The 71,707-nt window shown below is 36.4% G+C and overlaps 5 protein-coding genes across 10 annotated transcripts in view; 4 read left to right on the top strand and 1 right to left on the bottom strand.

Annotated features, from left to right (window-relative positions):
• slc9a3.2 (solute carrier family 9 member A3, tandem duplicate 2) overlaps window positions 1–9,632 on the bottom strand; it is an 18,281-nt gene extending 8,649 nt beyond the window's left edge. The window contains exon 1 of one of the 3 annotated variants that reach the window (XM_067411014.1): window positions 9,199–9,632. In XM_067411014.1, coding sequence (XP_067267115.1) covers window positions 9,199–9,448 — 250 coding nt within the window. In that variant the 5' untranslated portion in view covers window positions 9,449–9,632. Of the gene's footprint in view, window positions 1–610; window positions 663–7,504; window positions 7,615–9,198 lie in introns of those variants that run through there. The other 2 variants (XM_067411015.1, XM_067411016.1) reach the window with 2 other exon arrangements.
• A 16,644-nt stretch (window positions 9,633–26,276) lies between these two features.
• lipea (lipase, hormone-sensitive a) lies at window positions 26,277–43,597 on the top strand. Of its 2 annotated transcripts, none has more exons than XM_067411677.1 (11): window positions 26,277–26,465; window positions 28,063–28,315; window positions 29,756–30,040; window positions 30,221–30,311; window positions 30,810–30,955; window positions 32,433–32,618; window positions 32,843–32,995; window positions 33,108–33,252; window positions 33,734–33,961; window positions 39,905–40,293; window positions 40,369–43,597. In XM_067411677.1, exons 2-11 carry the CDS (start codon window positions 28,073–28,075, stop codon window positions 40,600–40,602), a joined length of 2,100 nt encoding a protein of 699 aa, XP_067267778.1. In that variant the 5' UTR covers window positions 26,277–26,465; window positions 28,063–28,072; the 3' UTR covers window positions 40,603–43,597. The 2 variants fall into 2 exon arrangements, with proteins under 2 accessions (XP_067267778.1, XP_067267779.1); XM_067411678.1 differs by having other exon boundaries at window positions 26,277–26,473.
• Window positions 43,598–44,570: 973 nt separating this feature from the next.
• On the top strand, window positions 44,571–55,131 carry LOC137037675 (probable ATP-dependent RNA helicase ddx6). Of its 3 annotated transcripts, XM_067411867.1 has the most exons (15): window positions 44,572–44,751; window positions 45,602–45,678; window positions 45,771–46,512; window positions 47,037–47,100; window positions 47,256–47,360; window positions 48,749–48,878; window positions 48,977–49,123; window positions 49,228–49,322; window positions 49,475–49,597; window positions 49,677–49,805; window positions 51,665–51,781; window positions 51,865–51,928; window positions 52,049–52,150; window positions 52,449–52,695; window positions 52,858–55,131. In XM_067411867.1, exons 3-14 carry the CDS (start codon window positions 46,328–46,330, stop codon window positions 52,673–52,675), a joined length of 1,488 nt encoding a protein of 495 aa, XP_067267968.1. In that variant the 5' UTR covers window positions 44,572–44,751; window positions 45,602–45,678; window positions 45,771–46,327; the 3' UTR covers window positions 52,676–52,695; window positions 52,858–55,131. The 3 variants fall into 3 exon arrangements, with proteins under 3 accessions (XP_067267967.1, XP_067267968.1, XP_067267966.1); XM_067411866.1 differs by having other exon boundaries at window positions 44,571–44,751; window positions 45,602–46,512; window positions 52,853–55,131; XM_067411865.1 differs by having other exon boundaries at window positions 45,602–46,512.
• A 567-nt stretch (window positions 55,132–55,698) lies between these two features.
• On the top strand, window positions 55,699–65,305 carry tomm40l (translocase of outer mitochondrial membrane 40 homolog, like). Its single transcript, XM_067411917.1, has 10 exons — window positions 55,699–56,025; window positions 56,453–56,658; window positions 59,937–60,004; window positions 60,108–60,200; window positions 60,315–60,416; window positions 60,521–60,626; window positions 60,786–60,908; window positions 64,083–64,159; window positions 64,252–64,354; window positions 64,726–65,305. The coding sequence occupies exons 2-10, from the start codon at window positions 56,454–56,456 to the stop codon at window positions 64,863–64,865; spliced, it is 1,017 nt and encodes a 338-aa protein (XP_067268018.1). The 5' UTR covers window positions 55,699–56,025; window position 56,453; the 3' UTR covers window positions 64,866–65,305.
• A 141-nt stretch (window positions 65,306–65,446) lies between these two features.
• apoa4a (apolipoprotein A-IV a) lies at window positions 65,447–69,407 on the top strand. Its single transcript, XM_067411918.1, has 4 exons — window positions 65,447–68,130; window positions 68,262–68,316; window positions 68,458–68,608; window positions 68,710–69,407. The coding sequence occupies exons 1-4, from the start codon at window positions 67,993–67,995 to the stop codon at window positions 69,275–69,277; spliced, it is 912 nt and encodes a 303-aa protein (XP_067268019.1). The 5' UTR covers window positions 65,447–67,992; the 3' UTR covers window positions 69,278–69,407.
• Window positions 69,408–71,707: the final 2,300 nt, after the last annotated feature.

Below are 71,707 nucleotides of genomic sequence, written 5' to 3'. Positions count from 1 at the left end.
ATTTCAATTCAATGCAGGGTTTGTCCCATAGACTGTAAAAAAAGTTTTGTCCTGGGTCAAAAATGGTCTTCAGTGGTGACAGACATGGTCATCCACACAAACAGTAAAAAGTGCCCTACCTAATTTACTACACATTGTCATTTAAATAACCTGAAAATACTGTGGATTATTAAGGCTAATTTTACTAACCACTCTTGCTAAATGGGGTAAGCACACTTATGTTCTCATTTCAGAGTTGTTCGAGTAAATGATTCATTATAGACCGTGTGGACCTGGACCGATCAGTTGTTGTCATGATTCATTAAAATGAATCTGTTCAAATGAGTCATTAGGTCGCGAATTGGACATTAGCGGACGTTGACGCGTTGCGTGCCAATCGCGACTGTTATTAGGATATCGCAAAAGATTAGCCAACACAGAAAACACTTCACCACTGGATAGGATTTTCTTTTTGTTTTCTGAAAGTGTGGTTTATGTCAGCTGCACGTGCAGGGCGCCTGTCAGAGAACATGAGGTGACGTTCTTTTGAGCACTATTCACACCCAGCGGTTATTTAGGAAAAAACATTCTCCGAATGTGCCTCGTGGAACATGGATTCGGTCTTACGAACTTTTAGCATTGTGTCAGTTGATCTGCTCGTTCTGTCCGTCAGCGAAGCAGTCGTCTCCTTCCTTCATTTTACAGTCGAATGGTGGCTAGAACGGCTCCAGGTTCAAAGGTCAATACGGAATAGATTGATTAATCTGCGTTATTTTTTTCTCAGATTAATCGAAATTAACGCGTTATTTTGACAGCCCTAATTTCAACATTTTATTTTTTATATGAATCACATATGTGACCACAGAAAATATTCTTTTATGCCAAAAATCATTAGGATATTAAGTAAAGATCATGTTCCTTGAAGATATTTTGTAATTCTCCTACCCTAAATATATCAAACAATTATTTTTGTGAGTAGATATGCATTGCTAAGGACTTCATTTGGACAACTTTAAAGGCGATATTCTTAATATTTTGATTTCAGATTTTCAAATAGTTGTATCTCGGCCAAATATTGTCCTATCCTAACAAACCATACATTAATACAAAAGCTTATTTATTCAGCTATGAGAAGACGTATACGTCTCAATTTAAAAGAAAATTGACCCTTATGACTGGTTTTGTGGTCCAGGGTCACATACTGTATTATAACACAGACCTTCAGACTTAACTACTGTGTGAAAATATTATTTAATTGTGCGTACTTAGGATAAATTGCTAGTTATAATTAAGACTAAAGATTCTGCCATATTATTCCAAATTGTCTTTTCCATTACAGAATTTCATCTCAATACATAACTCAATAATCAATACATAATTTCCAGTGTAATAGAAATGACAATGTGATGGAAATCTTTTAGAAAATTTACAAAATGTGATGCGAGTCATTGTTAGAAGAAAAAAAAAAAGAGAGAGTAAAAGGTGTAATGGCCAAATGGGCCTATAGTTGAAGAAAGACTTTTTAAGTATATTAAGCTCACTTTGTGAAACAGACCATAAACAACTGAAACAATCAAAACCTTTTAGTTCACCGGAGCTTTGTGTTTCATGTAATCAGTTAACTTAAAATGAGCTAAAATTTAAGCTGTGCCACTTATTGGTGTTTCATCTTCTCACACAGGACAGGAAGTTAGAGGCGGATGGTGAGCTCATCCTGCTCAATGTTTACGGTAGATTAGTTAATATAGTGAGGCTAAACATATTTTCTATCTTGTGCACCGTCATTCTCATCGATTGCTTTTATTTCCTCTTCCACCACAATGGATAGCATGTCTCTTCACCTAAGATGGAGAAGTATCTGATCAGAAATGTTTAAGTTCATACTGAAGTCTCAAACTTTGATATATGGGTCAATGATGTGACAGGTCATTAACTCCAAAGGCCTTAATAATAATAGAAATAAAGATAAAAGATATGACATCCAAAGTATGTAAGGTAGTACAACTAGATCACCTTTATTGAATCCAAAAGGTTTTAATTATATTTTGCTTCATATAAAGGTATTTTAAATATTTTGAAGTGTCAAAAGGTCATTTGGTTTAACTGATGTAAAACTGTTAATGTAATGTATATTTTTTATTCTGGCATGATTTAATAACATCATATTTCTACATAGTGCAAAATTGAATTAAAATTATGTGTAGAAGTCATTGCTTTGTTATAAGAAAAAATGTCTGGAAAAATTAATTTCATTGATGTCATTCGGAGTAACTAATATAAAGGGACCATTTTGGATCAAGTCATAAGTTCAATATCATGTGACGGGATGTGACATCATTCAGACACCTGCAAAGGACCACAATGGTCATGAAGCAAAGTAACTAACTCTTTTAACTATTTGAAAAATTCATGTTTCACTTGCTCATAAGCATGTCCCGAAACATCTGGTCATTCGGTACAAAACATGGAAAATGTTGTAATATTTTAAAAACCTGTACTAAATATATAAAATGTTTGATTGTCCTTTTGCTAGCTAGCTAGATAGATATCAGCATGTTAGCATTGTTTGAAAATATCGTCATTCAGTATACTCTAAAAACTAATTCAGGGGACCTTTACTCATTACTTAAATATATATATTGTTGTGAAATAAAAAACAAGTTCTGAAATGCTGTTAGACTTTTTACTTGTAACTGTTATTTTATTGAGCTTGGATGACACACAAATTATGCCTATTGATTCGATATACTATCATGACTTGTCATAGTTTAACATTTTCAGTTAATCAAAAATGTATTTAATTTTAAGTTCTGTTAATGTAAAATACAATCTGTAAACGTGTTTCATTGTTTTGAGTAGTATGAACACTTCTTTTAATTTAGACGAACCTAAGTTAAGTGAAACTGGGCTGGGATTTATATTTCCCATCATGCTTTGCCCATGGCACTTGAAAGGGAGAGTAAATGCTAAAATTAAGTGTTATATAATGTTTTTTGCACACGATTAATGGTAAGGGAGATTTAGCAGTAATTAGTGTTTTGTTATGCTAATTTAGAAGAGTTTTCTGTTAATGTGGGTTTTTGGAGATTTACCATCATGGTGACAAGCGGTGCTTGGTAAGTTCATGTTACTTAGAAATGCGTTTTATTGTGTACAAAAAGCGTCTTCACCTTACTTAAAACATTATGTTGGATCAACTTAAATAGTTGCGTTCATGTTGCCAATTTTTAAGTTCATGTTACTTAAAATGTGTCTTCACCTTACTTAAGAAAAAATATTGCTTTGAATTAATGTAATTCTCCCAATTGGCTTAAGTTTAAAATTCTAGTGGAAAGCGTTAACATATTTTTTTTGTTGAACCAATGTTTTATTTTTTAGAGTGTATAACCAAAAGTGTAATTCGGTAAAACCGAAATTTTGGTTAAACCGAATGCCTTTTTTGGTGACAAATTTTGTCCATCTTGTAAAAAATTACAAAAGCACTATTAATTGATTATAAAAACCACATAATCTCATTGATAACATTTATTAAAACTTCAAAATTAATTATATCTCCATTAGGTTTATCTCCGCTTATTCGTCAATGACCCATATCTTCACAATCTGCTTTATAAATTCCGCACCTTTAGTTGAGATGTGAAATTACTGGGATCTTTTCCTCAGGAGAAAATTCTGAGAAGCAGAAGACTTAAGCAAAAGACTCAATTTGCTTTCCATTTAATCACAATAGTATCTAGGAAAAACAGTTGAGGGATCACTTACATGGTTTATTTCATTCAGCATTTAAAATCTTTGCCACTTTTATGTGGAACATGTGTTTACTCTTGGATCTGGAGTAGTTAGTTTAATTCCCGTCGACTGTGTGATTGAGCAATAAAAGCTGTAATGCTTAACAAACAGAGCTGGCCTAAACTAGTAAATTGTTCTGCACCTTGTTGACCCCTCTCTTGTATATGTTTCTGTAACTACTATCTACACCCATTGTTAAAAATAGTCAGGAAAGTTCAGCTTCAGGGGGACGTTTAGATGCATTAAGCTGTGGGTGACCTTGACTTAATGCTTTTAAGAGTGCTCTAAAATGATTTAACAATTGTGAATACTAAAATAGTAGCACGCATCTTTTATGGAAATCATAAGTAATGATTAATGCAGTTCTTTCTCAATGTCTCGAATCATTGTTGAAGTGTACGATGAGCATGCAGTCCTTGTATCTCAACAATGCCAGAGGTTTAATTGAAATTGTTTTCTGTCCTTGAAAATCAATGGTCATTTGAGAATACGTGATATATCATGTCCTGTGATTATATTTGTGCTGAATCTGTGACGCATGCTGCACACTTTTGGGACAATGTCTTTAAAATAGTCTTTTTAAATGTCATAATATACTCAGAATTATACACAGCTGTACAAAGATTTTAATAATTAAAAGGCAGGTGTTATATTTTTGCATTTATATCTCTGTAATAATGTAAACTGTTGGGACGACAGGAAATATTGGGCTGAACAGGACAGAATAGTTTATGAATATTACATACTAGATTCAAACATAAATTGTCCACATGAGAACCAATTATTTAGTTAGTTACACTGAAAAAACTTAAAAAAGTAAGTTACAAGGTTGCCTTAAAATTTTCAGTTCATTGAAATAAAAAAATTGAGTTAATACAATGAAGGCAATTGGTTTAATCAACAGAAACTCAAACTATTATGTTATCTGAACTACGTTAATTATCTAAGTTGATTTGACAAAAGAAAAAAAATTATTATGACAAATCATGAAAATATATATATTTTTTACAATGTAATTAGTTTGTATAGAGACAGTATTAACAACATGCTTTGATTTCTTGTAAGACAGCTCTTAAACTATATAACTTGGTGATTAGTTGTTTTTTTCCAAGTATTTTAGTGCTTTTTTTGGTTATTTTAGTGTGTATTGGTTGTGTTAATCTGGTTTACGGCAATTTTTTATCTAAAATTGAACATTATACTTTAGACTATTGCAGTAATAGAAAAAAACATGTGTTCATGTCAAGTCTCAGACTTATTTTCAATATCACGCACTAGTGACCTAACACTGTGCCTTTGAGGAAAGTCAAAGATTCAGGCGGGCCATTAATTATTTAATGTAGTACATAATTAACTAGCAGTAAGGTATTGTTTCAACACTGTAATTTCTCAGAGAGTAGATCACTCCAGCTTTGACCATGAATGACAGTGCTGTTACAGAGCATGTCCTGGAACTAAATCTGAATTATATACCTCATTTGCTCTTTGCCAACAGGCAATTACCAGAGTCTTGTTGAGTTTATGAACATGGGATCTTTGCACATGCAGAATTTGAACGTAAACCTGCAGGTCACATTGACATAAAATAGCACTCACCTTCAGATTTTAACATTATGTTGTGGGTTAGAATAAGTGCTGTCAATTTATAAAACATTTTAATCTGATTTATCACAATATGCACAATTTATTAATCAACATAAAAAAAAATGCTGAATCAAAATAAACTCAAATAATTAGTTATTGAAAAGACATTACGAAATTTGGCTTTAGCAGTCATTATATTGTTTGTTTTATTTTTAATTTATTTAAAGTTTTTTTTAGCTTTTAGTATGAATATGTTAGCAAATTAAAATTTTCTGATAATTTACTCACCCCCCTGTCATCCAATGTTCATGTCTTTCTTTCTTTCTTCAGTCAAAAAGAAATTAAAGTTTTTGAGGAAAACATCCCAGGATTTTTGTTCATATAGTGGACTTCAAAGTGCTCTACACGATCCCAGACAAGGAATAAGAGTCTTATCTAGATAAACAATCAGTCATTTTCTTAAAAAATATACTTTTAACAGGTAAGGCTAATATACACTAAATACACAGTCACGCAATGCTGATGTTGTTAACATTAACAATTTGAGAACAATATAACATTAATAATAATTTGCACGGTTTGACGTTATCTAAGCTAAGCGATCCTTAGATTTAATCATCATTGGCATCGTGATTTATTGTAAGCCTAATGCTTTTTTCCTCAGTTGGTCAGAACAAAAGTGGCAGACATCATGTTACTTATTTGTTCAGATGATATTTTCCAGTGAAATTTCTTATATTGGTCATACTTTCAAGATGTAGAATCTGTGATTCTGAAGTACAGTATCCACACCGGTGCGGTGACTGACAGCAAGCATTAGATTCATATACGCTGACGAGCTGTGCCGAGGTACAACGCACGTACAGATAGCTGTTCCACATATGACTGCAATTGCAGGTTTCAAACAGAGATGGCGACAAAGAGGAAACATCACGGACTGCAGCTTTAAGATATTTTTGTTGAAATCCGATCAGTGCATAGCCAGCAATGACATTTCCTCTCTCAAGATCCATTAATGTACTGCAAACATATTTAAATCAGTTCATGTGAGTACAGTGGTTCAATATTAATATTATAAAGTAATGAGAATATTTTTGGTGTGCCAAAAAACAAAAGAAAATGACGACTTATATAGTGATAGCCGATCTCGAAACACTGCTTCAGGAAGCTTCGGAGCGTTATGAATTTAGCAGTTCGGAGTGCCAAAATCACGTGATTTCAGCAGTTTGGCGGTTTGACATGCGATCTGAATCATGATTCGACACACTGATTCATAACGTCCGAAGCTTCATGAAGCAGTGTTTTGAAATCGGCCATCACTATACTGTATAAGCCGTCGCACCAAAAATATTTTGTCGTTTTTTAATATTAATATTGAACCACTGTACTCACATGAACTGATTTAAAAATGTCACTGCTGGCTATGGAGGCCTCACTGAGCCATCGGATTGCAACAAAAATATCTTAATTTGTGTTCCGAAGATGACAGATATGGAGCAGCATAAGGGTGAGTAATAAATGACATTATTTTCGTTTTTGGGTGAACTAAACCTTTAATGCTTGAGTCATCGAGTCATTCAGTTAATTCAGTAACAACGCAATCGGCTGTATTTATTTTATGATATTGACAATACTGTGATGAACATCACTTAATATTAATTTTTGTTTGTTTAACTGTTGTATAAATATATCAATACAGGCTACTTATTTGGAAATGGATGCAGTTGGCCACGTGGTATTTTGATTGGATGTCATGTATTTACGGCATTTTACATTTTAATGTTATTTTAAGGTGGGGAAGAATTAAATGAACGGCAAAACTCAGCATTTTGTTCGCCTACCCCCTCACTCGACCTACAGTCAACAGCAAACATTTTGTATTTGAGTTTGTGAAACTAAAAATAAATTGACAGTCATTTAGTCATCATTTATTTCCTCAGTCAGTCATTATGACATAAACATGAAAAACAGGATTTTACTTGTCAAATGCATTACACATTTCAAAATGTATTTTTAACATTTTAGTTGTGATTTTAATGGTTTTTCTGTAGCTGTTTATTCTATTGGCTGAAAGCACTAAGAACTTATAAACCACACATACTATTGCAAATAGTATGTGGTTGATAAAAATCAAACCTTCTTTATATCCTACCTCCATTTATGATGTTTCTCAGGTCATTTGCTGTCATTTTATGCAAGTACCAACAGAAAAATCTTCACCCAGTTCTTTGTACAGTTATGTTTTGTCAAGCCTATTCAAGCTTTGTCATTAAAATCCCTTAATACCCTCTACGCCTACTTCTGCACCTGATCTAACACGCATTCAGAAGAGCACTGCACTCTTAGTGGCAATTTGTTCGTGTTGCGTGCTTCTGGGTCCATCAAAAAAAAAAAAAAAGAAAGAAAGAAAAAAAAAAGCACAATGCACACACTCTCACAATCACTGCAGTAAAAAACATGAAAGTAAAACTGAGTGTCAGCGAATTCTATTTGTATTAAGTCTGTAGTACCTCCATAAAGCCTCTAAGTGGCAGGCATAAATGCTTTATTCCTGAGTCACTTTTCGGTTTGGGGAAAACCACCCACATTTAAAAGAGGAAAGCATCACTAAAGAAAGCCAATGAGAAAAGAATGGAGAAGAGCAAATGTAAAAACTGCCAGACCTGCCTTCCCTGTTACTATGAGAATACATGCTCCATTATGTTTTTGAGCTGTGCCATTGTGAATTCATGCCCAAAGACAAAATCTAAAGCTTAGTTTTCTCAAAAAAAAAAAAAAAAAAGGTTTAAATTATTAACATTAAGGTTGATGCATTATGTATTATGAACTAACAATAAACAACAAATTTGGTAACACTATAGCCATTCTACAAAGTAACTTTGCAAGTACATGTCAACTACCAGTCTAATATCTGCTAACACTTTATTTTGATGCTCTCCCAACAGACATTCTGACTATATTTAACTTTTCAATATCAACTTATTCTACCAACCCAAACCCTAAACTAACAGTCGACTTATACTCTAATGAGAGTTAGTTGATATGTAGTTGCAAATTAATGAGTTAAAGATGCAAATATACTTATAGTTAGTAGAATGTCTAAAGTTGAATATCAAAATCGCAAATTTTATAGCATTTAATAATCTAGATTAATGTTGATTTAAAATATACTATATAATTGTTCAATTATTTGTTCATTACACATCAGCTAATATTCTTTTATAGGACTTGAAATGTTAAAACTTCATGTTAGTTATTGCATGAACTAACTTCCTTTAATTAATCAAAGTATTAAATCAGTAGAAAAAGAAGGATGCTTGTTTTGTATTTGTCGTGACTGCATTTAGTAGTTTAATTTGAGGAGCTTGACATAAAATGATTGTGATTTTGTTATTCAGCACATTGTATAAGCTGTAAGTACAGAAAGGAACTTGAGAGTTTGTCTGTAATCCGATATTAAAGATATCAGATAACCTATTTGATTCCCATTTGACAATACGCTGTCAGATGTGCACATTCAGTGGTATCGTAATGGCATTCAGTGGGAGTAAACTTCCCTTCTAAATTTTCTGCATTAAAAACTCAAATGGCGAACACACCAATTCAGACTGCCAAATGGGATGGAAAATGCTCTGGTAAAGAATGTTCACAAAGAATACCTTAAAACTATATAAATACACCCTTTAGCGAACATTTGAGCAAACTTCAGATTCAGATTTTGCTTAGTCAGCTTCAGAGTCAACTTTTATGTGCAGACAACCGGTGAATTCTTATTGTCCTTTGTTTGTAATATACAAACATTGTAGATGAAAAAAAAGATCAACATGGGAATGGAGCTCAGCTTACCTAATTTACAGAGCCAGCAGGTCAATATCCACAGGGCCACCAGGTATGGAGTTTCTACATGGTGCCATTTCCAGATGACAATAGGTAATGTAGTGATGGTCGCAGTGGTAACATTGGTTGGGGTACTAGTTTCTGATGACTTTGAAGAATAGTCAAGGCCTACTTCAGCACTATCTCCTTCTAATGCTGTAACCTTGCATGTTGAACTGAAAACAATCAATAATGCTAGAAGTCGTCGTAGAAGCGCCATAGCAGACGTTTGTTGATCAAAGAATGGTACGTTTTTTGATGCCTACTTGCATTAATTAGCTCTTTTTGATATTGTAATTATGCAGTCAGTCCTGAATCCTGGTGTTTCTAAGTGGCTGTCATCAAAAGGTGTCTTTCTCCTCGCTCTGTCAGTTTGAGAGTGACTCTGACATGCATATGGTGTCCATTCCTTCTCTTATTGTCCCTCCTTTTACAAAATAAAGATGCACTTTTGAAGTAGTCTGTGGCCCCTCCCTGTTGCCTCTCACAGGTGTGTACTAATTTGTGTGGGACTCATCTGAAGGATTTGTACAACAGGTTTCTTTAGTGATGGAGGCGGGTTCTAACACCTTGGGCCAAGAGTCAGATGATAACAGAGGTCCATACTTATGGCAAAGACACAGTCAAACCATTGTCTCCTATCAGACTGTCTTGAAAGCACCTACTGTGCACATACAGTAGTGGCCGAAAGTGATGTCCGGAGGGGATATTTGTTTTTAATGACCCTACAAGTTTGATTAAACCATAAAAATATATGAGAGAAGAACAAATTCTCAAATAATTTCTTAAAATTTAAACTTATGTTGGCACCATTTGGCCTGTTTCACTAATGAAACACTCCAACTTCAAGCACGACTATGTAATATGATTACAAAATCTTTAACAAATGTTTAAAAATATTTGAATAAAGATTGAAGATCTCAATTTTTCTTAGGCCGGACATTACTTTTGGCCACTATTGTATGCCTGAGTTTGTTTTCTATCACTTTTGATTATTTATCCATTTGACCTTTATGATTGTATATGGCAGGGGCCCCAACATAAGCTGATTTCACAATATTAAAGTTAACATTGAGACATAAGTTCATCAGACTTGGACCCCCTGAAATAAAAATGATTGCATTATTATGACAAGTTCAAGTTGTCTTGTTCATTTGTTTGTGTTTGAGGTGAAAACCACCTTCCTTCCTCCCTCATAACACCGGAAGAGACGTCAATGACGTCCATGACTGGCCTCCATAGCCCCCATGGATCGCTGTTTACAGGACTCTGTGTGCTTTCAGAAAGTCATACACATTATCTGCTCCTGAATTAGTCTTCTGACCTATTTTAAAATGAATCCTGTGCCAAAGACAGATTACAGACAAAGACAGAAAAATATTATTGATTTAATGTATGGATCTGTTTGAAGAATTCTATTAATATAGATAATCTAGTTAAGACCAGTACACACAGTTCCCCCTCTGTATATATACGCAAATATGCAAATATTTGTATTTCATGTTTTATCTAATTAATTAATTTATCAAATATATTTATTAAATAGGGAAAGAAACTTTGATTAAGTCATCATTTAGGCTATAGTTTTTCCAAAAATGTCTTTACTTCTGTTCCTAAACCACTATTTTTCTGAATACACAATTCAAATTTGTCCATGAAGAATAGAAATGCAAAATACATTTTTGCAAAAGTGGTATATAATGTGTTGCAGTGTCATCTTTCTGCCTCAAAATGAAATACCTTAGGGGATTCAGATAGTTCAGGGTTTACAAAGGTTGTGGTTTCGCTATGATATGGAGGTAGAAAACATTTACAGAATCAATAAGGCTCAAGGGTATAACATGTTGTTCCATGCTGGTTCAGACCCTTTGAGGATGTCATCTTCGTGTGGTTTACACTACAATGCCGTACATAATAAAATATGAATTTTGACGTAATTAAGTTCTTGCAATGAAAGCAATCCTTTTTTTTTTTTTTTTGTCATGTTCTTTTTGGCATAATTTGTGACATCATCCCATTTGTTTTGTTTGTTCCAGATCCTGTTTATTTTCATAACAACATTTGTGTACATCATAAAACAGGCCACAGACAGTATTGTCTGCATTGTGATTTTTTGTTCTGTTTAATATAGAGGGAGTCTTTTAAGTTAAGGGAGGTAATGAATTCCTTTTGACAGACTGCCGAGTTTGTGATACTGCAACCCGTAGGAAACCTGAAAAGCAGACAAACCTCAAGGCTTGTTTTAGTCTAGCTTTAAAAAATGTCCAAAAACCAAGGGAAGTGTTAAGGGTTAGTTCACCCAAAAATGAACACTCTGTCATTAATTACTCGCCCTCATGTCGTTCCACACCCGGAAGACCTTCGCTCATCTTCGGAACACAAATTAAGATATTTTTGATAAAATCCGATGGCTCAGTGAGGTCTGCATAGCCAGCAAGATAATTAACACTTTCAAATGCCCAGAAAGCGACTAAAGATGTATTTAAAACAGTTCATGTGACTACAGTGGATCAACCTTAATGTTATGAAGTGACAAGAATACTTTTTGTGTGCCAAAAAAACAAAATAATGACTTTATTCAACAATATCTAGTGATGGGCGATTTCAAAACACTGCTTCATGAAGATTCAAAGCTTTACGAATTTTTGAATCAGTAGTTCAGAGCGTGAATCAAACTGCCAAAGTCACATGAACCATTAAAGGATTAGTCCACTTTCAAATAAACTTTTCCTGATAATTTACTCACCCCCATGTAAAAAATGTAACTGGTGCTGCGTTCGTTCCGTAAGTAGAACATACAGCGCAAACTTTTTGGAGAATACAGAATGCGGTTTTGGTGGAAGCACTTAGAAGGTGAACATTTGTTTATATAAAGCATATACATTTACATTTATTTAAAAAATGACTGATCGTTTCGCTAGATAAGACCCTTATTCCTCATCTGGTATCGTTTAAAGCCCTTTGAAGCTGCTCTGAAACTGTAATTTTGACCTTCCAATTGTCTGGAGACCATTGAAGTCCACTATATGGAGAAAAATCCTGGAATGTTTTCATCAAAAACCTTAAATTCTTTTTGATTGACGAAAGAAAGACATGAACATCTTGGATGACATGGGGGTGAGTAAATTATCAGGAAAAGTTTATTTAAAAGTGGACTAATCCTTTAACATTTCAGAAAGTTTATGATGTAACGAAGCCTCGTTTATTGAAATCACGTTACTTTGGCAGTTTGATATGCGCTCCACTGATTTGAAAGTAAAGATTCGTAAAGCTTCGAAGCTTCATGAAGCGGTGTATTGAAATCACCCATCACTAGATATTGTTGAATAAAGTCTGTATTTTGTTATTAAAGTATTCTTGTCGCTTCATAACATTAAGGTTGAACCACTGTAGTCACATGAACTGTTTATGTGGCATCTGAAGGTGTTAATTTGTCTTGCTGGCAATGCAGGCCTCACTGAGCCATCGGATTTTATCAGAAATATCTTAATTTGTGTTCCGAAGATGAACGAAGGTCTTACGGGTGTGGAACGACATGAGGGTGAGTACTTAATGACAGAATTTTCAGTTTTGGGTGACCCCTAACCATTTAAATGCACCTGAAAAAGCTTTGTCATGCTCATAAATCATATTTTCATAATCAATTTATTTTTAGCACAGAGAGAATTCTGGGATTTCCTTCACATACTCCAATGAAACAAAAACCCTCTCTCTTTCTGTCTTTTACTTCCCGCTAACTTTGTTAGGGCAACAAAAAAATAAACAAGAAAGCTTTTTCAGTACCATCAGACTTCCCATGCACCCTGAGCGCATGTCTTTCAGCCTATGTTTGAAGGTGGAACACACGATATTATTTTGACTTAGGCTTCATGAAACTGGTTGTGTCACAGGAACGAGGGCTTGGCCATTAACAAGCCTCCTGAGTGGCCTGCTAATATTTACTGTTACCAGTGAAGGACTTCTCAGCTAGCAGGAAAGTTCATTTTACAGCTAATTTAGAAAAGGTCAGAACACCATGAACCTGTTTTGACCTGTATTTACATGAGGACACACCCGTCATATGTATTTTACTGTCCAGTCAATCAGTGGTGCAATCAAACATCGCTGTTGTGCTGGAAAACACTGTTTCTGTCAACTAAATGTTGATCGAATCTGAATGTGGAAAAATACTTAATTTCAAAGTCAGAAAACAATGAGTTCTGTTCGCTTTGATGGGATTATAAAAGGATGACTCACAAGGATGAGGAGTGTAGCATTTTCACAGAAATTTCCCTCCCTCTATCTCTCAGAAAATAAATGAGTGTTCAAATCCTTTGTTTTAAAGAACAAACGTGCATTTCATTTGCAAAAGGTTTATATTATTGAGTCAAAAACCTTAGGGTTCTTCATAGAACCCCACTGAAGCTATTTTTCTAAGAGGTGACTACAGTTTTGTTTTAGTGTAAATGATGGTATGTGCAATGTAAGGTATCGTGATGGTAAGAACATTTAAGCCTGAAGCTTCATGTGATTTACACAAGCAGGACATGTTCCTTGATCAACATCCGTTGTTGTTCCTGCAACAGTATTTTTATCAACCAGTAAATGTTGTGCACACCTTCAGCGAAAGAAAAAATAATTGTACCAGTTAGGTTTAAAAATATATCTTTGTTTAAAAAAAAATAAAAAATCAACTTTGTCTCTAAAGGTTCTTAAGAATCTTAAGGAAGAAATTTAAACAAATCAGATCACTGGAAATGTTTAATTCCTATTCCTTTTTACTTCAGAGTTTTCCTATTGAATTTAAGTCAGAGATTTCCTATTGAAAACTTATCTCAATCAGGACCTAATCAGGACATTTTAACTGTGATACAAACTTGAACATTAACATCTGCAGAATGTCATTAATTTACACATCTTACTGGGGATGTTTTGGTGATGTATTTAAGATGAGAAATGTTTTAAAAGTTACAACTTGAGGATTAAAATGCACACAAGAGTTTGACATGTGGGGTGAATCAGACGAGTGAAGTTTACACAATAAAGCATGTTGTGGCAATAGTGTCATAGTAGATCTATGGGTAGTCAATTTGTTACATGAAAGCTGACTGCGCTCCTTTTCTTGGAAAGTTTAATTTAATTAATACTGCTAAATATATACACTAAAGTCTGGGGTCAGTGAGATTTTTCTGAAAGAATTTTTTAATGCTTACCAAAGTTGCATTTATTTGCTCAAAATACAGTAAAAAAATGTACCTGTAATGTAAAATACCTGTTTTATATTTTATTATATTTTAAAATGTAATTTATTCCTGTGATGGCAAAGCTGAATTTTCAACAGTCTCCAGTCTTCAGTGATCCTTCAGTAATCACAAGACACAATTCTTATTATCATTGATGAAAACAGTTGTGCTACATAATATTTTTGTTGAAACGGTAATGTATTTTTTCAGAAGAATTTGGCAATATTTGTAACATATTATTTTTGTAACAAAGTATTTATTGTCTTTTTTTCTCACAATAAAAGTAGTATTCGTTATATATAACAGCTTTATCTCGGCCAGTCTGTCAGAAGTTTGCTGCTGGCTCTTATATGTTTTAAACATGAGGTATAATTCATTTTGGGTATATCAAATGGACAGTCTTTGGTCTTTTTACTCTATTCCTTGTTCCAGAGCACATCGATTTGGCTAAGGGCAAAGTTAAAGGTGACCTATTATGCCCCTTTTGACAAGACGTAATATAATTCTCTGGTGTCCCCAGAATATGTCTGTGAAGTTTCTGCTCAAAATACCCCACAGATCATTCATTAGCTTGTCAAATTTGCCCCGATTTGGGTGTGAACAAAATCAAGCTGTTTTTGTGGGTGGGTTGCTTTAAATGCAAATGAGCTCGTGCTCCCCGCCCCCAAGCTCGCTCGTCATTCCAATACACTGAGGCGTACATAATAGAGTACCACATTTTTGGCAAAACCCAGAAGCGAGTTAGCATTTTAGGGCTTCCGGTTTCCAATGCCATAAAATCAATGGGTTTTTTGAATGGGTTTTTGCTAAATCGCCTGAAATAAGGTCTGTGGTTAACAAAGCCTCTAAATATTTTCACGTTTTGATCTATGACATAAAAGACACCAGTTATAACCCGCTTGTGATTTTTTTAAACCTTTACTGTGTCTTATAAACGGCCGTTGCTAACAAGTTGCTAAAATGGACTACTTCCTTTGGCAGGGACTTCAGACGTCATCATGACAAACAGGACATTTGGACAGCATTTCTCATGAAAAAGTGAATAAGTATTCATACACAGCGCAGATCATAATCAGCGAGCATGTTTTTAAATAAAGTTGTTTTTTAAATAAAGTTTGAGGACGCTTGGTGGTGACAACGTTGATCCGCGACCATGGTGTGCTGTAGTCCGTTTATAGCCTACTGTTAGCTTTTTATATCTGAAGACTTTATTTAGGCTTCAAACTGTATAAATGTTGTTTTAACTTGCAAAGATTATCTTGATAGAAAAAACATGTAAGTGTCATAACCCTTTGTTAAACACAGAGCTTATTTTCTGTGATTTTCTAAAAGTCTATGGGAAAAATGAATAGGCTTTCAATCAAGGGAATCCGTGTGCCGCTAACTTCCGGGTTGGCCTACAAAAACACGTCATCCCTGAGGTACTCTATACAGAAGCTCACACAGCAAATATAACTTGCAAAATGGATCATTACAAACTGTTCTTGGTGCAGCATATAACATAGTTATGACATGTATTTTGTGGATGTTTGCTAAAATACGATTCTGAATGATTTTGATAGCGTGTTGCATGGCTAACGTGGCCAAAGCTACACACTGTTGGAGAGACTCAATAAGAATGAAGATGCGTTTATGAAATATACAGACTGTAAGTGTTTTCGGGTTAAAAATTAAAATAACAAAATGGCTCTGGTCTCTGTGAATACAGTAAGAAACAATGGTAACTTTAGCCACTTTAACATGCTAACTAAACACATTCAGGAAGAAAATCGATCCATCTTTTAGAATCAATTTCTGTGCAAATCCTTTGTTTTACTGACAACTGTGTGAAGCATTCTAGTGTTAAAGGTGCTAAATAGGATGTTTTGTTTTATACATTTTTGCAATATTACTTGAAACTGTCTTTACTAACTGATAAAAGAATTTTTATTAGGTGCACTGAAAGTAATAATATTAATATACATCATCTGTGCATGAGGTAGGGCCTTAAAAACATCAGCCAATCGGCCCTCTGGCTTGTCAATCACTGCCGTGACGTTCCTTGTGAGAGACGAGCGCAGCTGCGCGCTCCAGTAACTTTCCACACTCCACAGGCGCCGCATATAATGTTTTTGTCAGGAGACAAGAGTAACAACTGCAGATTATGAGTTACCTGCAGTGAGTCCGACATAATGAATCCACTAACACGACACAGCGAATGCCGGTTTTTTAAATGAGCGCATGCATAAGAACAACCCCCCCTCCTTCACAGCTCATTTCAAAGGAACGCCTCCCAAAACTCGTGCACGAGTATTGGATCACGAGTGTTTACCACCGGCATTCGCTGTGTCGTGTTAGTGGATTCATTATGTCGGACTCACTGCAGGTAACTCATAATCTGCAGTTTTACTCCTGTCTCCTGACAAAAACATTGTATGCGGCGCCTGTGGAGTGTGGAAAGTTACTGGAGCGCGCAGCCGCGCACGTCTCTCACAAGGAACATGATGGCAGTGATTGACAAGCCAGAGGGCCGATTGGCTGATGTTTTTAAAGCCCTACCTCGTGCACAGATGATGTATATTAATATTATTACTTTCAGTGCACCTAATAAATAGTCTTTTATCAGTTAGTAAAGACAGTTTCAAGTAATATTGCAAAAATGTATAAAACAAAACATCCTATTTAGCACCTTTAAATCCTGTACTCTAACTAGCACTGCTTTTGTACTTTTGACTGTTTGCTTGTATTTATTTCCTATTGTAAAATCTTCTTTTATAATGGCTAATATTGTTTATTTAAATATTATTTTTCTATAAATGTGGTATTTGTCGTATTTGGTATTGAGAAAGGGTCCGGATTTCTACTTCAGTGAAAGTTACTTTATTGCACCATTAGATGGCAGCAAAGACCATCTTTATGAGTAGCAAAGACTTTTATATTGAAAGGGACTGAAACAAAGTTGTAAACAAGGATGTTGTTTTTACTTTACACAACTTAAAAGAAGCAACTTACAAATGCATTGACTAGCGCTGTCATGGGAAATCCCCCTTAACTGTTAAAAGCACAAAGCCAAAGATAATGCTTTTCCTTAGCAGACACTGATTTTGTGATTATGAATATAAGACTGACCTGAAGAATATCAGCTAGATGCTGCTCACTTAGTCGATCTCTCTCATAATGCTGTACTCTACATAATACGATTAGACTGAATGAATCAACCCCTTCATTGCTAATTCTAAAGTGACATTTTAGAATTTAGGCTTGGGCTCAGCTGTTAAACTGAAAATTTGAGATGTGAATCCATGGCAGAAGGAAGTAGTTCCACACAAAAGAAGATTTTTAAAGACACTCCGTTGTTGTTTCTTATTTGTTTCTCCGTTGTTGTTGTTGTTGTTTGTTATTTATTTATTATGCCGTCAAACTGTTTGTATACATGCAATATCACACTTGTAGCCATGCAATATGGCTCTGTATCAGCACAGCTATGAATGTCTATGGCCGAATCACAGCCTTGCTGATATAGAGTGATATCACATGGCTACTTGTGTGATATTGCTCATATATAGAATAAGGAGGATGTAAAGAAATTCCACAAAAAGTTGATTGGCTCTGGTTTGAACATGCATAAACACAAACAAGATTTGAGAACTTGGATGAAAGACAAGATTTTCAGTGAATACATTTTCAGTTTGTAAGAACGTAAGGAGACTTTAATACAAGGAGAAATTAATGAAATTGTTGTACCATAAAACTAAAGCTATTGAATCAAATGGGCAATGGAAAATTTCCATTTGGTCATCATAGACAACAACTCTTTGTGCTGCCTTCAAACAGCCAAACTTGGTGCAATTGATCAAAGATGAAAAATAAAGCCACTCCCCTGCCCCACCATTCAGACCAGTGTGCTCTTAATACCCATATACAAAACTACCAACAACATCAAAGTGTGGCCTTAGGGAGTGAGATGAGATCTGCATAACTGCTTTGACGGCTCTGATGAGCATGGTCAAGAAGAAGTTAAAGGGTTAGTTCACCCAAAAATGACAATTCTGTCATTAATTACCCTCATGTCATTCCAAACCCGTAAGACCTTCGTTCATCTTCGGAACACAAATTAAGATATTTTTGATGAAATCCAAGAGCTGTCTGACTCCTCCATAGACAGCAATTTAACCATCACTTTCAAGGTCCAGAAAAGTATAAAGATATCGTTAAAATAGTTCACATGACTGCAGTGGTTCAACCTTAATTTTATGAAGCGAGTCTCGAAATGTCTCGTTCACGCAGCAACTTTCAATAACGTTTGGAACACTATCTGTATGAACGTGCAAGGAGAATCAAGCCCGTATTCTCTTACTAGTAACCATGACGACAGTGATCAACGTAATATTAGAGATGGCAACGTCCATAAAACTGAAAAGTATTATCACCTTTCACATGACAATAGACTAACTGAACCGCGAGTTCATCCATCAAAACTTCATTAACCAACATCAGCATGTAAACACACGCGTGTCACGTCCTTTGCGACATCTTGCGCATGACATTTGAAAAGACACACAAAACTGACATGAGCCGCTCCGGTGGAGAACAGTGACTGGATCTAACACCGTAAGATGACGCACAGCTCACATCTCTGTCGCAGTAAGTTACCGAAAGTGAAACCACACACAAAACACAGACTCTCTCGCTCTGTATGACATGACAGACAACTAGTTGTCCAGTCCTGTTCCGTTCACACAGCGCGAATATTCAGAGAATGCAGTTGTGAGTCCTGAAAATGAACAGGTGTGAATTCGGTTATAGAATGCGGTTGTCACTCCCGTAAATAACCGTACTGTGTGTGAACGCAACCGTATTAAAGGGATACTCCACCGTTTTTTCATATTAAACTATGTTATTCCCTTAACTAAGACGAGTTGATACATACCTCTCTCGTCTCAGTGTGTGCACTAAATCGCTCTGTCTTGTGGCGAAACTTTGTTAGCACTTAGCTTAGCCCAGTTCATTCAATAGGGGCCAAGCAGAGAAGCTACCAAACACCTTCACGTTTTCCCTATTTAAATACAGTTACTCGAGTAGTGTAACTCGACCTAGGACGGTGACACAAAACAAAACGTTGCGCTTTTCTAAGCGTGTAAAATGGATAACTATATTGTATGGCGGAATACCATAGCAAGTGCTCGGGAGCACTTTGACTTGGCGCAGTAATATCTTCACTCGTGAAAAGTCCTCTCACCGGCCCCCACTCTCTCTCCTCCTCCTTCTCATTTCCGTCAATAGAACCAACATGACTTTTTACAGGAGAGGGAGCGGGGGCCGGACTGCGCCAAGTCAAAGTGCTCCCGAGCACTTGCTATGGTATTCCGCCATACAATATAGTTATCCATTTTACACGCTTAGAAAAGCGCAACGTTTTGTTTTGTGTCACCGTCCTAGGTCGAGTTACACTACTCAAGTAACTGTATTTAAATAGGGAAAAACGTGGAGGTGTTTGGTAGCTTCTCTGCTTGGCCCCTATTGAATGAACTGGGCTAAGCTAAGTGCTAACAAAGTTTCGCCACAAGACAGAGCGATTTAGTGCACGCACTCAGACGAGAGAGGTATGTATCAACTCGTCTTAGTTAAGGGAATAACATGGTTTAATATGAAAAAACGGTGGAGTATCCCTTTAAGGAATCAAATACAGGACTGACAACCATATTCTGCTGCTGTGTGAACATGGCCATTAAGGGGTCACAAATCTTCTCTCTTTTCTTTTTTTCTTCTTTTCCATTCAAAAATAGCCTTGTATTCTCGACGTAATCCCATATGTATTCATATGTATTTGACATAAAGTGTGGTTCTACCACACGTACAGCACTAAAACGTAAATGTATATGAATCTTTATGAATATTAAAATCGTGGCATAATATCTTGATTCTGTTGTATTGTCATATCAATGACATTATGTTTTCAGTCGCATTTAATACGCAGTTTAACCCACCCAAACAGACACAAAACCCAGGTAGAGCCTTATAATTCCCCCCATCTAGAAGGCACAAAGTCCAACATAAAAGGGCGGGAGGGGGCTTAGGAGGTCAGCGCAGGGCGAGTCCAGGAAAGAGTCGATAGCGGCAGAAACCAAGTAGGAATTAATAAGAAAAGGAGTCGGCTGGAATCCGCAGCTGTAAGGAACAAAGCGCAGTGATAAAGAACCGAAGTGCAGCTGAAGGCCTGGAAGTCCATGGCACAGACAAAGTGCAAGTGCACCCCTACATATAATGAAATAAAAAGCATAATTGGTGTCTGTAAAAGGATTCACTATACCATAATCTATGAGAGAAATTGGGATTGCCATCTTTGTCATAGGCGGCACAAACACCTGAGCATCACTAAATGATGTTTTATTAACAAAATTCGGGAGGAGCAAGTTCAGATAATTAACCTAATTAGCACAGGTGGAGAGCATTCAGTTAATCAACTCAAACAATGTCAAAGGTATAAATTCAGCAGACTGACTTCTTGTATCCACTGCACGGACCTGCAGGTTCAGCTCAGAGGGATCTCGCTCATGACCTTATGGGAACGAGACCCACTGCCGCCAGTGAGCCACTGGTGGGCCTTCCCCCTCCTCGGAATGAAGACGACTCTGCCTCTTGTCGTCGTCCTCGGCCTACACCCCATTCCCCCTCTTCTCGGACGAGAGCCGCTGCAGACTTCGTCTCTTTCGGCGCTGATGAGGAAGAGGTCTCCACGTCCATTTCGGCTTCGGAGAAGAATTGGGCAGAGTCGAAGCAAGATCACCCCAACACTGAGGGCCCCTTCTGACCTCCATGATGAGCTTGCCAGGGTCCTTGCAAAAGCAGTTAAGGAACTCGACCTTAACTGGGATGCTCCAGAGGAACCTGCCAGACTTCTGGTACTTCGAGTCTAAAGTGAAAGTTACATTTTTTCCTGGACATCCATGAGCATGTGGTGAAGTTGTGGTCTGCACCACAGTTAGCGCGTCCATGCTTCACTGAAAGCCCATGGGTATGTGCGCATGCCCCCAGTCGAGAAGACCATCCCCCCTCACTTATGCCCTTCTTTGACTACGCTGGGCGCGGACCTCAGCTTACCGTCCAAATCCTGCAGACTGACTGCACACCTTGCTGATAAGGCTTACACGTTCGCTGGCGAAAAGGTGTCCACGCTGCACGTGATGGCGGTGATGCAGGTATTTCAAGCGATTCTCCTGCAATCCATGGATGTGGCAGCGTCACCACAGATGGGGTGAAAGACCTGTGTCTGGTGACCGACTTCACGCTGATGACAACCAAGCGCTCGGCCCAGGCCATTGGATGATCGATGGGCTTTATGGTGGTCCTTCACAGGCACCTATGGCTCACCCTAGCTGACCTGAAGGACACTGACCACAAGACGCTCCTCAACGCGCCAATTACTCCCTCCGACCTCTTTCGCATTCTGAATTATCTGGAAGATAACTTTTTTCTAACTTTAGCCCATTCACGAGATGTGCTTATCAGCCATACGGATATGCTGCTGGGCCATCTGGATTCTCTAGGGCCGTGTGTGAACATACAAAAGAGCACGCTCACCCCGAGTCAGTCTATAACATACCTGGGCATGTGTTTCAACTTGCTGGAGATGTGAGCTTGCCTCTCGCATAAAGACCATCTCTTCAGCTCTGCACCACTTCAGACCAGGCCAGTCTGTTCTCCTGAGGGAATTCCAGAATCTCCTGGGACTTATGGCTTTGGCGTCATCAGTTTGCCACCTGGGTCTTCTACAAATGAGGCTGCTGCAGTTTTGGCTGAAAACTCGAGTCCCATTGAGAGCATGGATCTCAGGTCATATGCACATTGTGATCATGCACACCTGCGTCAGTGCTCTGAGACCTTGGTGTGACCCAGATATGTTCAGACACAGGGTCCCCTTGGGACTGGTGACAGCACGCACTGTGGTTATGACAGATGCGTCAACTTTGGGCTGGGGCGCAGTATGCAAGGCCATTCCAATCTCAGGTCTGTGATCGGAGTCACAGAGCAGGTGGCGCATAAACCGCTTGGAACTGAAAGCAGTGTTTTTAGCCCTAGTGGTCTTTCTGCCACAGCTAAAACAGGATAGGTGACAGCTGGCTGGATAGGTGACGAGAGGTTGAAAATGTAAATTATGTCGCCTTTTTTTTTTTTTTGGTCTGTCTACATTTCCTTTGTTTGATAAAATAGGAGATGGTTTCACTATCAAGCACTGATACATCTGCGATGTGAGGGTGGATTTTAGGGTTGAAGTAGGAAGTAAAGGTGAGTTATGAGCATCTGGGAAAGCCAAAAAAAGTCTAAAATACTATAATAGCATGGAGGAAGATGGTGGTGTTCAGAGATTCGAGTTTGGGGCCCTGCAGGCTTTGCTGTGCTCTATTGGCTGCCTTGTATGCTGAAGTGGATTTAGGAGAGAGGTTGACTGATTGCAAGGAGACGTACAGATCGTAAAGCTGGGCTTCATTCATTCTTTGTGAGAACTGCACATCTGAGTTGATAAACACAGGGGATGTGAGTATAAGTGAGATCTGTCATTGGAATGAAAGATTTCAATCTCGGACATGACAGCAGTCGGGTGGGGCCAAATGCTGGGAAAACGGTCGTTGGATAGAGGTAATATACCACCTATCATGCTAATTAGGTTGATTATCTAAACATACTTCTCCCAAACTTTGTTAATAAAACATCATTTATTGTAATTACACTTGTCTGTCTGTTATGTTTTTTTTTTTTATAACTGCATATTTTTTGAGAAATGGTTATGGGTAGATTTAGATGTAGGAGTGGGATTAGTGGCTCAAAATATCTTTTTAATGCTATATTGTTACTAAAATTGTAATTTTCCTACACATTTCCTACACATTTCTGTCCATTACATTTTATATTTTCTTTTTATATCCTCTATAAAATGTTTATGTTTGGTTTTGGGGGTAGGGTTAAGGGATCTAAAATGTATCTATAAAATGGTAAATTACTCCTAAACTATACAAATATTTTTATGATATAAAAGTTCTGTAAATATTTTACATTTAGCTCTAAATACGTAATAATGTTTGTTTCAATGTTGTCAATACATCCATATTGTACGTTTCAGCAACAAAAATGTACGTTTTGTACCTATAAATGTTACATATTAATACCTATGTATTAACAGGTCCTGATGAAAATGTTTTGCAGCAACCTATAAATTGTCAATTTCATTACATTATTGTAGATGTTTCATAAGGTATAGGGGTCATGCTATCCATCAAAACTGAATCCTTCTTTGATTTGCATTTTGGTTTGATTGGTGACTGGCTAAATAAAGCCTGGAATCAGAATTTATTAATCCCACAGATAATAAGAAACAAACTTTAGATACTTGGAATAACCACCTCACTTTGCAACTGGATACATGTCTTCCTGAGCAAGAGGTGTCAATACCTCCCATACAGTCATACTAAACGCTGGTAAATCACGGGCCTTTCTCACTCACAACTGCATTATAGAGAAACAGAGTATTAACCTTATAATCTAAATAAGAAGGTATTGACAAGTTTGGTTTTTTTGAGGAGAACATGCTTAAGTGAACACTTTGCATTAAGAAATTGAAAGCTTTATTTTAAAAATTGCCAAAAATAGAAGCTGTTATGAGTCTTAAAAATAGGCATTTTAAATGCCCCTTTAAAGATAATATAAGATAAGATGTTCATAAATCCCCTGGAGACAGGCTTGCAGAAATAATAAATATAAAAAACTGAATACACATTAAATACAAATAAAACTAAAGATACATACAATACTAAGACAAACAAAACTAGAAAACTTGTTAATTTACAGATTTATGTATTATATAATATGCAAACTATAAGAAAAGAGATGTTTTATTATCACATATTAAACAGTCTTGTCAACATTTTGGAAATTGTCTTTGTGTTTATTGAGATTTTGTTTAAAATGTTACTTTTCAAAGGAAGTGTACTCATTTACGTTGAGCACTATATATATATATATATATATGTATGTATGTATATGTACAGTGGGACATCAAGGGATTGAGCGCCCTGTTAAATCTTTCTGTCAAAGAAGCTGTTAAAAAAGTGAAGAATTTGTAAGTCATTGAGGGCTATTCATTATGAAAGTATTATAAGCAATCCTAAAATAGACAAACTGGAAGCTGCCTCTTTATAGATGAGATAAGAAAGATAAGATAAAACTTTATTCATCTCCTTGGAGAAAATACACAGCAAAATACACAGGGGTCCCCTAAATAATTTGGTAGTAAGAAATGCATGTAACAACATTATTAAATTCTAATATATATATTTATACACTGCCCTCCAAAAGTTTGGAAAAACCCCTGGCAAAGTGTGGTTTTGGACAATATCAGCATAAATCCTTATCTTTTTGGTGCTAATTCATTACAGTAACTTCAAATTATCTTTGAAGACCAGCAATAATAATTTTCATTTTGATTACATAATAATGCCAATATACAGTATACATGTCAAAGCTATATGCCCCTTTGCTAGCTGTGATGCCTGGTTACTGGTTTAAACTTGGCCCAGGTTTGTAAAAGATTTTTGGGTCAGCACACCTTAATAGCTTCAACAATTGATTGCCAATTAAGTTTAGAATACAATGAACCAATTAGAACCCAGTTTATGTCAGATAGCTGCTAATGCTGGATATTTTGTTAAATTGAAAATATAAGTTTTTTTCTATATATAAACTTTTTATATAATAAAATATGTTTTCGTAGTTTGTTTTGTCCCTTATCAGTGCAAAATTATCACAAATTAAAAAGGATTCATGCCAATATTGTCCAAAACCCCACTTTTCTAAGGCGTTTCCAAACTTTTGGAGGGCAGTGTAAATATATATATGCATTTTGATACTTTCACAACATACTGGTTTACACTCATCTAAAATAAGTTTAGGAATTCTGTCCCCAGGATCATCCGGAGAGGAGTCAGTTTTCTCTTTGACCAGCAGAGGGTGTCAGGTGAGAATGAGGCTGAACATGAGATCAAATATCTTGGTAATGACTGCCACTCTGTGCTCACTGTGATCATTTAACTGTGAGAAAGGAAAAAAAAAAAGGTTAAAACCATATAAATATATATTTTTTAAATTATTATTTAATTAATTCCTTAAATATAACGGTTTTCTATAGTTGGAGACTTCATTAATATTTCTGTTTTAATATTTTCATGCGAGGTATAAGACCAGGGTAAGTTCAGTTTTTACTTCAATGAATATTTCACAGGATGGGCTTATTTTCTGTTATGTCAGTTAAGTTTCTCTATACATGACATACCTTAAAGGCCTATATAGCCATTAGCATATCATTAGTGCATTATCTAATATAATTTATTAATTACTTTAATTTATCATGCTATGTAGCCTATAATTTAAACTGCCATTAAACAGACTATTAATAGCAAATATGTAAAATGCAGATATGCTATAGGGTTCAAAAACATAAAAAGAAAAAACAAATATTAATGAAAAATACTCTTGTGCTGAAAATACATGTAAACTGTACTAATCGATACAAAAATATATAGGCCTATTATGCTGATGTAGGCCTTATGTATGCTATATTAGCGAAAGACTATATTTTTATATAAAGGCCTACTAGTATTATTTTATATTATTTTATACCACGCCATCAATACTATAGCTTCTAAAGTGGAATAGTAGCAAAGTCCCTTTAAGACTATAAATAAAAAGTCTTTGATATTTGGCGTTGATTGCAATGGTAGCGCTCGTGTCGCGTCACTCGTGTACACAGGACTCTGCACCGAACTCGTGTACCCATGATGCTGTGGGTCAGTCGAAACTTTGACAGGCACGGAAGAGGATACAAGCAAGCAAAAACACAAGATACCCTGTATCATGCCGTGTTTAGATATGAAAATGCGCGAGTGTCGATAGCATTCTGCGACAGTGTCCTGACAGTGTGGTGCTGCTGTCAGCGATCCCCCGCAGTTCAGGCGCGACTTGCACGCGCAGTTCATTGAGTGACAGGTAAGCAGGTAAGCAATGTTTTACAAACCTTTCGGTTTGCTTAGGTAAAACTTTTCTATGGGCAGGCTGCCGTCTCGACCACCTAAATTTGTGATTGGAGGGCCACAGCGCCAAAACGTTTCGTGATATCTGTTTCATCGCATAGAAAGTTAATGAGCAACATATCGCACCCCGGAGCGGTTTGGCAAGTGCTGCTGCGTCGGGCAAATTGGGTTGCCAGATCCTTTTCTATACATGCTGTATCCAGTACTGGCTACTATTACAGGCCACGCTATTGCCTTTATTGATAAATACTGAGGAAAACCGGCTACACGACTGAAAAACGTTTGTCAATCCAGAAATGAACATGTTTAATGTTTGTTATATTTGGGTCAAACGTCCTACATCCATTTTCTCAAAAAAAAAAAACCCTTGTCTGTCATTCATGAAAATGTCAAATATTTATAATTAATGTTTAAACGTTTAAAAAATAATACTGTACTTTAATTCATTCAAATAAATGATTTAATAATATTTTATAATTCATATATATATATATTTTTTCAATTTTGCACATCACATCATTGCAGCAGTCATTTTGTTGAAAATTATGTGAGGAAAAAAAACAATTATTTTTTCCCTTTTTTATATATACATTTAACCTGTGTGACAGAGTTAGTATATTTTCTCACCAGTCTGAAGAATCACTGATTCAACACTATATTATACTGTATTTATAATATTTAATATCTGTCACTTGCATGGTGGTAGGTTCAAAGTCCAATGGGGCTTTTTTTCATTGATCAGATGTGATTGTTTTTTCCTCCAGCACACAATCTGATTGTGAAACAGTGAAAGCAAATTGGAATCTCAAGAGTATTTAAGTGTTTGTTGAGTAAAGTGCTGAATAGGGATCAGTTTAACTGTAACAGTGGCTGCAGTGTGTAAGTGAATAATTCATTTCTAAGCTATGATCCGTAGCCGGGTTTGAGTCTGGTTTCCTTTACAAATTTTGCATTTCCTGAGGCAAAAAGTTTATATTTATATATTACAGGTCACCACTAATTGGTCTACTGTATCTAATGATAAAGTGGGTCTTTTATTTGGCTACTGAGATCCAGTGTCATGACTAACACGATCCATTGGCACTGCATGTTCTCGTCATGTTCTGGAACTCCTATTCCAGTAATTATAGCAGAGGATAATCAAATCCTTTTAGGAGCTTTTCCTTGAAGTCTGTGTCACATCAAACCACTAAATATCATTTATTGCATCTATAATGTGGAGTTCATCTAAGCATGTGTTTTTCATGGCTGCGTTCTTTTGGACTTCAATCACACAAGGGTTCGGATGCTGCAGGAATACGCTGTGATCCCACATTCAGTCTTTGTTTCTGTTGACAAAGGCTGGTATCTGTCAGACTCTGCTCTCTCTGGAAAACAATAGTTTATATTCATGACATTGTTCGGCCATCGCCTGACAGTTTTGTTGTTGGTTGTATTGTTTGTGTTTTGTTACCTGTTCCTTTCACATTTTATAGGGATGCTGTATATCTTTGAAGGTGTTTTGGGTTGTTTGACATTTTAATTGTTGATATCTCTGTTCTCGCCTCTCTCAGTTTGTCAGACATGGACCATAAGGAAGTATTTGCAGCATTGCAGACAGTATGTTCAGAAGTTATCTTGGCTCTTGATGGATCTGTCAGCAATTCTTCAAATGTCGACGCTACTGATCGTCTGAAGGGGGTGATGAAGCAGATTCAGGAACATGGTCGTGCTGTTGAACCTTTGATCACTGGCTTTACTACTGTCTATCACCATTATGATTTGGATCCACAGACCCCTGGCAATGGATATCGGACCTTAGTCAAGGTAACTGAGTTGCAAATCTGTTGAGTGCATAAAAAAGGGAATTTTTTAAGTTTCAAAACTCTTGTTTTATTTGCAAATGAGGGGTTTGATGGTAAATGGCAAAGGTCTAGATAAATGCTCTTGGCTGTAATTGAGTGGTTTAGTCATTTTATTCCATTTAATGCTTTATTGTGGTCTGTGAATTCCTGTTGAAGTTTAATTTAAATTATACTTTTAAATTAAATTATTTTTATGATTTAAAATTATTAAATATTATTATGTAAATCTAAATGTAATAATTTTTTTCATGTCTATATGTACACTTCCATTTAAAAGTTTGTGCTTGGTAAGATTCTTTTATAAGAAGTCTCTTATGGTCGCCAAGACTGCATTGATCAGAAATACAGTAAAAACAGTAATATTGTGAAATATTGCTAAAATGTAAATAAACTCTCAAATATATATATATTAATAAGTAATTTATTTCTGTGATGGCAAAGCTGAATTTTCAGCATCATTACTCCAGTCTTCAGTGTCACATGATCCTTCAGAAATCATTCTAATATTCTGATTTGCTGCTCAAGTAACATTTCTTATTATTTTGAAAACAGTTGCGCAGCTTGATATATTTGTGGAAACTGTGACTTTTTTTTCACAATTCTTGATAAATAGAAATTTCAAAAGAACAGCATTTATTTGATTTATTTATTCTTTGCTATATAAATAGGCCAACACTAACTTCTCACTAATCCCAAACTTGTGGATGTTAGTGTACAAAAAATCATTTTCCTTTCTGAATAAAAGTATTAATTTCTTTAAAAAAAAAAAAGTACTGACCAATAGTGTATTTTTTTACAAATATTCATAAAAAAAGAATATATCTTTGTACCATGGTCTGTCTGATTACTTGATTCTGATTGGCTTGAAGGTGGGCATTAAAACTGTTTAATGCACAGGTAGTTCCAGTCAGTTTAATCCCCGTTCATTGAAGCAGAACATAAAATAAATCGCTCGTAGACAGATATCAAAGATCGAGCTGTGCACACACAGAAACTTTCAGGAGCACAGAAACCTGATATCAAAGTCTCTTCGCAACTTTTATTAATAAAATAGCTTCACTACATTATATTTCTCAGCAATGAGGTGGTAACATAAAGAGGGACTCAGGTAATTCTCACACACACACAACTTTTTTTCTTTCTTTCTCTACTGTTTACTACTGTATATCTGTGTCTGATTCAAAGCATCTAATAAGCAATGACTGATGTAAAAAAAAAAAAAAGTCATTTTCACCCTTCTGGTCATATATTGCACTGCAAACATCAATAACCGCTTTAATTCATTAATTTGATGGCATGGTTTTGGGTGGTTCTTTGTCTCCATGTTGTGCATTATTATTCCTTACTTATTTATTCTAATATCCACAAAAGTAGGCCATTGACTTTCTTCTTTTTTTCATAGGTGGTCCAATCCTGCGTCATCCACATCATCCAGAAGGCCCGTTACATCGCATCAAACTGTACTGGAGCATTTTTCCGGATGGACCATAATGTTGTGGAAATAGAAGCATACTGTAGTGCCCTGTGCCAGCTGAGAGCGTTACTTTATCTGGCACAGATAATCCTCAATGACAATGCCCATGGGCAGCTCTATTCACAGGATGAAGGGGGTTTAAGAGAAAGATTTGTGCAAGAGTACATCTCTATGCACAAAGCTTGTTTCTATGGCCGGTGCTTGGGCTTCCAGGTGAGATTAATGTGAATATTACCTCTGCAAATGTTTGCTTTCATTCAAGTTTTTTTTTTACAGTACTAACAAGCACCCATTATTAATGGTTTTATCATTTCACTGGTGCATGCAGTTTGTGACATATGCAAATTTGTTCCAGAAACACAAAGTCTCAATTTCTTCGTTCTCTCCTATCAGTTTTCCCCCTCTCTTAGGCCTTTTCTACAGACAGTAGTCATCAGTATGGTGTCCTTTGGTGAAAACTACAAAAAACAACAGACTGGGATAGGTAAATGCAGCCTCGATTGGGTGCATCAAAGTCTCATAATATTCAGACTACATGATTGATTCTTTTCATGCATTTATGTCTGTTATTTATGGAAGCTTTGTTTTCACCATGGAATAATATAAAATAATATAAATAAAAAAAGGCAACTTTATCTCACAATTCTGAAAAGTCACAATTCTGAGAAATTAAGTCAGGATTGCAGTATATATATATATATATATATATATATATGTGTGTCTGTGTGTATATATGTGTGTCTGTGTGTATACTCTTTTCTTACAATTGTGAGAAAATTCTCTCACAATTCAAAGAAAGTCAGAATTGTAAGATAAAAAGTAGAAATCTAGAACTAGAAGTAGAAAGTAGAAAGAAGTAGAGGTTTTTTTTATTTTTTTTTTTTTATTTTGTGGCGAAAACAAGCTTCCATAGTTATTCCCATAAAAATAATTAGTCTCTTTCAATTCTTACACAATTACCTTTTCGGATATTTATTTACAGGTATGGCTGCTCTTTCTTTCTTCACTTCGGGCAAATATGTGGTGGACCCTGAGTTGAGGGGTAAAGAGTTTGAGCGCATTACTCAAAATCTAGATATGCAGTTTTGGAAAACCTTTTGGAATGTTACTGAGTCTGGGTTATTTTCAGTAAGTACAAGTATGTTTATGCATGATTCTAAGTGAAAACAGATAAAACAACGTCAATACCTTTTTATTTGTTCTTGAAGTTAAAGGTGCCCTAGAATTAAAAATTGATTTTACCTTGGCATAGTTAAATAACAAGAGTTCAGTATATGGAAATGACACACAGTGAGTCTCAAACACTGTTGTTTCCTCCTTCTTATATAAATCTCATTTGTTTAAAAGACCTCAGATGAACAGGCGAATCTCAACATAACACCGACTGTTACGTAACAGTCAGGATCATTAATATGTACGCCCCAAATATTTGCATATGCCAGCTCATGTTCAAGCATTAGACAAGGGCAGAACGTCTGGATGTGCACAGCTGAATCATCAGACTAGGTAAGCAAGCAAGGACAATAGCGAAAAATGGCAGATGGAGCAATAATAACTGACATGATCCATGATATCATGATATTTTAGTGATATTTGTAAATTGTCTTTCTAAATGTTTCGTCAGCAGTGTTGCTAATGTACTGTTAAATGTGGTTAAAGTTACCATTGTTTCTTACTGTATTCACGGAGACAAGACTGTCGTTATTTTCATTTTTTAAACACTTACAGTCTGTATAATTCATAAACACTTCATTCTTTATAAATCTCTCCAACAGTGTGTAATGTTAGCTTTAGCCATGGAGCACTATCAAACTCATTCAGAATCAAATGTAAACATCCAAATAAATACCATACTTACGTGATTAGAAAAGTTGCATGTTTGTCATGCAACATTTCTAATTGCGTAAGTATGGTATTTATTACTTTGTAAAGATCCATTTTGAGGGTTAAATTAGTTGTGTGAACTTTGTTTATGCACTGTTTAAGGCAAGCGCAAGCTCCGTGGGTGGAGAGCGTGAGTATTTAAAGGGGCCGCAGCCTAAATCGGCTCATATTTAATGATGCCCCAAAATCTATGGGGTATTTTGAGCTGAAACTTCACAGACACATTCATGGGACACCTTAGACTTATATTACATATTTTAAAAAGACGTTCTACGGCACCTTTAAACTGTAGGTTTACAATAAAATTTACAATTTCAAAAATTTACCGTTCAAAAGTTAGGGGTCGGTATTATTTTTAATGTTCTTGAAACTCTCTTATGCTCAGCATCATTACTCCAGTCTTCAGTGTCACATGATCCATCAGAAATAATTCTAATATGCTGATTTCCTGCTCAAGAAACATTTCTTATTATTGTCAATTTTGCTGCTTACTGTATATATCAAAAGAAATTCAAAAGAACAGCATTTATTTGAAATAGAATACTGTTGTTACATTATAAATGTATTTACTGTCACTGTTGATCAGTGTATTGTTTCTTTGCTGAATAAATAAGCCTATACTAATTTCTGACTGACCCTAAACTTTTGAACAGTAGTGTACAAGATAAGACAGAAGACATTAAATGGTATTTTTTCTATTGTATTCTGTATTTCTTTAAAGAGTTTGACGAGGATTGCTTCCAGTGTGGTGCAAGTGAATGTAACATTAACTGTGCCAGCTGAAGGTCTGAGTTTGCCGCTGGCCTCTGACCCCAATCTCTCAGTCACTGTGAACCCTCCAGTTGCACACTGGGGCCCTGGGCCAGTCAATGTGCGCTTGATCTCACACACACTCCGACAAGGACAGGTTTGTGTTTGTCTTTTTTTAAAAAGAAAAAATAGAAGTAATTACATTATTTAGGACAAGCAGCTATGCTTAAGCTCTGAGCAATGTTTTCAGTTACTTAGAATGAGCATGTAGAAATGTTTTCAACATTCTTGTAATTAGTTAGAATGGCTGCTAGTTAGTGCTAAACAATTGATAGCAAAACAATCTGCTGAATTACCTCCATATTTGATATTTTTCCACAGGACAGTGCAGAACTGTTAGCACTTTCTCGCCCCGAGGGGCCTCAGCTCTCTCTGCCAGGGAGTTTTAATCGCCAGACAGCTCCTCTTTCTCCTTGCCTGGTCATACACTTCCATGGTGGAGGCTTTGTTGCACAAACTTCAAAATCACATGAGGTATGGCTGAGGCAGTTTTAACTCCCTATATTAAGTTTCTCATATAAATTATTATTATTATTATTTATTTTTTTTGCTAAGGCCCTCTTTCTCTTTTTCGTCATTATTGTAGAATTACTTGAAGAGCTGGTCAAAGGATCTGAATGTGCCTATTCTCTCTGTGGATTACTCATTGGCTCCAGAGGCCCCGTTCCCCCGGGCTCTAGAGGAGTGTTTCTATGCCTACTGTTGGGCCTTAAAGAATTGCCACTTGTTGGGTTTGTATTGCACACCCTTCACCAGATAGAAACAACTAGTATGTAGACATGGCGTTATGATGTAATTTCGACATTTACATGTGATTTTATTATTTAAATATTTTTAGATGAAGTATTACACTACAAAACTTCCCAAAAGTATTTTATGTCAAATACCCATAATTTGAGGATTGAATCAATTTAATTTTATGGCATTATAGTTTTTAAACTTGTAAAAAGTGATTAATACCTCATGCAACACTTCAAAATTAAGGTTACAAAAAAACAACATAGGAAATCAATACTTTCTAATCTGTGCGCTAGTGAAATAAATGTAAACATTTAATCTCCATTAAAAGGGTTGAACGTAAGGTTCTGCAAGGAACCATTTGAACTTTATTTTTACCTTTCGATGTGTGAGCATAATAATAGGTGTGGACATGACAAGCAATCCATGCCAACCATGCCTCAGGACTCTCTTAATGTTGATCTTGCTACACAGGCTCGACTGCTGAGCGTGTTTGTTTGGTGGGAGACAGTGCAGGTGGTAACCTGTGTATTACCGTCTCTATGAGGGCAATATCTCATGGTGTACGCATTCCTGATGGGATTGTGGCAGCATACCCGGCAACTCTGCTAACATCAGATGCCTCACCATCCAGACTACTCACTTTAATCGACCCTCTGCTGCCTTTGAGTGTCCTCTACAAGTGCATCAATGCCTATGCTGGTGAGCTTTTTGATCGTCAAGTCATGTTTATTTTTACAGCGCTTAATAATAATAAACAGGAACAAAAACAGCATAAATGTAGCAATATTTTTCAAATGGGAAACAATAAGTTTGACAGTATAGTCTCATACACTGTAAAAAAAATCCCGTTGTTTCTACGGAAAAATACCGGCAGCTGTGGTTACCAGAACAATACTGTAAAAATGACATCAAACCTTACGGAGTTACATGTGAATTTTACATTTTAAATCTGTTAAATTTACGGTAAAATAACGTATTTCATTAACTGATATGATGTTAATTTACCAACCTAATGAAGTACTAATATCTGTTTTGTACCTTTATAATACACTGACAGTCACCAAACACAGCGGTGATGAGAGTCACATGATGATTCAAAGTTCATCACAAGCTGAGAAGCACAATACTAATATATAGAAGGTGCACACAGTGTCATTCACACACACACTAAACACCATCATGGTAACATGCATGAAATTTTAAAAATGCAATAAACATTAATTTAACAACATTAGATGTAACATAAAACCCTAATGTACATAACTGATTAGAAAAAAATGAGAAAAACTAAGACGAAACAGAGTTATTTCAACGAAAATATATCAAATGTAAAGTATCACGCAGGGAATTGTGGGAATGTCAATATACGTTTTTTTCACTGTAAATTTTACAATGAATTGTTATTTTTCACTTCCAAAAACTGTGAATTTAACGGTATTTTACCATAAAATTACATTAAATGTACCGTTAGATCTATTACAGTTATTCACCATATATAGTACGGAAACTTTCTGTAAACCAATCAACAGTTTTTCACCGCAGCATTTTTACAGTCTTTTACTGTTAAAATCACGGTCATTTTTTACAGTGTATCAATTCACTTATTCATGAGAAGATATTATTTTGTTTTTAAGAAAAAATAGGAACACCTCATACAAAAGTTTTTACATTGGGTTCCAAATGTCTGAGATCACACTAATGAACCAAATATTGGTTGAATAATACATTTGTTACAGTATTTACTAATCTTTGTTAACAAGTTAATGGTTAGTTCCTGTTAGCTCAGGTCTGGTAAATAATATTTACAGATGCAACTTTTGATTTTAATAATGTGTTGGTAAATGTTGACATTAACATGAACTAAGATTAATAAATGTTTTAGAAGTATTGTTAGTTCATGTTTACTAATGTAGTTATGTAATGTTAACAAATGGTACCTTGTTGTGAGGTGTTATTTTATATTTTTCTAAAGTATTTTTATAAAATGTATGTTATTAATGTGACAATTTGGGAATTTGAGTGAAAGTTTGAACTGAAAAAATTACCATGAATTTTAGAGTGTCTTAGTATTTGCTTTGTCCATTTTTAAAGGAACAATTGACCATCATTTACTCACCCCCATGTTGTTCCAAACTTTTAATTTTGTTTGCAGTGTTTTGTCCTTGCGATGAATGTCAATGGGGACCAGTGTTGTCATGTTGAGTTCACATGCACACTGTCAAATAGTTATACACATATAATTCATTATAACCAGTGTTGGGGAAAGTTACTTTTAAAAGTAATGCATTACAATATTGCATTACTCTCTAAAAAAGTAACTAACTGCATTACTTAGTTACTGTACTTTTTATGGAAAGTAATGCATTACATTACTTTTGTGTTACATTTCCTCATCTTGGCTGTTTGTTTGTTTTTATTACAAAAAAAGTTATGGCAAGTTATATTTGGCAAATTTAAAGGCCCTTTCACACCAAAAGAAACGCCCTTTCAGACAGGACGCGGAATGTGCTGCGCTGTCCCTTCAGATACAAAGCGATTTGTGCTACGTTGGCCAGAGAAAAAGTATAGGCGGAGTCAAAACCTTTAGCGGGAGTTCTATACGTCTTGTCATTTGATTGTTGTTTTACCTTTTGGTCAGCAGCAAAATTTGTATCTGTCCCGTGCTAAGAAGCGAGCGATAGCACTAGCCCTGCTGTAAGGAGGTTTTTCACACGGCAATCTACGTAATGTCTCGCGTAATTCCCTCCTCTCAAGGAACTAAGGTTACATGAGTAACAAGAGACGTTCCCTTATCGAGTCGGTTTCTCGTTCATGTATAGGGAACGTATAAAACCCAGCGGTGTGAAAAATTGTGCCGGCCAAACTCGCACATAGCCGATGCTGAGGCAGTAGCAAGACAGTTCCTCCTATCAGGCAGTCGAGTCCCTGGGAATAATATACTAGGCACACGGCTTCCACAATCCAGTGAGACAGCCTCTGTTTCGACAGCCGGCTGCCTTTCTTAACGCCCACAAAACAGATGAAAAGCTGTTCTGAAGTTCGAAACTGGCTAGTTCTGTTTACATAAGCACACAGCGCATGCACAGGGCACAGAGCGTACTTCTATGACACTGAATTGGTGTATGGCTTGGGGGCTCAGAACGCTTGTGTAGTTATAACCTGGGCCCTGAACAGGGGTTGATAGCACTTTAGGTGTGTAGCCGAGTCTGGGTGTGAGTCTGACCATACAATCGTTTGGGCCAAACTGCATACAAGCACTACTGACTGATAGGGCATGTAAATCACACACCTGTTTTCCACATGCTAGCGCGAGCAGAAGCGTAATCTTAAATTAGACTCAGCTGGTTTGAACAGTGGATCAGACAGTGCTCTGAGCACTAATGATAAGTCCCATACTGGCATTTGGCAAAGGCAGGAAGGATTCAGCCGCCTCGCCCCACTAAGAAAGCATGATATTAGGGTGTGCTTACTGACTGAGCATTCCCTTCTGATGCAAAAAGGTTGATCTCTGTTTCGCCAAAGAGACTCCAAATCAACTTTACTGTTTGGGGGTATAATCTCCACTTTACGTGAGCAATGCCCTCCCTGGACAGCATGTCCATGCAATAGCGTGTTTACCCACAATGCAATTGCGTGCTTTGCGAACATCTCCTCACTATCCGTGATTTCTCCCGAGGGGGACCCCAAGGTGGTGTAATCTACATGATACGCAGGTATATGCCGTATACCTACTAGGAAAGGTCAAGGATTTGCATATAGCCATTTTAAAAAGCGTGAGGATAAGGATTTGGCGCTCTGTGATGTGTTGTGAGTCGAGACAGAAGTGGCAGCCCAACACGAACGTGAACTGATCCTCTCCTCTGCTTTAAAACAGCGCGAAATAAACATTTCATGTCTCGTGTTATCGCGCTCAATCATTGTTTCATACAAGACATTAAAGGTGCTCTAAGTGATGTCACTCATTTTTAGGCCAAAACATTTTTTGTCACATACAGCAAACATCTCCTCACTATCCGCTAGCTGCCTGTCCCCTGAACACACTATAAAAAAAACGCGGTCTCTGTAGTTGCCACAAGCTCCGAAAACGGCAATAAAAACAAACTGGTGCAGCCTGGACCACAAATCATAATAAACATGCTCCAGCCAATAAGCAACAAGAATGATTTTAAATGCGCGTTCATGACTGTTTCAGGGAGCACGGAGGGGAGGCGGAGGAGGAGGAGGAGGAGGAGGAGGGAGGGTCTAGCTAGCCTCTGTTTTGTTTGACAACACTTCGAACGTCAACAGGAAGTTACTCCACCCAGGATCACTTAGGCCATGTCCACACTAATACGTTTTCGTTTGAAAACGTATATTTTTCTCTCCGTTTTGGCCTTCCGTCCACACTGAGACGGCGTTTTAAGTCAACGAAAACATAGCTTTTGGTAAACGCTCTCCAAAGCCGATAAATTTGAAAACGCCGTCTTAGTGTGGACTGTGAAAACGGAGGCTTTTGAATACGATGACGCATTTTTAGTCATGTGATGCAGTCATATGACCAATTCAGCCAAGACACGTCTCCCAGTCTACATTCTCGCTTGCTTTGGCCACTTTATACTCCTGTGTTACTCGCAGCAACAACAACTTCACCACACTGTCGGTCCATTTAAAAAACTCAGTGCCTTTCCTCGACATTGCCTCAAAGTTTCAAAGAGCCGGAAAGTAAATAAACGACTGCTTTAGTGGGCTCACCGGGGTGTTGAGGAACTGCCTCTATTCTGCATCTCGCATCTCAGTAAGCATCAGCCACCAGTGATGATGCAGAACCACAAGGCTTCCCATATTGCTGCCATTTCCCTGGGCGACCTTTTTAAATGCGGACAGGGCTAGATCAGCTGCTGTCCGCAATTTGCGGAATGACTCTGCGTCCGGGCCTTCTTCGTCCAGGTACCTCAGCAGTCACGTCTGGAATACCTGCAGGACTGCCATCATGTGGAGGGCAGATGCTGCGTGTCCTGCAGAAATATATGCCTTTACAGCAATATGAACTTTGGCTTGACATGGCTTAGAAGGCAATGAGGCGGTTTTCCAACGTCGGGACGGACATAGGTGAGTTCCAACTATGTTCTCAATGGCAGGCCGTTGCGCGTACCCACTTTTCTCCACCCTCTCCACTGTTGTGAGAAGCTGAGTTCCTTGTGCATGGGCTCAGTGAGGGGTGTGCCATGAATGAGTGAGCTCCTCGTGGAGCTCAGGGAAGAAAGGGGCTGGTCTTTGTGGTGCGTCCATTTGCCGGCTCGCACCGAGGAAAGACCCGTCCATCTAACGTTTAGACGGCTGTTCAGGGGCCGTCCAGTCCAACTCCAAATCTGCTACAGCCTCCGTGAGGATGCTCACCTGCTCCGTGTCTATTGAAATCAGGGTGCAACTAGCCTCTGAAGGGACCTCCGACCAGGCACCCTGGTCAGAGGCACTTGTTGACATCGTGTTGTCCTCTCCACAGCTGAAAGACATTATTCCCTGTGCTTCTGCCAGGGGGCAGGAACTCTCTTTAACATAGGTGAGTGGGGGCTCCGGCATGCAAGGGTGACGTAGGCGTTGGGCTGACATCAGCCCCTCGATAGTGCCTCCTGAAGGAGTAATCTGCAGTCTGCCAGCCCGCGGCTCGAAGGCGGTGGGCAGAGGAGATGCAGAAGCCAGCGGGCCACAGCTGTGAACAACGGCCAGCCTCCCATGAAGGATCTTGATTGGCAATTCCTCGCAGGCTCGGCAATCCGATCCTTCCAGTGCCGCCTCAGAATGGGCGTGGCCTAGACACAGCACACAATCCTTATGTGGTTCTGGAAAGTCGACAGGACCACCACACATGTGGCAAAGAGACATCTTTGTAGTAGATAATCCTTGTTCTCCACCGGAATGCAAGAGGGGATCACTATCCGCGTTGTCCACTCCAGTTGCGCAGGTCAACGGTGAAATCAGGCTCCAGGTGAAGGAGAAAGATTCTGAGGTATTCTGGCACCTGACATCGCTTATATAGTGGCTGAGCCAGCCAATCAGATGAATGCTTGGACGCCATTGGCTATTGCAAAGCAATAGCGTGATTCAATCAGGCTTCAGCATTTCGAGGAAAAGGTTTTCCCTATACGTAATGTCGAGAAACTGACTCAATGTGGAACAGAAGAAAAGGACACTGGAGAAGTAAATGAGTAAATCTATGCTCACATTAAGTCTAGAACTAGTCTAGAATAAACATCATGTTCACACAGCGCACACAACGCTGATTTCTATGAACATAGGGACAGGAGAGCTGTCAGTTGATAAATTGGAAAACAAAGTAACTTGCATTACTTATTTGAAAAAGTAACTCAGATATTTTTTTGTAAATCTAAAAGTAATGCATTACTTTACTAGTTACTTGAAAAAAGTAACTCTAGTTACTTGTAATGCGCTACCCCCAACACTGATTATAACATCTTATTTTTGGTTATTTCCTGACTTAAAGATTTTTGTCTCAGACTTTTGGAACTCACTGTATGTTTCACCTAGTCGTGACAGTGCTAGAGGTCTTTATATTTATGTACAGTAATAATGAACCTTCTGACTTATCTACAACTCCTTCATGATTGTAGTGTCTTTTCGGTCTCTTGTCACTCTCTATCTCAGGTGCGGGTTGTCAGTCAGTACAGCCAGCTCAGCAGTTAGACACTCTGGTGGCTTTGGGACAGGACACTGTAAAGATGTTGAGTAACTTCGCCCAAGGAGCGTCAAATTGGCTTCAGACTTTAATAGAACAAAAGGCACCACCATCATCATCATCATCATCATCATCCTCCTCTTCAACCACATCATCAAATGGTCCTTCGCCTTCCAAGTCAAATTCTGTTCAGAAACCAAAGGAAGTCCAAGATTACCCAGAAAATTTTGAGCCCCTCCGGTCTAGATGTCTGGTGGATATAGAGATACCTTGCACACCAATAATGAAGAACCCGTTTGTTTCTCCTCTACTTGCTCCAGACAATCTTCTCAAGGGGCTTCCGCCAGTGCATATAGTGGTAAGACATGATGAATCTGCATTTCCAGAGATAGTATTGAAACTCTTATTTTAATGCTTTGATTGTTCTCCTCAGGCCTCTGCTTTGGATGCCCTGTTAGATGACTCAGTGATGTTTGCCAAAAAGCTGAGGAATATGAACCAGCCAGTGACGCTCACTGTGGTTGAAGACCTCCCTCATGGCTTCCTAAGCTTAGTACAGTTCTCCAAAGAAACACAGGATGCAGCAGATATGTGTGTGAGAAAAATCAGAGAAGTCTTCCAGCAAGAGGAACTCCCAGCTGGTCAGAGGCAGCCAGGGCTTGTTTAGACAGGAAAAGTCCTGATGGTCCACAAAGGTCCACAAACCGAAAAATTAGGGGAATCCATCCACCAGCTCAGCTCCCGAAAACAACTGTAGATCCAGCTTGCAACACCTAAATCATATCTGCTAAGGCTTAATGTGCAGTTTTGCATCAGAGTGATTTATTTTTAGATATTCACAATGACCATTCACTGTTTTGTTCTGACCAAACACAATGTCTAAGCATCCACCAAAATTTCACCATTGTGCCTGTAGTGATGCAATAAGGTCTGCCCATAACATATTTTTAAAGCACTGTACTGTGGCTTTTATTTGTCACAATTTCTAACATCTTGTTTTTAGCTAAAATCCAAATGGTTTTAATGTTTAAATGTAATAGGGGTGTCAAACACACAGCCTTACTTTATCTCACTTAATTTAACCCTTGTGATGTGTTCAAAACCATTTACATACTTTGATGTGTGAAGTGTCTCATTACTCTATATTATCACCAAATATTGGCCTAAATCTTTTTGTCAACTTGTTATCTTTCAATTAGCACAGGTTTTGCATTTATTTTTGGATCTGATTGATCATAGGCCTCATTTATCTGAGCTTATGCGCCTCAATTTTTGACCCGAAAAAAGCATTATTTGTGGATAATGTTGGCAATATTAAATAAAATTCAAAATTATCCTACTAGTGTGCTTTAATGTTTAATCCTACATTACCACACGTGTACGTACACACACGTGCACACACAAGACATGTTCATGTACACAAAATTTTTAATATTATATGCTTTCTTTTTCAGAAAAATTAACTTTATCTTATTCTGAACTGCATCCAGTATCCATTTATCCAACCAACATTACCACGTGTAAACAAACACACGTGCACACACAAGACATGTTCATGTACACAAAACTTTGAGTATTATATGCATTCTTTTTTACAAAACTAAACTTTATCCTGAACTTTATTCATACATCCAACATTACCACACACGTGCACGCACACATGATTTTGATTTATGATTTTCATACTGTACAAACTGTATATTCTTTCCCTTAACCCTACCCCTAAACACAACCCTCACTTTATACATTTTTACATTTTCCAAAAAAAAAAAAAAAACAGTTTAGTATGATATATAAGTCATTTTCCTCATGGGGACCAAAAAAAAAAAAGTCCCCACAAGATCAAAAATGTCTGGTATTTCAATCCATGTGGGGACATTTTGTCTCCATAACGACGGGGGAGACACACACACACACACACACACACATACTTGAACCGTCTTTGCCCTGAGTGACACTGGCTACAAAAAAGTCTTTCTTTCAATGCCAACATCAGAAGATTATTCAGATGATTGTTCCTAATCATTTGTTGCAATGTCTTTGATCACGAATCTCATGCACAGACAGCTTCTTGACCATTGTGCTGCCACTAAATGAATGATAAGAAAGGTGTTATGTGACATGTACTGTATATACCGTCATTGTGCTATTAGTACTTTTGTCAGCTTTATTGTGAAACATGCAAATCCCAAAACACATTGTTGTAATATTTTGTCTGGAAGATGTGATGAAATGAAGATCAAGAAAGAAAGACTTGGCAGGGTCACTGTGGAGCAAACAGAGTTTGTGTGTGTGCGCGTGTGTGTGTGTGTATATGTGTATGCGTACATGTGCGGTAATGTTGGATGGATGAATGGATAGTGGATACAGTTCAAAATAGGATAACCACAAATGACACTTTGTGTAATTTTGTACAAAATAAAAGTATTTGAAAAGAAATTTCCTGATTAAACATTAAAGCACACTAGTGTGATAAATTGTACAGAATGTTTTAAAAAAATTATTCAATATTGCTAAAAATACCCACAAATAATTAGTTTTTTTTTTTTTTTTTTTGGTCAAAATGTTCAATTAGATCCAAAAAGAAATACAATAATGACATCTTTATTAGCAATTTTTTGTAGGTCAGTCATTTTTGATCAGCAACACTACAAGTGCAACAAGATACAAAAAAAAAAATACAAAAATTCTCGATATTCTGCGATAACATAAACTAGCATTTTCGGGGAAAAGATAGTACTCTCCGGGTCCATACAAAATGACGTAAACACAACGAGTTAAAAATTTAACCTTCAATTATAAGAAACAATTCAGTATTGTGCTTTGTACATCAAAATTGCTTATTAAAGGTGCTAAATAGGATCTTTTCGTCAACTGAGAAACCAAAGACTGTTACTGAGTTTTTGAAATGAGCGCATGCGTAAGAACAACCCCCCTCCTTCACAGCTCATTTCAAGGGAACGCCTCCCAAAACTCGTGCACGAGTATTGGAACACGAGTGTTTACCACCGGCATTTGCTGTGTCATGTTAGTGGATTCATTATGTCGGACTCACCGCAGGTAACTCATAATCTGCAGTTTTACTCCTGTCTCCTGACAAAAACATTGCATGCGGCGCCTGTGGAGTGTGGAAAGTTACTGGAGCGCGCAGCCGCGCACGTCTCTCACAAGGAACGTCACGGCAGTGATTGACAAGCCATCAGCCAATCGCGTAAATGATTGTCTGATGTTTTTAAGGCCCTACCTCGTGCACAGATGATGTATATTAATATTATTCCTTTCAGTGCACCTAATAAATAGTCTTTTATCAGTTAGTAAAGACAGTTTCAAGTAATATTGCAAAAATGTATAAAATAAAACATCCTATTTAGCACCTTTAAAGCAGGATAAAGTTGTTTCCGCACTAGTGAGCATGCATACACTCTCCATGGTTTTACAGATAAAAAAAAGAGAATTAATTGGCCCTTATAAGGTGCCGTTTAGTCCAGTACGGCTCCTGACCTAAAATTACTTTGACACCCCTACTCTAATATGATATTACAATGTAAGCTAATTTTAAAATTTATAATAATATAATTTTACAAGGATATTTGCTTGTGTAATGCCTATACTAAACACTCTGATACCTTTAAAAGGGTAGTTCACCCAAAAATGAAAATTCTGCCACCATTTACTCACCCTCAAGTTATGAATTTCTTCCTTCTGCTGAAAGAAAAAAAGAAAAAAAAATGTTTTTTGAAGAAGAATGTCGGTAACCTAACAGTTGATGGGCCCCATTGGCTTCCATAGTTTTTTTTCCCCCCCATACTATGGAAGTCAATGGGGCCCATCAACTGTTTGGTTACCGACATTCTTCAAAATATCTTTGTGTGCTGTGTGTGTTTGTGTGTGTGTTCAGCAGAATAAATAAATTCATACAGGTTTGAAACAACTTGAGGGTGAGTAAATGATGACAGAATTTTCATTTTTGGGGTGAACTATCCCTTTAAGGATGTTTATGCGCTTTACTCCATTGTGTTCTTTCATACTGTTGTCTAAACTTGAACCTTTATATTACCATGTTACCTCATCATTTCCTCAAAAAGAACTGGACAGATGCACAAGAAACTTTTGCTGTGACTAGTTACCAGTTCCTGTTCCAGTACACTAAACAGCTGAAAGGTATTCATAACCATAACAAATATAGATTCATGTTAACCTGTGCTTTTTTTCTCATAACTCCCAAGATTTTTGTTCTAAATTATACATTTTGGAGGATTTTGGTAAAATGCAGTAATTAATAATACACTAGTTTCAGCATCTTTAGTTTCCAGAGTTGTTTTGCGACACATCTGTATTTAGCAATTATTGTTACTACTACAATAAAAACTGTGGTAACTTTGTCACTATATATTCGAGTAACAGCAGGATACTTAAATCATTCATCAGTAATGAATTATTAATATTTTTGTATTTCAATATAATAAATATTTGTTTATTGTCATTTTTTTCTGTATTATTAATATTTACTATGACTAAGAATGCTTGAAATACACTATGGTTACCTTAGTAATTTTAAGGAGAAAAAGAAAGAAACGCAGTAAATAAATCAATGTTTAATAGTTGTAGGGTCACAAGAGCCTCCGTACCGCTGATGGCAGCATTTCAGATGTGCGGCGCTGATATCAACCCCACTGACGTTCAATACATGTCGACCGTGTTGACAGAAATACAACAAAGAGACAAGCTGCTTGTAGCGACATGATAAATACTACGTTGATAACCAAGTAATTTACCTTAACGTGTAAGGCAGCATAGGATATTGATACGAATAAAGGTAAATGTTTGGTTTTTACCGTCGTGTATTATGAAGTGCCGTTAATATTATAATGTTAACCACCTAGCTTAGCACAAATCATCTGCTAGCTAAATAATTTGATGTCAGTCTTTTGGGGATTTTTTTATGATTTGCCTTAAAGTAACTAACAAGTAAAGCGATGTTTATATTATTTATGTTCTGGAAACAATTATCAGTGTCATTCTGTGTAAGTTTGAGATGCTTTTGTTTAAAAAGTTAAAGCCAGACTTTTATTTCATATTCTAGAGTTGTGAAAACTATCGAAGAGACACGCTGTCCGTTTTTATATTTTTTTCCGTTTACAGGTTGTAGTGTAAAAGTTTTGGTTTGAATTGACTGAAATGTAATTATTTGTAAACAAGCGAAAGTATATATGGATCTAAGCCAGTGACATTTATTTACCAAATGTAAGATAGTAAGGCATTTTAACGGGGTTAAAGTTACTGTTAATGACACTAACTAAAAAGTACCATAATGTTACCATGTTTTTTATTTATTTTTTTTACATGTTAATTGAATATATATTGCTTTAAGTACCACATAAATACCATGGCTTTTGAATATGGGAATCATCCATTTAATACCGTCACTGTAGCACGGTAACGTTACTTTTTTGCCAGGGGAGCATAAAGAAATATTATCACATTTGCAAGTTTTACAGAAACTTTTAATTTACAATAAATAACCATAGGTTCCACCAAAATAACAGTTAATATATTTACTATTGTAAAACCGTAAAAATATTTGGAATCCCTCAAAGCTTCCTGAATTTTTCCATGTAATGTGCAATTTGTAAATTGTCATTGATTTCCACATGGTTTCTCTGCAGGTGGCACAGGTGTGAGCACAACTTTATTTGAACACAGAGGAAAGGACATACACAAGAAGTCCAACTGGCTATTTATAGTACTGGCTTGTTTTCAGCCCTGTTTGACTTTTGAACGAAAGTGTCACCCTGAAGTGTTACTTTGTCTATTTTTTTTTTTTTTTACTCTCAGATGTGCTGGAGTGAATCCTACGAGCCAGACAAATGTATAAATGAACCGAGACTGGTCTCTCTGATCAGAGTTTTACTGCATCTGAACAAGAAAGAGTGAGAATCGGCAACCAAAAGACCACAAAGCACTGTTTTTGCAAAGTAATATTGCATAAGTGTAGACACACAAAAAGAAAGTTCTAGTCCAGAGAAGCATTAGGTATTTCTGTGCTCCACACTGCCTTAGCAGACTAGTTCTTTATCACACCTGTTCGGGTATAATTATCTATACTGCGCGCAGGTGTGCGATATTTATGCATATAAATATTTATTTCTCTTCTTTTGGAAGAGCTCTTATAATACACCTTGGGTGGCAGCATTGCTCTTATTAATAGAGCTTAAGCTGTACGTTGAATTTGTAAATATCTCATAAGATTCTTTAGTGAAACTTTTTTACTGAGACCTTGTGGACACTGTGAATGGCTCATTAGGTCTTATTAGACCTTGGTAAGGCATTAGAAAGTGAAAAAGACTTGGACAAAAAATATAAACTGACAATACCCACAAAGCAGTGATAAAATGGCAACAAGGATGGAGAATGCTGGCCCAGCTGTCATGGGGTTGAACACACACAACAGGCAGTGTATAGGACAGCCTAAAGCCCCCTCTCAATTAGGACCCCAAACTGCAATTGCTCAGCCTGGAAAGGAGCCCATGGGGCCCCAGAAACCTGCTAGTGCATTTCAGGAAGGACCTGGCATCAGGTAAGCTTAAAATTGTCACATTCAACAAACTTGATTGCTTAGTTAGAATGTGCGTCTATTATATATGACATATCTATGTAATTTTTGAACTTTTTAATGTTTTTAAAATAAGTCTCTGATGCTCTCTTAATATAGTAATATTGGTAATATTATTGAAATATTAAATAAATGTTTTCTATATTAATATATTTAAAAATGTTATTTATTTATATGACGGACTGAATTTTCAGCATCATTACTCCAGTCTTCAGTGACACATGATCCTTCAGTACACAAGCAACATTTCTTTTTTTTTATCAGTGTTGAATGCAGTTGCATGGAAAGTAAACCATACTACAATTTTAAGATTTAATGAATAGAAAGCTCAAAGGAACAGCATTTATTTGAAATAGATTTTTTTTGTTACATTATTTTTTTTTACTGACTTTACTGTCACATTTGATCAATGGAACGTGTCCTTGCTGAATAAAGTGAGTAATTTCTTTTAAAATGGTAGTATATCACTTAACAGTACTTATACACAGGTTTGGTGATGACTGGAAAAGAAGCCTACAGCTTCCCGATAAGGACAATAGAGTCAAAACTTCTGTAAGTCTTTTTGTGGATTTTGATTTTTAACTTTCATTTTTAAAACAACTGTGCAATCAGAATCCCCAAGTAGTGTAATGCCAATATAAAGATGCCTTGTTTTTACACATATATCTCCTCTTGATGCATCTAATCTCATGCTCTTTCTTTTGAAGGATGTGACTGCAACCAAAGGAAATGAGTTTGAGGACTACTGTTTAAAGAGAGAGCTGCTGATGGGAATTTTTGAGATGGGCTGGGAAAAGCCCTCCCCCATTCAGGTAATTGATGCAGCAACTGCAAAACCAAGACAAGTAAAAAAAATTTGCACAAGAATCCTAGATAAAAAACAGTGCCTCGCTTTTTATTTTCTTTATCCGTTTATTCTTGAATCATTCTAATATTGCACATAATAAACCTTGAAACAGCTCCTGCATTACCAAAAGTGGTAGTGGAACTGTAAATCAGTCACCAGCTGTAGCCGCAACGTAGAACATCTGTCATTCAATCACAAACAAGCATTCATTAGTAATGTATTATTAATGTTGCCTACAGAATTCAGTTAGAATGCTCCTAAAATTCAAGATATTGGGGGGAATATGCCCCAGTATGAGTTTTTGTCTCATATTTATTTTATATGATATAGTTAAGCAACATCACACAAGCAACGAGTGCAGTATTTGTCCCGAATAGCAGGATATGCAAATATGATAATGATTTTATAAAACAGTTCAACACCAATGAAAATATTACCTATATAGCCACAGCAGAACAGTTGTGCATCTCCAAGCAACACACAGCAGTGTTTTGTTTCTAAATGAATCCACATTTTGAACAATTGGGTAAACGGTAATTCAATGGCCCATTCAGAAAGAGAGCCATTTACTTCATCCCTGAATGGATCAGAATTGCCAAACTGAATTGAATGAATAACTTAATGACTTACTCATCAGATATTTACCGCCACCTACTGGCAGTTTTAGTTTCTTATTTAGAGTATCATTTTGTTTAATTTTTTTTTTCATATTTCCATATTAATAAAAAACCCATTAAAGGGATAGTTCACCCAAAAATGAAAATTCTGTCATAATTTACTCACCCTCATTTCGTTTTAAATATGTATGAGTTGACTGACTTTCTTTCTTACATCCATTCCGACATTGGATGTTCTTATGTTGGAAACCAAACTGTTTTGGTTACCACTGACTTCTATTGTATGAAGAACAACAACAAAATACTGAGACATTTTTAAAATTATCTTCTTAATGATGATAGAATTTTGGTTGAACTATCCTTAAATACCTATTTTAAACCCATTAATCTCACGGCATTATTTAATTGTAATTGCAGTGTAAATTTATGCCACCTCTGAGCTGCAATAAAAATAAATATAGCTAAATACCAGTTCAGATGCAGCTTCTGGGAAAAAAAAAAAAAAATCATGGCAGTTTGTGTAATAAATTCTCTGTTGAATCAAATAAAATATTTCTTTCTAAAGTTACTTTTGTATGGTATAATGACACATCATGTAATTAATTAGATTAAAAATTGTAATTACTTGACAGCCCTTATTTATATAAATTTTAATCTATTAATCAACTTATCACTCTTTCTGAAAAATATTATTGTCAGTGTTTTTGCTTAAAAAAATTTTTTTTTTTTATTTCAGGAGGAGAGTATTCCTATTGCCCTCTCTGGACGCGATATACTGGCTCGTGCCAAAAACGGGACAGGAAAGAGTGGTGCATACCTGATCCCCCTACTAGAGAGAATTGACATGAAAAAGGATTATATCCAGGGTATTGCTTTCTCTCTCAAAACATTTTACACAGGATATACCTTTTTTTTATTCCCCCCCCTTTTTTTTAAACTTTGCTATCTTTCTATTCGCCTGCAGCCATCGTGATGGTTCCCACTCGTGAACTAGCTCTGCAGGTCAGTCAGATCAGTATTCAGATCAGCAAGCACCTGGGCGGTGTCAAAGTCATGGCAACCACAGGGGGGACCAACCTTCGAGATGATATCATGCGCCTGGATGAGACGGGTAATGCTCAGTAATCACGTAAAATGTACCTAATCACTGTAAAGAGATAACAGTGTGATCATCTTCTGCAGTAAATGCATGTTGTTCAAAACTCTTTTCTGCAGTTCATGTTGTAATAGCAACACCTGGAAGAATTTTGGACTTGATAAAAAAGGGCATAGCCAAAGTGGATAAAGTTCAGATGATGGTTATGGATGAGGTGAGCATTGCACAAGCTTAATGCCCATCAGAATAATAATAACATATTTACAGTTGCACACTGTCATAATTGAACATCTTAACAGTTAATTATGTTTAGATGTTAGTACCACCAATATTACAGTTGAAGCTTCATTTCTTGTTTTATTATAGGCTGATAAGCTGCTCTCTCGGGACTTTGTGGTTCTTATTGAGGACATCATTGGTTTCCTTGCGAAGAACAGACAGATACTGCTCTATTCAGCCACGTTCCCCATCAGCGTACAGACGTTCATGGTTAGAGAAATGCTTTCATTCTGCTTCTCTCTCTTTACATCTGATGGTTTTCCATTTATTCGCTTTTGTGTGTCTTCAGGCAAAGCACCTGCAGAAGCCCTATGAGATTAATCTGATGGAGGAACTGACCCTAAAGGGCATTACCCAGTACTATGCTTACGTCACAGAAAGACAGAAAGTCCACTGCCTCAACACTCTGTTCTCCAGGGTAAATAGTGACTTTAATTTTAGGACATTTTAAAAAGTAATATTTAGGCTGGGTAAAATGTCATGTCACAACCATGATTTCAGCTTAATTTTGTATTCTGAAGGGTTTTATTTATTTATTTATTTAGTTTTTTCTACTGCTTTAAACAAATTTAGGATGTGTTCGCACTTGTAGTTTGGTTCTCTTGATTCATTTGGTCCGGTGTTCTGACAATTTGTGCTATCCTGTCAGATTTTGCTACCTCCCATTGAAACTGTAGGTAGCACAATTCGACAGCGAAAAATGCTACCTATTAGATTGTGTTAAAGGTGCTAAAGAGGATCTTTCCGTTGACTGAGAAACCAAAGACTGTTACTGAGTTTTTGAAATGAGCGCATGCGTAAGAACAACCCCCCTCCTTCACAGCTCATTTCGAGGGAACACCTCCCAAAACTCGTGCACGAGTATTGGAACATGAGTGTTTGTTTATCACCGGCATTCGCTGTGTCGTGTTAGTGGATTCATTATGTCGGACTCACCGCAGGTAACTCATAATCTGCAGTTGTTACTCCTGTCTCCTGACAAAAACATTACATGCGGCGCCTGTGGAGTGTGGAAAGTTACTGGAGCGCGCAGCCGTGCACATCTCTCACAAGGAACGTCATGGCAGTGATTGACAAGCCAGAGGGCCAACGATTGGCTGATGTTTTTAAGGCCCTACCTCGTGCACAGATGATGTATATTAATATTATTCCTTTCAGTGCACCTAATAAATAGTCTTTTATCAGTTAGTAAAGACAGTTTCAAGTAATATTGCAAAAATGTATAAAACAAAACATCCTCTTTAGCACCTTTTAATGTGGTTTAAGTCTTTATTAACTCATATTAACATACCCTTAAAATAATGCAAGTACAGCAGTGTTAGCACAGTCTGATATAGCATTATTCGTTAGAACAAATACAAATCGACAGTGAAAAATGCTGCCTAATCAGATTGTGCTTTATTAATGTCTACACCTACCCCAACCCTAAACATACCCTTGCAACAATGCAAATACAGTAAAATTATGTAATATTGATGTATGCACACGCAGTAAGCCCAGGTAGGATAATCTGATGGGTAGGATGAAATGTCAGGACACCGGACCAAAGAAAAGAAAATTCATAACCTTTGATTGGCCATTGTTCACACACTAAACAGATATGTCTGTGATTGGCTATAATGACCAATGCTTCAAAAACATGTTTGTATTAGGCATATTTGAATCTCTTAACCAAGTGCTTACACAGATACACACAGGAGCGTTTGAAAGCAGGCGTGTATCAGCTTGTCTATCCTGTGTGTATCTGTGTAAGCGCTCGGCGTCAAAGATGTCTATTTACATGATTTACAACATGTTTTTGAAGCGTTGATCATTGTAGCCTATCTGTTGAGAGCCTGAACACAATGGCCAATCAAAGGTGTTTAAGAATCCGCTCAACAGTGCTTAAAATGCTGCTGTCACATTTTTTAAGTTTCAGTACCTAAGTCGGTACTTTTGACAACCCTATTTCCAGCCTTTACTCTCATGAGTTACCTTTATCTTTGAGCGCTTTATACAATACAGATTGTTTCAAAGCAGATTTACAGGGATAAACAGGAAAATAATTATTCAGTGATGCGAACAGAGTTCAATTCTGCTGTAAAGCAGCTCTGAAAAGAAAAGTGATGTTATCAACCAGCTCAGTTCAGTTCTCATCTGATAATGTCAGTGCAGTTAAATCAATAATACTGCTGAATGTTATGTGACCCCAGCTAAGTTGTGGTATTGTTTTGTGAATTATTACCAAATGCATAATTTCTACAGTTGACATGACCCACGCTCTTGTACTCTCCACAGTTGCAGATCAATCAGTCCATCATCTTCTGTAACTCTACTCAGCGAGTGGAGCTTTTAGCCAAGAAGATCACACAGCTGGGCTACTCCTGCTTCTACATTCATGCAAAGATGATGCAGGTACGTCTTTTGTTGTTGTCAGTTCCAGTTTAATTCAAATCTGTTCAGTATGACACTGTAAACACATTTCATTCACATGGCAGGAATACAGAAACCGTGTTTTCCACGACTTCAGAAATGGACTCTGCAGGAACCTTGTTTGCACAGGTGAGTTTTTCTTTCTTTTGCATAATTGTCTAATAATAACCTCTTAACCCCAACTATAAAGATGAAATGCATGTTTTAAGGTATTCCTAATTCAGTGAATTTATGCACTTGAAACAACAGATTTATTCACTAGAGGCATTGACATCCAGGCAGTAAATGTGGTCATCAACTTTGACTTCCCCAGGAATGCAGAAACGTATCTGCATCGCATAGGACGCTCAGGTGAAGTTGACAAGCATAAAAGATGCTTAGTGTTTTGGATTCAAGTTATTTACATTTTTATTTTATATTATATTCCCTCCATTTTTCTTTTCTTTATCTGTTTATCTTTATAGTCATTCTAATTTTATTTTACTTTTTAACACTTTTTTTAAAATTCTTTTTAGTATTTTTTTTTTATTTTGTAAATAATTACAACCACTTTAATATTTTTAAATTGTAGTTTATAATGTGTTTTAAGTAATTATAACAACTTTTATTTAATGTATATAATTTTACGGTCACTGTGTTTAATTTGTAGGAAGGTTTGGACATCTGGGTTTAGCAATCAATCTCATTACCGCTGAGGATCGTTTTAACCTGAAGACCATTGAGGACCAGCTGATGACGGACATAAAGCCCATTCCCGGCAGCATCGATAAGAGCCTGTATGTGGCAGAGTTTCACTCTGTCGACCCTGACTGTGAGGTGGAAGCAGAGGCAGAAGCAGAGGCATTTCAGCCTACCGGAGGGTCTGACGCCCCTTAGGGAGCACCATCAGAGAGCAGGTGAAGGCATACAGCTAATAACATTTTACACATGTAATGGGGAAATACATTAAAGTCCAAAGTTTCTTTATTGATCTGATAATGTCTAATATTGCAATATTATATTTCCATATGAATCAGAAATCATATGAGTGACTTTACATCTGTTTTTTTCTAGGACAGTTGGAGAAATTGAACCTGACTTTTGCACAAGCATCTGCTATTGCACAAACCAGTTACTTCTCGGCTCATATCTTTCCTCATCTTTTCCACTTCCACAGTATTTTTTTTTTAGTCCCTGTCAATGTTTTGCTCTTTCGTTTGCATTCATTGTTCATTTTTTGGGGGTTATGCCTCTTTATAAATGACTATACATTCCAGTTGAGACTTGCAATAATAAAAACTAAGCATTCAGAGAACAGTTCGTGTTTGATAGAAAACAATAAACAAAGGTATTGGTGAAAATAGAGCGCAGAATGCTTGCATCATTAGTTGAGAATTTATACTCAAACCCTAGAACAAAATATGTTTAACCCAAGTGCCTTTAATAAATATCATCTCTGTCTTAGATTGAAATATGTCATTGCTATGTTGAAGTATTCCCAAAGACTAAACCGCAGGGTTTTGCAGCATATTGGTGCTACTTGATTCCTCGAACATGAGAAACATTTTCAAATTCTATTCATATTCATATTCATATGTTTGAGGCAGCTGTAGAAACCAGCTTACATTGAAATATTGCAGAGCTCAGGATTGAAGTGTCAACACTAATATTGCACTAAACTGCCTGAGGGAAAAAAAAAATTGCATTCATTTTGGTGATTTTTAAAGTTTCATTGGCAGTTATTGACAAATGGTTGACAGTATTGTTCATTTTGAAACCATTAAGAAACAGCGGTAAATTATGGTTTCAAACAGAGAGACAATTTGTGGAAATGTTTGTATTTTTTGATGAGGTTTTTTTTTTTTTAAATAAAAATTTGAAACTACTGTATTAGATATTCCTAATTTAAATGGGCATGCCAAAATGTAAAAGATGTCAGACTATTACATGAAAGCTGATTTAAGTCACCACAAATTATGTTTCTGAATGCAATGATCAAATCCTTACATTTTCATCCAAAAATACGTCAAATATTTGTCAAAAGGGGCTGTTTGGTTCATTTTATTTTCATTTATTCAAAGGTTGGTGAGAAGAGCATTTTGTTGTTCCCTCTACGTTGCATCTTTTACAGTTTTCATTTCTTTAGATATTAATGAATGTATGAAGTGGCTAATGAATGGACTTTATGACATTGCTATTTCCAGATATTTTTATTTTTGTTTGCTAAAATGTTTGCTTTTACTAAATTTTGCCTTTTCATATTCTGTCTAGTGAATTTTTGTGATTAAAAAAAAACATACAAAAAATATATACACAAGTACATAAATATACACATATTACTTGGCAGGAAGGAGGTACTTTGGATTTGTCAAAAATGCTTTTTAATTCTATTTTGATGTTTGCAAGAGGAACTTTTCATAAACTTGTGTTTCAATTATGATTTTTTTTTTTTTTTTTTTTTTTTTTTTTTAATCAAGACAGAGTATTTTTGTAGCAAAATTGTAGCATCTTCTCAGTGGCAGCTGTGGTTCCCCCCCAGAGATGTTCTTTATTGTGGAAAAATAGTTATTGCTAAGCAGGTATCCCTGCTGTGGCATGTAGCTTAAAGCTTTAGTGAAAGTTTGCATGTTTCTTGAACTATTAAAACAGTGCAGTGCAGGCAAATGAGCATTGCCCGGTTAAATTAGAAAACCTTGAGCCAGATTATAAATCTCTGCTGATGATGCTGTGCTGTTGATATTTGTCCATGTAAGTTTAGTTGAAGATTATTCAAAATGGACAAACTTTAATTCTTTATCCATCCTGCAGTGATGAGCTGTTTTTTCTTTGTTGCTATTGTTTATGGTGAGGGTGTTTCTGAAAATAAAAATGTATATATTATATAAATAAATGTGGGAGCAAATTTTGTGAGGACAAATGTTTATTTAATATTGGATTTCAAGATAAAAACTAAAGCAAGCCAAAAGTGTATATGTATACATATGACCATAAATATGCAGACATGCATTGTAAGTCTAACTGATGCAAGAATGCTCATGACAGTGTGTGTGACTGTCTGATTGATTTATGTTTTGTATATAATGTTTATTTCATTCAAATAGCTGAGGTTACAGTATGTATAGTTGGAAAAGAATAAGTGTGCAATCTCTCCTAAAATTCAATACATTCAAATCAGAGAAAACAGTAGGGGCTTTTTACTTTTTTTACTCAATGTGAAATACTAGGCCATTACCTGCATGTATTCCTTTACTTTAACATTACATATGCCATATATTGATTTAAGTCCCTTCCGGGGGATGGATTTTTTTTGTATTTTGTGCAGAGGCAACTCCTAAATTATTAAACTTTACTATTAAATTGACTGAAGTACCACAGTTTATATTCTGTCAACAATTAAAGAAAATATTTTAAATGCTCTTTGTGAATCTAAATGTTTTTAAGGTGGTTTATCTGAAATTTGTCACTCACATGTGTTCATAAATCTTATTAAATTGTGAAATAAATAAATATATATAGTCATAGGCGATATTGCTGCTTTTTACAGTACAGTTTTATAGTTCGACTGACTAGCTTTCATCTCGTCCTGGGTTGTCACCATTTATTTCGTTTAGGCACTAAAAGTGGATCTATTGCACAATTGGAATGACTAAACATTAGTTATATTTGGTTGTATATATAAATAAAGCGCACAGTTCGTGTTAAGAGATCACAAGCGACCTCCAAAGCACACACCATGACCTTGCCCCGTAACTCTCAAACCCGGTTCATGTTTACGTAGTGATTGACATGTAAACAGACCAATAGCCATTCAGCTTGAGTTTTGTCGAGCTGAAAGTAGGAGGATTTGTTTAAACGAATCGGTTCTTTCGAACAGTTCATCTGAACGAAACTAAGCAATTCTTTTAGGTGTTGACGTAATGCGTCATATCGCTTTTGAGAACCTATTTTATATTACGTTATTAATTAGGGTGTTTTCATTTTAGTTTTTTTGCCGCCTTTATTCAACTCTTTTAAAAAATAAAGTCGCTTACAATCATAAACTTGCATGTATATGCATGAAATTGACTCGAGAACCGTTCTAACCGATTTAGCCCGCTTACATGAACCATTCAGTCCGACTCGTAGACTGGTTTTGTAAACAGATTCACTGGAAAGATCCGACTCTAAAAGAATGATTCATTCAAAAATCGGTCATCGCTTGAAACACGTGGTTCTGTAACCAGGAGAACCGTCCTCTGAAGCTCAACGTGAGTTGATTCATTGTCATTGAGCTTCTTTTTTATTATTAATTTACAGTACTCATTAGAGATTACTTAGCTAGAAATATTTGTCATATCTAAACGGCATTCATATTGCCAATGGATTTTGTGTCTGACGAATAACAAAAAGCATGTGGCATTTAGCTTTCAAGCTAATTTATCAATAAATTACTGGTTGAAGAACGTGTGTTGCATTTTGAGCTGGATGCTTAACGAAACAACTAATCGTTTAAATCCAATTACGTTCAGTCATGTTCTTATTCAAAAGATCTTCAAGGACTATTTTAAGGCTGGCTGCCTAAACGTATCATACATGCATTGTTTATCGTCTACATATGAAAATACTGCCAAAATTGATTACAGCTCATCATTTCAGCAAACAAATCTGCTCTCAATCTCATCTGTCCTGTCTTAGAATGGGCAGTGTGTTGGCTGCCAGTGCCCCCAGCCCGCCTGTACCAGGGCCAGGTGGACAAGGTTTGGTATCAGTGCCACCAGGATTCACGATGCCCTCCGTCTCACCCGTCTCTGTCCCTGGCAGCTCTTCAGCTGGGCACCGGGAGACCGAGCCTCCCCTTCCAAACCCCGGTGGCTTTGAAGAGTGCCATCGCAAATGCAAAGGTAAACATAATTCATTAAAAAAAAAAGTCTATTTATTCCCTGATAAACTAAGATTAATCAGGGAATCAAAACTCATAACAAAGCCATTTCAGTTTTACCACATTAATGTGTACTGCATTGTTTTCAAACAACTGTACAAAAATATTTAAATATGAATTTGATTATTTTATATATATATATATATATATATATATATTATATATAAATTGTAAAATGTAAATTTATGTCCGTTATTCTTAATTTTCCTGGTTAAATAAACATTACATAAGAAGAGAGACCATACAGTTCTATTTTATAGGGCTGGATGATATGACCTAAAATCAAAGAATTTGAAGATTTTACCTCGATTTTGATTAATGAACGTTTATTTATTTATTTATTTTTTGCCCCCATAGTTCACTGACAAGGTTTGTACTGTAAATATGCTTGACTATTAAAGGTGGGACATAGAGTACCTCAGAGATGACGTGTTTTTGTAGGCCAACCCGGAAGTTAGCGGCACACAGATTCCCTTGATCGAAAGCCTATGCATTTTTTTTCCATAGACTTTTGGAAAATCACACAAAGTAAGCTCTGTGTTTAACAAAGGGTTATGACACTTACATGTTTTGTCTATCAAGATAATCTTTACAAGTTAAAACAACATTTATACATTTTGAAGCCTAAATAAAGTCGTCAGATATAAAAAGCAAACAGTAGGCTATAAACGGACTACAGCACACCATGGTCGCGGATCAACATCACTACCACCAAGCTTCCTCAAACTTTATTTAAAAACATGCTCGCTGATTATGATCTGCGCTGTGTATGAATAGTTATTCACTTTTTCATGACAAATTCTGTCCAAATGTCCTGTTTGTCATGATGACGTCTAAAGTTCCCGCCAAAGGAAGTAGTCCTTTTTAGCAACTTGTTAGCAACCGCCGTTTTTAAGACACAATAAAAAAATCACAAGCGGGTTATAACTGGTGTGTTTTATGACATAGATGAAAAAATTAAAATATTTAGAGGCTTTAACCACAGACATTATTTCAGGCGATTTAGCAAAAACCCATAGACTTTAGGCCGATGGAACCGGACGTCCTAAAATGCTAACTCACTTCCAGGTTTTGCATACAAAAACACGTCATCTCTGAGGTACTCTATTAATGCTCTCATATAACAGCTCTCTTTCAGCAGTTATCTTATCTATGGTTTGTAACATTTCTTACAGATTTCTGCTTGTTGTAAATCAGATAAATTAGCACAGTACCAGTACATTTTTTTGAATGCATTAATGAGAGAGCGATTGCATGTGAATTAGTCACATCCTCTCTCAATTAATTGTTAAGCTGTGGGTTGTAAGTAGTGACTTCAAAAGTAGAAAAATATATGCTATAACAATTGAGTTTTTAAGCTACTTTGGTGATAAATCACTGAACAAGCGTTGACAACGAGTTTCTGCGCTTCTTTTCATGTGATGTGTAGCTACTGTTCGTGTGGCACAATGCATCAGCGCAGTAGCTCAATATAATGATACACATCCAATGGTCTAAAATTGCTTGAATGTCCAGTTCAAGCTGGCAAGCCTTTAAACACATCAAAATGACAAATTTTAGTGAAGACGCAAGTGAAAGTGATCTCACTTCAGGGCTCACCGCTTGTGCGCTGTCTGTGTGTGTTGACTCTGCGTTTAAGTTTGCCTCCGTGTTGCTTCCATGCCACTGACTGGACAGGGCAGAGTCACATGGCTACACACGCGGTAGTACTGTATGTTTTTAAGAGGAAAGTATTAACCGGATTAAAAGAAAAATAAAAATCGACAGGGGACAATAACGTCAGTTAGAGGCTTTCGAATAATCGTCCAGCCCTACAATTTTGTATTTTTTGCAATAACTATGTAACGTTCTATTTATAAAACCAAGTATAAATTTCATGAAGTTAGTGTTTTTTAACATTTTTACATTTATTCCAAAATAATAACTAAAGGCAGTAACAATTCAAACAGAATTATTTGTGAACTAATGTTCAGTTTTTCTTTTTAATAGTCAACTTATTTTCAGAAGTCATCAAACTTGTACACACTGTCAGTGGTCACAGACACCAAGATTTACCTTTAATTTCCCAAGCTGATTGCTCACTAAGAACCCCTGCAGTCATCATGTTTCCAGGCCATTTTAACTTTGATTTTGACGTGACGTAAAGCGGTGCAATGTAGGGCTGGGCGATATATTGCATGCGATTGTCACGCGCATTTCGTCAGTAAAGCCGGTTCCCTGATTACGCTAAATCGCCATCACCTGCTTTTAAATGGAGCGGCATGACCGATGAGAATGCGCACGAAAACAAGAGGCAGGATTTCTCACATGAACCAATCAAAGTGCGATGGAGGCACTGCCTCCTCTCACGTGACTTTCCCCCATTCATTCTCAATTACCCTCCACTAAGCCCATCACATGCATTAGGTTTATTTTACTTTTAACTCAATGAGGACACAGGAGGCAAGCCTCCCGCTGTAACTTCACCTGTGGGTGTCGCTGTTGGACACTGTTACTTTATAAAAACTAGATTTTTACACTTTTTAATGTCATGTTTTGTTTTTATTTTTTGGAATATCAATTCTTTTCTCATCCAGTTTTTTTTTTTTTTTTGAGGAGACACTGTCTCCCTTTTCTCCTCAGAGGAAATGCCTCTGACGTGCATACTACCGATCAAGGGTCAAGAATTTTTTTGAAAGAAATAATATTTTTATGCAGCAAGAATGCCTTAAATTGATTAAAAGTGGCAGTGAAGGCATGTAATATGGTTTCCATGAAAATATTAAGCAGCACAACACTGATAATGATAATAATAATAATGTTTCATGAGCAGCAAATCAGCATATTAGAATGATTTCTGAAGGATCATGTGACTCTGAAGACTGGAGTAATGATGCTGAAAATTCAGCTTTGCCATCACAGGAATAAATTACATTTCAAAATATATTAAAATATAACAGTTTAATTTTAAATTGTTATAATATTTCACAATATTACTGGTTTTACTGTATTTTTATCAATTAAAAGCAGCCTTGGTGAGCATAATAGACTTTTTAAAAACATTAAAATACTGTAAATATTATCAGTTTGAAGGGTATTTCATAGCCTGCTTCCTCAGTTCAAAATTAATTCAAATTCAGGAGCTCCTTTGGAATTTAAAAGCCATTCTTAATTCAGTGGTACCTTTTGTACCTGACTTTGCTTTGAATTTTGGTGATTACAAAAGCATGGTTTTTACACTAATGTCTGTTTGTCCCTCAGAGGTTTTTCCAATGCAGATGGAGGGAGTTAGACTAACAGTGAATAAGGGCTTGAGCAACCACTTCCAGGTAAGTCCAGTGTATTCACTGGTGGAGCTGAACATTTCTGGAGCCATGTTGCTGAAGAAAGTGTTCCCTGGTTGTAGCCATGAACTCTTGTTTTAATTCCTAGGTGAACCACACAGTGTTGTTGAGCACTCAAGGAGATTCCAGTTACAGGTTTGGAGCTACTTATGTGGGGACCAAACAGACAGGACCAGGAGAGGTACATATTTCGCATGCAGAATAAATAATACACAAATGAAAAAATATTTCTCTTTTTTTTTTTTTTTGTGCTGTTTACCCTAATATTTATAGTTTACCTTAATATTTGTGTCAGGCCTTTCCCGTCATGGTTGGTGACATGGACAACGCAGGGAGCCTAAATGCACAGATTATTCATCAGATCACAAACAGAGTGCGCTCTAAATTTGTCTTTCAGGTGTGTATTTGTGAACAGAGCCTATATATGTTTATTTTTGATTAATTGTAAAAAAAAAAAAATGAAAGCATTGCTGAACGTACTGCAATACTTGTGTCAATCAGACTCAGCAGCAGAAGTTTGTGAACTGGCAAGGAGATGCTGAATTCAAAGGGGAAGATTTCACTGCTGCTGTGACCTTTGGCAACCCAGACATGTTGGTGGGGTCTGGTAATTGTCTTCTTTTTCATCCATGTTTGTTCATGCCGCAGTTTGAGTTTATTTTAGTACCTGTATTTGTTTTTAGTCATATCATGTCCTTTATTAAGTTAACTTTTTTCCTCTCCGGATCTCTCACCTCGTCACTCTCATCCCTCGCCTCTCTCTCAGGAATTGTTGTAGCTCATTATCTCCAGTCTGTCACTTCGTCATTGGCATTAGGAGGAGAGTTAGTGTACCACCGCCGGCCAGGAGAGGAGGGCACAGTCATGTCTCTGGCAGGCAGATATACAGGTAAACACATAAAGAAAGAGCAGTAGTTAGGCATGTGAGTGTCAAATTTTGATTTATCTTTTATCAAAGTATGATGAATTGCATTACAAAAAAGGGTGAAAAGACAAACAAGTGTTGTCCTATTAATGTGCCCCTATTATGCCTTTTCAGATAGTACATTTCATGTAGTTGTACAGCTTTTTGGCAATGTAAAACATTTTCAAAGAGTGTCTCCCAAAAGAAAGAACTGATACTGAAACGAGTCGTCAGTAATTCCAGTCTTACTTCCTGCACAAATCTATGAAGGTTTGTAACAAATTTGCATAATTTGGAAACTGTCTTTGGTGTATCTGGGACTGCCCTAGATTGTATTTTACAGGTCATAGTCAATTTGTTTTCATGGATGGTTTCAGATCTGATGTGGATCCTGTTTGTACTGGTGTCCCACAGGGCTCAGTTCTTTGTCCTCTACTTTTCAGCATTTATATTTATCCTCTCGGACAGCTATTAAGATCCCTTAACCTCAGCTACCACTTCTATGCTGATGATACTCAGATTTAACTGTATTTCTGAGATTAAGTTGTAAAAATGTTCTGTGTCTGAATAGCTCTAAAACTAAAGTAATACTTCTTGGCTCTTCCCACCAACAGCGAAATGCGGCTTCTATAGATCTATCAGTTGATGGTGTTGCCCTAAAGCTACACAGTAAGCTAAAAAAATCTTTTATCTTTGACGCCACCCTGTCATATGAGCCTTTTGTACAGAACACGGTAAAGACCTCCTTTTTTCATCTTAGAAATATTGCATGTATTCTGCCTATGTTGCCCTTTTCTGTTGCTGAAAAATGTATTAATTCTTTTGTTTTCTCACAAATTGATTATTGCAATGCTCTCCTTGCTGGAGTGTCCAAATCTTCTCTTAACAAATTGCAATACCTGCAGAATTCAGCAGCTAGAATCTTAACTGGGGCTAGGGCTGGCGACCATATAACTCCTGTTTTGAAGACCTGTTAAATACCATATAGATTTTAAAATCCTAATGCTAACATACAAGGCTCTGCATGGTCTCACTCCACAGTATCTGGCAGATCTTTTAACACCTTACACGCCAAATCACACTTACAATCTTCTCAGCACGGCTGTTGTTCCCAAAACACTGTTACGATCCAGGAGGGACATGGCCTTTTCAACGTATGCTCCAAAACTGTGTAATTCTCTCCCAATTGATAATAGGGATGCTAATTCTTTAGCTGATTTTAAAACTTTTGCTCAAAACATTCTTTTTCAGGAATGCTTTTATTTGATTTTTTTAAATTAATTGTATTTAGTGATTTATTTCTTGTTGAGTTTATAATACATTGTCTTATATTGTTAAGCTTTCATGTGAAAGCACCTTGAGAAAGCTACTTTTAAAGGCACTATATAAAATAAATGTATTATTATTATTATTAATACCAGCTTATGGTCTCCATTGGCTGGCTGTAAACAGTCTACTTTGACCCGCCCTCAAACTCTGTAGTTGTAGCTGAGGCTTAGAAGAGTTTGGTTCGTGTTTTCGACATGTTGAGAATACGCTGTTTTCTGCGCTGCGAAAGCAAATTCACTTTGCATGTACTTCCAAAGGATGAGGACCTATATGGTAAAACTGACGCCATCATTACTGTTTGTATTGCTGTCTATACAAGTGCTGAGGAAGAGATGAAATTGAGATTCTGACATGCACTGTAAGCTGTATACCAGTCACAACAGGCTTGGCCATCTGACCAATCAGAGCAGAGGAGGCTCTTGGAAAGGAAGGGTTTAGAGTAGTGTTGCCAAGTCCATGGTTTTCCCATGGAATTGGGCTACTTTTAAATTGTTGCCGTTTTATCAAAAGAAAAGCGGGGGGGGGGGGAGAGAAAAGACAGAAAAGAGGTTATGCTGCAGTGTATATTATGAGAAAATTTAAGTGTTTTTGACCTTGGATGCAAGTAAACCTATTGTATGAGACAATTAGGAAACCTTTAAAATAGCATAATAGGGGCACTTTAATAACAAGTTTAATATATATATATATATATATACACACACACACACACATATATACACTACACTATATACACAAAGTCAGTATTTTCATCCCCAAAAAGGGTTTTAAGCCAGTTATTTATATCTTTTGCTGTAGTGTGGCAGTAGGAAATATCAGTTCCATTTCCAAACATTCATTTTAACATTAATTGTAATAATCCAGCGAGATTTATGAATGCACAATAAGTCTGATAACAGCCAGTGCTCCACACGGAGATCTGATCTCAGCATTGTCAAATCTGTCTGTGATTACATGAAGAAACAGATGAAACTGAGACAGACTAAATCCAGAAGAACTGTGGCCACGTCTCCAATACGCTTGAAGAATCCTTCCTGCAAAGCTACCTGAAAAACAATGTACAAGTGTATCTGGACAAGAGCTATTTTAAACACAAAGGGTGGTCCCACCAAATATTGGTTTGGTTTAGTTAATAGAAGTTAATTGATAAATAAAATCTATTTATGACAGTATTTTTGAAAGCATCCTCACTTTACAGCATTGTAAAGTGAGTGTCTAAAACTGTCAAGTACTGTATCTTTGCTGGTCAGTTTCTTCAAGCGTGTTGGAGACATAGCCACAGTTCTTCTGGATTTAGTTTGCCTCAGTTTCATCAGTTTGAGATCAGATCTCAGTGTGGAGCACCGGCTGTTGTCAGACTCCTTGTGCTTACAAAAACTCACTGGATTATTACAATTAATGACCTAATGAATGTTTGGAAATGTAAACTGATATTTCATACTATATTTCACACATTTTTGGAGGAGTAAAAATACTGACGTGCCTAAGACTTTTGCACATTACTGTGTGTGTGTGTGTGTGTGTGTGTGTGTGTATGTGTGTGTATATATATATATATATATATATATATATATATATATATATATATATATTCAAATAACAAAAGGAACCTTTCAAATTCAAATACACTAAAACAGTTCACAAAGATTTATAATGTAAACCAATGTTTCAGACTGATTACTATTAAAGAACAATAATAAAGATTATATAATTTTCAGACAATATCTAGAAATCTTTTCTGAACTGGCATGTTTTAACCCAGATTAAAAAGTAAAAATGTTTAATAAACACCATATGTATGAAAAAATCTGAATGGTTATTTGAAAACAGGCAGCAACTTTATCGCCACATTGACACTAGGAGGAGCTGGAGCTCATGGGTCATATTACCACAAAGCCAATGATCAGGTAAATGTTCATCAGCACAATGATTCATGTCTTCATTCATTTATGCTGTTTTATTGCTTTATGATGACCTTTGTTTTGTTTTTTGTTATTAGTTGCAGGTTGGTGTGGAGTTTGAAGCGAGCACCCGAATGCAGGAAACTAGTGTATCATTTGGGTACCAGCTGGATGTTCCCAAAGCCGACCTGGTCTTTAAAGGTTGGTACACATACATGCATGTGTACATTATAACATACAGACAGCATTCATCAAGATTTCATAATTTTGTATTGAGTTATGACGAATTCAACAATTGCCTTGGTTGTAATATTTCACACATTTATCTTCGTCGATGGAGAAGGGGGCTCAGAAAGCCACAGCATTCCAATCCAGTCCTCTTATTTGAAACATTTGTACACTAAAATAGTGTCATCATTAACTAGTCATTCCGAGAATTGTTGTCTGATGTATAAACGAAAATCCACCTCAGAAACCTCAGATGATTAAAGTTTTTTAAATCTGTAATCTGCATCGAACTTAAAAATATGTGATATACCCTGAATTTACAGAATCTTTCTCTCTATCTATAGGTTCTTTAGACAGTAACTGGATGGTTGGAGCTACACTTGAAAAAAAGCTGCAGCCTCTGCCTCTGTCTCTGGCCCTCTGTGCTTTCCTTAACCACAGAAAAAACAAGTTCCAGTGTGGGTTTGGCATCACCGTTGGTTAAACCTACCTTCTTTCTTGGTTAATTCTTCAGTTTACACACCAGTGCCGTTGCTGGTGAAACGGTAAAGGTTCGACACACCTGTACAAAATCAGTCAGTAACAAAGAAGCAAAACAAATAAATATTTGTTGTTAGTTCCATGTATCAGACCAACCACAGGGGTTTCACATTCTTGTAATATAAACAAAAAGCAATGAAAATTCCAATATCCAAAAAAAAAAAAAGTAACATCAACACAACCTGACGTATTAGGAGAACCAAGAAGAAATACACATACACACATAAATTTGTCTTTTTTTTGTGTGTTGTTTGTCGTCCAGTTCTTTTTATAAATTATTTCCTTGTTTATTTTTCATTTCATTGTCACAATCCTTTTAAAATTTGCTGCTGAATCTCTGTACTCACGTAGGCAACTACATAAATAAATAAAAAAAAAAGTGTGCATTGCTGGTACTGACAAACATGGTTAAATTATTAAAACAAACATATCTAAAAAACTGAGATGTAGGTTTGGTAAATTATGAATATATTTTTGTTGGTGTGAAAAATACATTATTTATAGGTAGAAAGTCTTTTTTCTTTCTTATAAATTTGTCTATCAACCACTGTTGCATGGTTGAGAAACATCCAACTAAGCCAAAATATATTTTCACCTGTTATATTCGGATAACTATGGTTTTTCCCACATTGTTATAGTTTTTGGTTGCACTTTATTTGACAGTGCCGTAGTTACATTGCAATTACTCAGTAATATTAATTAACTACTTCTACTTACTATAGAGTTACAGTTAGGGTTAGTTTTAGGGTTAGTTATTTGTAATTTACTGGTATTACTATAGTAAGTCCATGTAGTAACATGTAACTACGGCACTGTAAAATAAAGTGTTACCTAGGTTTTTTTTTTTTTTTTTTTTCACCATCTGCAGTGCCTTCATGAATATGTATTTTGAGTATTGCCTAATGACATTTGCACAAGTGGTAAAATAGATTGTGTATGATAAAAAGGTTATTTAAGTGTAATACTGATTACTACAGCTACTTAGACATATTAATGGTTATAATATTGTGCAGTAGAGGATATGAGTTTGCTTTACTAACATTATCGCAAACAGAATTTCTTAAGATTTTTTTTTTTTTTTTTTTAGTTCGATAGTTAGGAGAACACATGCCACAAAAGAATATAGAAAAAAAAAACTTTGTGCCATTCTGTGTGACTGTATGTTCAGCAGATATCAGACTCTTTAAAATGCAGATAACTGTTGTGATGAAGAGGGCAATGTCCAGAAGAATCCTCTTTAAAACCTGATACATCAGTTATTATTACATCAACCATACGTTAATGCGTGCAGACCAACATGCACAGACACAAATGTACCTCTGCACCTAAAAGATAACTTCACATGACTGCAAATTAATAATTATGTGAGAGTACTATTAGTTTTTACTTCTTGTCCATAAATAATGTTAGGATCATTATTTTTTTCTTACAGATCACTTAAACCATCATTTTATTGCAAAATATTAAATTACTGCTGTGGTACCTAATTATATTAAGATGTATAACAGATACAAATCTAATAAGGTTCATATTTCCATTTTTTTTTTTTTTTTTTTTTTATTGAATATTCATTTATAACGCTATACTTTGTGTTATATTACCTTGGCAGTAAATTACGAAAATGAATTAACGCTGCTTTAAGGGCGTTTCTAATACGTCGGCTGATTTCACACCTTTCTCTCTTCTGTCTGCAGTAATCAGTCTCTCAATATTTTCCTTCTTTTAGAAAGTTGTGAAAAGGCTATCGTGGATTGTTTTCTTTTGCTATTGGAACAAATGCAAATGCCATCTCCCATTCACCGCTATAGACGTTTACCCAACTTTGACAACTTCCACTTCTGAGAACCTCAGAAATGTGAAAAGGGTGACTCATAAAAGTGTTTTATTTCATTATTGAAATAATGTGATGGTTCGTTCTAATTTTTTTTCTTTTTATATTGTTTTAGCATGGATGGTTTGAGCAACAGTGATATTAAATGCATGACATATTTTTTGCATAGGAATGCAGCCATAATAATGACTGGAATGCAACTAGATCAATATGACAGAAGCTTAGCGGTCATTATTGTTCTGCTTGACCTGATTGATAAGTGCAGATGCAAACAGTCTTGATGATTGATGGCAGTTTTGTGTAATTGGATAAATGCCTAGACACAATTACAATATTGCTTAAAGTAACCTTTTACCTCACTGATGCACTGCTGATTTGTTCTTTTAAGACTGTGTCTTAAACCAATAAATGCATCAGTTTAAAATGAAATCAAGATTGTGGAACAATGTTTGTTTTACTCTAATACAGCAGAGCTTGCTAAAATGGCAGTTTGAATGTGCAAACTGTAAATGCTTGAAAGGGCAAGGCTAGACCCATCAACATGCAACTTTAAAACGCAGAAACACAAAAACTGCAAAAAATAGATAAAATAAAATGAATGATTTAGACAAGTTACTGCAGATCTCTGTAGTAACCTATATGTTGTTTTCCCATTAATCATTCCCTTACAGTTTTTCCTTGTACATTACTTTTCATCTTTATCCTTTTTTTTTCATTCAGTTTGTTAATAGTGTAGTTAATTTTAAAAAATATACAACAGAAATCTGTATGTGCAGGAAAACCGGCAATAAATGTGGTTTGTGAAAATGTTACCTCCAATTATTGCCTGAAACATTTTATAAAATAGACAACATTATGGTGTAGATGTAGAATACAGGGGCTGATAAATGTGATTTCGCATTCTATATGCAAATATTGTTTTTACATATCTGGTTGAATGTTTAGCTATTAATTAATTTATTTAAAAAATAAAATAAAAACAAAATTTATTTTAAAAAGAATTATGATATTGATATATCTATGTCTATAATATTTCTATACTCTTCATACATATATATAATTAGTATTGCATCTGGATTACAGTTTGAGTTTAGGTTTTGTGTTTATAGTATGCTATAGGTTTCAGGAAATTGGTCTATTACAAGACACTTATTTTAGACACATTGGTTATACAGTATTACATCAGAGTATGATTCACAGATCTGAGTTCAGTTCAGTTCAGTTGATTTCATGATGTGGAATGAGTGACATGGCATGTACAACTGACAGCAGGGCACTACCTTCTGGACTTTACTGCCTTTATCTGAGCTCTGCAATGCATTTATATACAGTGCTGACACATTCTCATCATTTACACACAGAAGAGGACAAGAGAAAGGTAAGGAACTGGACAAAAACACGAATACATGCTTTTGTCCTTTTCAGTTAGGTTCAAACTAGTCGAAAATATTAATATTGATTATACCTGACAACAAAAGGATTTTTTTTTTTTTTTTTTTTTTCTTGTAGAGCCGGCAGATAATCATGAAAATCCTTGTAGTGTTTGTTATTGCAGCTTTCTCTGGTAAGCATTCATGGAATTTCACTAATTTTGTTACAAAAAAAATGTTTTTTTCCTCTCTCAAAACTGGTCAGAAAATAATTTTAATCAGCTTATATGTGTTTATTTACATATATTTCTTATTAATTATGGTGAACTCATTAGGTTGCCATGCCAGTATGATGTGGCAGGACCAACCAGAGAACAATATGGATCTGGTGAAAAATGCATTCTGGAATTATGTGTCTCAGGCAACTCTCACAGCTGAGGACACACTGCAGATGATTAGAAACTCAGAACTGGGTCAAGAAATCAAGTAAGTATGTAGTAAATGAGATGATGAACCGATAATCTGGCTATAAAACAAATCATGAAACTTTAAAGAACACAAACATCCATATCTCTGTTTCTCCACAGTGACAGGATCTCTAAAGGTGCTGATGCCATCAATGGATACACCCTGGCCATTCAAAGCCAAGTAACTCAATTGACACAAAACCTGCTGGCCAAACTTTCCCAGGAGGCAGATCAGTTGAAACTGCGCCTGGAACAGGAAATGACATCTGTGCAGTCCCAGCTCAAGCCATATGTTCAGGAGATCAGAGTTGATATTGAGGAGCAGGTTGAGCGGCTGAAGAAGGATGTGGCCTCATATGCAGAAACCATGAATTCTGAAGCCCTGAAATCTACTCTGGTTCAGGGGGCCGAGGAGCTGAAGGCAAAACTAGACAGAAGTTTCATGGAAATGGGTCCGCAAACTGAGGAGCTCAAACAGAAACTGGACCAACACTTTTTGGAGTTTCAGATGAGCATGACTCCATTAGCCCAAAGCTTTCAGAGTCAGTTGGCCCAGGGAAGTCAGGAGCTTCAGAAGAATCTTGCTCCCTATTCAGAGGAGCTGAAAAAACTGGATCCATATGCCCAGGACCTCAAGGCCCAGTTATCAGCTCTCTGGGAGTCTTTTGACAAGATCGGCAGAGTTTGAAAGACCTTAGAGACTTTATGAAGACCTTATGGAAATGCAAAATGGTGCTTCTGTTACCATTGGGGTTTCACCTAATATATTTCTTTGTTGCTCATGTATGTTTTTCAAAAAATTGCTAAATAAAAATGTAAACACTATGTTTGATATCCACATTTTTTAAAGATATTTTACAATAACATCTCATGACAGCATGTACAGCCATTCATTAGCTTACGCTCTATAAACACACCAAAACAAGGCATGAAAAAGAAGGAACAAGGAAGGAAGAAAAAAAAGAATGAAAGTAAAATACATACAACAGTTATTGGAACATAACAGTCTGTGGGCTTCAAGAAAGTTCCAAAGAGAAGACCAGATATGCCAAAAGATAGAGCAAGATAGCATCAAGACCTTTGATGTAAGACTCATAAGTGATTTTTGGCAAAAGTTTAGTGGCTTGACTTGTCCACATTTTGACTGAAGGTATCTGTGAAGTTGACCATAAGGGTTGTGTTTTTTCGCCAAATAAATGCAAAAAAATTATCACACATCAAGAGATATACATTTGGAGGCAATGCGAAAGTCTTTCCAATAATCTTTCCCATACACTTTAATGTTATAGTTTTTAAGCATCTCCTATTTCTAATGCTGTGGTCCATATTCAAGATTTTAATTGAGAAAATGTGTGTCACCCCTAGAGTGGAAAACACTACACAACTTTAAAAATCAAAACAGATTTTAAAACACTAGGTATCATACACTTGCCTACTTTGTAAATAGTGAACAGCACATTACAGGGCCCAGTTTTATGGCGGGGCCTCATCTCTGACTGCAACAGTAGAGAAAGATTTTCTATATTTTGATTGAATCTTGGTGGACTAGCACAAACAAATGTCCAATTCCATCAAATAAGGAGGCTAGGAACTGACAGACACCTCAAGCATGGGAAGAACAGGACTTCTCATTGGTCCACAGGCAGTTTCTGCCCCGCACCCATCTTAAGACTAATCCCTAAGGTTTAGGTCAGAATTCTTTAGGACCTTTTGGATGTAGCAGTAGTGGCTGAAAAAAAGAGAGGCCACAAGAATACATCCAAATCCATTCATGTTTGGAAACCTTAAAACTAATGGAAACTACAACATATTCATTTCATACTTATTCAGAGAAACAAGTATTCTCAGTGACAGCTATTTGTAGTGCAACTTCTTACACAAATTCAGTTATTAATGTACAAATGAATGCATACGTGACAGTTCAAACTTTTTCCCATAATTTTTGGACTCTATAGCCCCTATTCGCACATACAGTCTTTACTGTTAAGAGATGTGTGAACAGGACCTTTTAAAAATACCAGTAAATTGGTTCTGTCAATTTACCAGTATGAGAAGTAACATTACCAGTAAATTACCGGCATGATGTTGATGATGTTTACAGTAAGCTCTGCTGCTTTTTAATAGTTTTTCTATGTAAATATGCAATAGATTGGCATCTTTGACTGAGCTTCCAGAACAAACAGAGTCTTCGTCCAAAGTGGCAATAACAACTGCTGCATGTCCAGAATCTCCCTGCCAGAGAGACAAAAGGAGATTGACCAAGTTCTGAGTCTCTGGCCCAGAGAAGCAGAAGACATACAGACTCATTTGCAACAGGGTTAAGCTCCGGCGAGTAATCCTTCAGTCCGAGATACCTTCGTCTGCGTGTTTCAGATTGTTTAGGAACTCATGCACCTAATTCAGGGCCTCATCTGCATGTTCCAGATTTTAGAACCTTTTTGGTCATTCAGGAGATCAGCATCACAGAGCTTCACTTTCAAGGCTACTGAAAAGGATTCCGGCTCCTTTCCCCACTGCATTATTGCCCAATGCCCAGCACAACCAGTGGAAGAAGTCATAGCCATTGGACTGCTCACTCGACCACGTAGAATGTAATATCACTTCACTAAACCTCTTTCCAGAGACCTTGGCATGTATAATATCAGTATATAATTTTATTTGTCAGATGCATTGGAAGTAATATTAGGAATTTCGCTGTTTTATCTTTTGAAGTTCCTAAAGGTTTTACCAGTTTTCATAATGTTGATCAGCTAGAAATGATTTTTCTTTGCTTTACGAATTTGCCGGCAATTTGAATCTGGTTTGTCTTATTGCAAACGAATTGTGTTGCCTTAAAATCTAATGTGAATACATATTACAAAGTGCTCACCAAAACCATGTTCCCTTTCGATACTTCACTCGTACTGCGTATGGGGAAAGGTCTCCCTTTTTCCCCGCTGCTGAAGCCTTTTTCAATAACGCAGTGTAACTGCACCGTCATTGGTTCACTCATAGACAAGTTGTTGAACCAATGGCGGCGCGGCATAGCTGCGCGGCCTATGGCGACAAAGCGCGCGAATATTCCCGCCGAAATGGGCGGGGTATAGGGCTATATAAGCAGGCGTTTCGCCATAGGATT

Source organism: Chanodichthys erythropterus, chromosome 15 (genome assembly GCF_024489055.1).
Source record: "Chanodichthys erythropterus isolate Z2021 chromosome 15, ASM2448905v1, whole genome shotgun sequence".
In the NCBI taxonomy this organism is placed as follows: Eukaryota; Metazoa; Chordata; class Actinopteri; order Cypriniformes; family Xenocyprididae; genus Chanodichthys; species Chanodichthys erythropterus.
This window is presented reverse-complemented; position numbering and strand designations above follow the sequence as displayed.

Excerpts from the sequence above, each read along its gene's own strand:
- apoa4a (XM_067411918.1), top strand. The coding sequence starts at position 67,993 with ATGAGTGACATGGCATGTACAACTGACAGCAGGGCACTACCTTCTGGA. Across the intron at positions 68,131-68,261 it reads CAGAAGAGGACAAGAGAAAG|AGCCGGCAGATAATCATGAA; the intron begins GTAAGGAACTGG and ends TTTTTCTTGTAG. Across the intron at positions 68,609-68,709 it reads GAACTGGGTCAAGAAATCAA|TGACAGGATCTCTAAAGGTG; the intron begins GTAAGTATGTAG and ends GTTTCTCCACAG.
- lipea (XM_067411677.1), top strand. The coding sequence starts at position 28,073 with ATGGACCATAAGGAAGTATTTGCAGCATTGCAGACAGTATGTTCAGAA. Across the intron at positions 28,316-29,755 it reads GATATCGGACCTTAGTCAAG|GTGGTCCAATCCTGCGTCAT; the intron begins GTAACTGAGTTG and ends TTTTTTTCATAG. Across the intron at positions 30,312-30,809 it reads AAAACAACAGACTGGGATAG|GTATGGCTGCTCTTTCTTTC; the intron begins GTAAATGCAGCC and ends ATTTATTTACAG.
- LOC137037675 (XM_067411866.1), top strand. The coding sequence starts at position 46,328 with ATGGCAACAAGGATGGAGAATGCTGGCCCAGCTGTCATGGGGTTGAAC. Across the intron at positions 48,879-48,976 it reads GAAAAAGGATTATATCCAGG|CCATCGTGATGGTTCCCACT; the intron begins GTATTGCTTTCT and ends ATTCGCCTGCAG. Across the intron at positions 51,782-51,864 it reads TTCATGCAAAGATGATGCAG|GAATACAGAAACCGTGTTTT; the intron begins GTACGTCTTTTG and ends TTCACATGGCAG.
- tomm40l (XM_067411917.1), top strand. The coding sequence starts at position 56,454 with ATGGGCAGTGTGTTGGCTGCCAGTGCCCCCAGCCCGCCTGTACCAGGG. Across the intron at positions 56,659-59,936 it reads GTGCCATCGCAAATGCAAAG|AGGTTTTTCCAATGCAGATG; the intron begins GTAAACATAATT and ends TTTGTCCCTCAG. Across the intron at positions 60,005-60,107 it reads GCTTGAGCAACCACTTCCAG|GTGAACCACACAGTGTTGTT; the intron begins GTAAGTCCAGTG and ends TTTAATTCCTAG.